General features: G+C 40.8%; 1 long non-coding RNA gene across 3 annotated transcripts; it reads left to right on the top strand.

Annotated features, from left to right (window-relative positions):
• The first annotated feature begins 11743 nt into the window (after nucleotides 1-11743).
• On the top strand, nucleotides 11744-37533 carry LOC124615521. Of its 3 annotated transcripts, XR_006979795.1 has the most exons (6): nucleotides 11744-11859; nucleotides 16411-16517; nucleotides 23726-24103; nucleotides 29831-29979; nucleotides 35566-35824; nucleotides 35923-37533. It is a non-coding gene; the product is annotated as an uncharacterized LOC124615521 (long non-coding RNA). The 3 variants fall into 3 exon arrangements; XR_006979797.1 differs by lacking the exon at nucleotides 23726-24103 and having other exon boundaries at nucleotides 35923-37532; XR_006979796.1 differs by lacking the exon at nucleotides 29831-29979 and having other exon boundaries at nucleotides 35923-37532.
• The last annotated feature ends 34556 nt before the right edge of the window (nucleotides 37534-72089 follow it).

Here is a 72089-nt window from a genome sequence, read left to right as displayed (position 1 = left end):
TTTGTGCTTTGAGAGGACCCTTTTTCAGTCTGGTCTTTAACTTGTTCGCACAAGTTTTATTTTGACATTCAATCTCATACTTAACAATAGCACATAAATACTTAGGGATTACTATTACAAATAACCTAATTTGGAACGATCACATACATAATGTTGTGGGTAGAGCAAACAAAAAACTGCGAGGGGCAACAGGTCTAGTAAAGAGACTGCTTACACCCCGCTTGTCCGCCCTATTCTGGAGTATTGCTGTGCGGTGTGACGCAGATAAGTCGAAATTCCTATAGCACAATAAATACAGTTACAACCAAAAGCGTTTTTTTGTTACAGATGTAGTGGAGAAAAGCCCATAAAGAGATCTTTTGAAAGAATAGCCCATAAGACTTACGCTTCACAGAAAATGGACGGACGGGAAGCTTTCCAGAGCTAGATTTGCGCTACTCTGCACTTTGCCAGAAGACCTGCAACCCGCGTAAGAATGTGACCCGACGGCCGTGAAATTGCCGACACGGAATTTACTTGCTTCTTTCTACCGCCGCTTATATCACGTTATGGAAAGTGACATTCCGGTACTTTTCCAGGAGATGAGAGGAGGAACTTCGGTTTGACTTGAAGATTATATTGCAAAAAGTACTAAGTTTTCAGGACTGGATATTTTATGTCGGTTATCTGATCTACAGAGCGATAAAGTATATCTGAAGAGCACAGACATGCTAAATGAACCAGTGAGACAAGGTACTAAAGAACTGTAACGGCCAATGTACACGACAAGTTAGAACTGTGTGCCCGTCTTGGACTCTAATCCAGATACGTGGCGTTCGCAGGCAGAGAAAACCTCATTGACTGACTGAAAATTTCATTCTGCCAAAGATTTCTCCCCATTCTTTCCAAACATTGCAGACACTGTCCTAAAATGCTACATCGGGAGCTTCTCACGAATAATGGATGCAGCTGGGAGTATGGCTGCTCCGAGCTTTGTAAGACTTTTCACAACATTGATAGCTTTCTGCCTTTATAAGCCAGGAACAACAGTTCAAGCTTCATCGTGCAGTTTTAACTTGTACTTCAAGAAAATGTGCAAAAAATGTACAATACTCGTAACATAAACAGAAATGCAGAAAAACTGCTCCAGCCACTTCTTGAAATATTTGGTTATTGCCATGAACTAGTTTGTGCTTCTTTACAGGCTCATTTTGAGATGGGCAACATGGAAGTTAATTTTTTATTACCGTAGCTTGATGCTGGGTACTGGCTCTGTGTCAGGATGGGCGGCATTGCAGTTAGAATCCACTGACAGCTTTAGTTTTCATTGCCTACTGGCCACATATTAATTACTTTTCATTAGAAAAATAAATACTGTTTGTAACCATAAATAGGCCAGCATCGAGCATGTACTGTACAATTTCTGCATATTAGTATTAGTATTATATTTATGTTTATACTGAAAAGTAATGATTGTGTGTCAAAGAATGTGTGAGACTTCTTCTCTGTGCCTAATAGAACTTTTCTGTTCGTCGTCGGTTCTTCCTTCATCTGTCCAATCACCTGACACATCACCTGTTGAACGTGCTTCCAATTACCATGTGCTGACATGTTCTGCTCGCAGCTGAAGAATACCAGATGCTTGGGATTAGACAGCTGTAAAGCAGAATTTATCCAATACGGCGGCACAAATATTAATTGCACACAATGAAGGCGTCTGGTGAACTGAGTTATTATGTACGACAGGAAGGCGGCCTACATCTACATCCACATCCACATCTACATGGACACTCTGCAAATCACATTTAAGTGCCTGGCAGATGGTTCATCGAACCACCTTCACAATTCTCTATTATTCCAATCTCGTATAGCGCCCGGAAAGAAAGAACACCTATATCTTTCCGTACAAGCTCTGATATAATTTATTTTATCGTGATGATCGTTTCTCCCTATGTACATTGGTGTCAAAAAAATATTTTTGTGTTCGGAGAAGAAAGTTCGTGATTGGAATTTCGTGAGAAGATTCCGTCGCAACGAAAAACACCTTTCTTGTAATGATGCCCAGCCCAAATCTTGTATAATTTCTGTGATACTCTCTCCCATATTTCGCGTGCTGCCCTTGTTTGAACTTTTTCGATGTACTCCGTCAGTCCTATCTGGTAAGGATTGGACACCGCGCAGCAGTATTCTAAAAGAGGACGGCCAAGCGTAGCGTAGGCAGTCTGATTAGTAGATCTGTTACATTTTCTTAGTGTCCTGCCAGCAAAACGCAGTCTTTGGTTAGCCTTCCTCACGACGTTTTCTACGTGTTCCTTCCAATTTAAGTTGTTCGTAATTGTAATACCTAGGTATTTAGTTGAATTTACGGCTTTTAGATTAGACTGATTTTTCGTGTAACCGAAGTTGAGCGAATTTCTTTTAGCACTCAGTTGGATGATCTCACACTTTTCGTTATTTAGGGTCAACTAGCAATTTTCGCACCATTCAGATATCTTTTCTAAATCGTTTTGCAGTTTGTTGTGATCTTCTGATGACTTTATTAGTCGATAAACGACAGCGTCATTTGCAAACAATCTAAGACAGCTGCTCAGATTGTCTCCCAAATCGTTTATATAGGTAAGGAACAGAAAAGGGCCTATTACACTACCTTGGGGAACGCCAGGAATCACTTCTGTTTTACTCGATGACTTTTTGTCAGTTACTACGAACTGTGACCTCTCTGACAGGAAAACACAAATCTAGTCACATAACTGAGACGCTATTTCACTACAAGCCACTCGTGTGGTACAGTGTCAAAAGCATTCCGGAAATCCAAAAATACGGATTCGATCTTTAATATTTCATGTGAATAAAGAGCTAGTTGTGTTTCACAGGAACGATGTTTTCTAGCCGGCCGAAGTGGCCGTGCGGTTAAAGGCGCTGCAGTCTGGAACCACAAGACCACTACGGTCGCAGGTTCGAATCCTGCCTCGGGCATGGATGTTTGTGATGTCCTTAGGTTAGTTAGGTTTAACTAGTTCTAAGTTCTAGGGGACTAATGACCTCAGCAGTTGAGTCCCATAGTGCTCAGAGCCATTTGAACCATTTGATGTTTTCTAAACCAATGTTGACTGTGTGTCAATAGACCGTTCTCTTCAAGGTAATTCATAATGTTTAAACACAATATATGTTCCAAAATCCTGCTGCATATCGACATTAACGATATGGACCGGTAATTTATTGGATTACGCCTACTACCTTTCTTGAATATTGGTGTGACCTGTGCAACTTTTCAGTCTCTTGGTACGGATCTTTCGTCGAGCGAACGGTTGTATATGATTGTTAAGTATGGAGCCAATACATCAGCGTACTCCGAAAGGTACCTAATTGGTATACAGTCTGGACCAAAAGACTTGCATTTATTAAGTGATTTAAGTTGCTTCACTACTACGAGGATATTTACTTCTATTTTACTCATGTTGGCAGCAGTTTTCGATTCGAATTCTGGAATATTTACTTCATCTTCTTTTGTGAAGGCATTTCGGAAGGCTGTGTTTAGTTACTCTGCTTTGGCAGTGCTGTCTTCGATAGTATCTCCATTGTTATCGCGCAGAGAAGGCATTGATTTTTCTTGCCAGTAACATACTTCACATACGACCAGAATCTCTTTTGATTTTCTTCCAGGTTTCGAGACAAAGTTTCTTTGTAGGAAATGTTATAAGCATCTCGCTGGTGTTCCAGAAATACTGCAACAAATTTCGAGGGTTTGCAGAGGTTTTCTTGAGGAACAAATCGATTATAGGAACCCATGTCCGAAATGTCATCCGATGATGCTACAGAGAGTAGAAGTTATATGGAACAGCGCCTGCCACTAGGCTACCCCTTCAGCAGCAAATGTGACTTTGTCTGCTGGCGGACTATAGGCGATATGTCTTGCAATGTTATTTGTTATTCAGTGGTCGCTACTGATTGCCATGTTAGCCAGTGGAGAAAATGGAGCTAGCTGCTGCATAGACAGGCCATGGCTCCTGTGAACACCACGCTCCAATGCCTTAGACTATGGCAGTTTTGGATACAGGTTCCCATTCACAGTTTTTCTTCCGGAACCCTCTAAAATCTTCATTATTTTTCGGTACACAGGAGAAAAATAAACTGCAAATGGAAACCCATGTCAGAAACCATCATCCACCGTGGCAACAGAGCTTTCATAGGAGACTATGTCTTTCTGCACACCAGATAGATCCATCTTCTCCACTGGCGATCGAGGTAATCAGTCGCCATCACTGAATAACAAACAACACTGCGAGACGTTCCGCCTATGGTCAGTCAGTGCACGAAGTCCCGTTTGATGCCGCAGGGGTGGCCTGGTGGTAGGTTCCAGCGCCTACAACCTCAAGACTTGTGGCCTCGCTGGATGACGTTTCTGGAGACGGGTTGCTATCCGCGATTCGTTCCTCGAGACACCTACACAACCTCCCGAAGTTTGTTGTAATATTTTTGGGGCACCCTGTATATGTAGTCTACACAAAGGCGAACAATCTGTTTGTAACTCATACCGATGATTATCTCAAATATGACGTGCCTTATAGTTCTTTTACACATCATTAATAGACTGTTAAGTTCCCCTTCGACGCAAGTACTCCGTGAAAGTCAGTGTTACTCACGATAAATACTAAGAGGTAGACTCTATATTAATAATTCTGCTCCTTCTAGAGCAAAGTTTCGTACAACAGCAAGAACGCTACTTGAGAAACTATGCGCTGCGTAAAGAGAATCACTGCTCAGAATACCATCAAATTTGAACAGCATCTTGCTGAAGCGTCATGGAACGAAAAAATTTACAAAAATTTTACCAATAGACGGTGCTGCAAGCGCCTTAACGTAAACGGGGTCGGCTACAAATGACACATGAATCGCAATGCGACGGTTACGGTTTGGTTTGCACATTATACCTTTCGTACTGTTCAGTGATCACGATTGCACAAGTTCGGCGATCGACAATTGTGGCACTCAATTAGGTAAGCCCGCCCACCGCAGCTAGGTCGTACCACACTGGATGGGAAAAATCATTTTCTAATTGTTCTGAGACCAAAAAACTTTGTAAAAAGCAAAATAACATCGGTTTTTAATTTACTGGGGCCAAAAACCACATAAAAAGAAAATTACATCGTTAAAAAACTTTTAAAAAACTAGAAACCCGCCTCGATTGCGAAAAAAGCACCTAGTGTTAACCTAGGTTTCGGCGTAGATAACTACACCTTCTTCAGAATAATAAAACCCACAAGGGCCTAAGAAGACCTTTGTCAATTATTAAAAGACCACCATAGCTATACATTTATAAACGAAAAAAAGGCAAACACAAACAGTACATATATACAAAGTCTAAACCACTACTTAACTTAATGGTGTAACCTCCACCTCACACCGGCCTGTGTTCGACGGGCCATGACCGTAGCGGACGCTCGGTTCCAGACTGTAGCTCCCAGAACCGCACGGCCACTCTGGCCCGCCATTGTAGTTGCAGTTTATGGCGGGTCATGGCCCATGGAACACAGGCCGGTGTGAGGTGGAGGGTTGGGTTGGGGTTGGGTTGTTTGGGGGAAGAGACCAAACTACGAGGTCATCGGTCTCATCGGATTAGGGAAGGACGGGGAAGGAAGTCGGCCGTGCCCTTTCAAAGGAACCATCCCGGCATTTGCCCGGAGCGATTTAGGGAAATCACGGAAAACCTAAATCTGGATGGCCGGACGCGGGATTAAACCGTTGTCCTTCCGAACGCGAGTCCAGTGTGCTAGCCGCTGCGCCACCTCGCTCGGTGTGTGAGGTGGAGGTTACACCATTAAGTGAAGTAGTGGTTTAGACTTTGTATATATGTACTGTTTGTGTTTGCCTTTTTTCGTTTATAAATGTATAGCTATGGTGGTCTTTTAATCATTGACAAAGGTCTTCTTAGGCACTTGTGGGTTTTATTGTTCTGAAGAAGGTGTAGTTATCTACACTAGGTGCTTTTTTCGCAATCTAGGCGGGTTTCTAGTTTTTCCTCGTTGGCTCAGATGTAAAGAGCGTCTGCCATGTCAGCAGGAGATCCTAGGTTCGAGTCCCGGTCGGGGCACACATTTTCAACTGTCCCCGGTGACTTATATCAACGCCTGTGTGCAGCTAAGGGTATTCATTTCATTGTCAGTGTCTTTTTTCATACTCTTAAATGTCAGGTTCCTCTGCAGGACTACTGGTGCATAGTCACTATTCTTGCAAAAGAGCATTACCAGCAGCGCGTGATCCTTCATGGAGACAGAAACGTTGGGCGTCTCAAAAGCAAACTAACAGCCGAGTTCCTCGCGTCTGTTTATTTTATTTTATTTTTGATGCACCTACAGAGGTGACATTAAAATTTGGGAGAACTTTTGTACTTTCGCAGCGTGTGCTGCGGACTGTTCCATCTACCAGAATTCACAATTCGTTTGTGGCGTATTTTCATTCTGTTATCATAGTAGCCGTCTATATTTTGTTCACTGCCATCTCACGAGATACACTGAGTGCATTACGTCCCTTGTAAGTTAGTGGAACTTCCTTATAAATCGATCAAAGTATCAGAGTAAACCTTTCTGTTTATGTGGCGTCGCCTGTTAATGTCAAAAGTCCTAAAGATCAACTGCTTTATTCGCTGTTTGTGACAGTCTCCCGAGAATCGCTTCGTATTAATTAAGTACATGTAAATCAAGTTCCTATGTTCGATTAATGAAGATAGATTTCTACATCTATGTCATTATTCTGAACTTCAGACTTAAGTGCCTGGCATACATGCATTCTATAATATGTGGCGCATTCTAACAACTGTTCTGTCGACATCTATGAGAACTCACAATACGTTATTGCAATACTTAATAGTTATTTTTACTTACTATTTAAATCAGTACATACTGTAATTTTCGTATGTCGTAAATTTGATTTTACCTCTCCTCTTTTTACATACAGTATTTCACGTTTTCGTTCGAATGAAGTAACTTTATCTTCCTCTACCTAAACTCTGTCCATATACATCTCAATGTAATTTTAACAGACTGTATCACAAACGCACACACCTGACCTGAAATTTTCGCAGATACAGTAATTTTCTCATCTGACCATCTCACAGATGAAACATTCAGCCTCGTTTGTCCGTACAGGTAACGATGCGACACAGAATATACAGGGTATCTTAGCTATTTCTGCCACCTCAGATGCCGGCCAGAGTGGCCGTGCGGTTCTGGGAGCTACAATCTGGAACCGAGCGTCCGCTACGGTCGCAGGTTCGAATCCTGCCTCGGGCATGGATGTGTGTGATGTCCTTAGGTTAGTTAGGTGTAATTAGTTCTAAGTTCTAGGCGACTGATGACCTCAGAAGTTACGTCGCATAGTGCTCAGAGCCATTTGAACCATTTTTTGCCACCTCAGATATCTCTGGAACAACAACAGATATTCAGAAACGGTTTTCACCAGCATGAACGTACGGCAGGCGCTTAGGAAACCAAATACTATGTGAAATTTTAAAACGTAAACAAATACTATTTTCAACTCAAACTTGTGTATTTTTAAATGAACACCCCTTATTATTTCGATTGCAATCAATAGCATGAAAAATGACAAAAATAATGGCTTGGTTGCATCGCAATTCGTCAATTACATCCCGAGGGATTACGAAGCGAAGTTGATGCTTGAAATAAATGAAGCGCACAGCTAGCGCACGTCCTGAGACTCAAGCATGCACCTCATGCTGCCTGTGTCAGGGGCTCACACAATGGGAAGGTATGAATAATCCACAAAAATAAACAAGTAACACGTCCAGTGCAAAGTTACGTTTTTCAAATTGTAAAAGTATGTTTATTCTAGCGAAATGACAACTAGTGCTACAATTAGAGACAACACACTTGAATTCACTTTGCTAAACACATTTACTAGTGCCCTGTCACCCACAGAAACTGTATTGTGCATTACATCCAGCATAGAAAATACATCCACATCTTGACCAGTGAAACTGTCACGTCAACATGTGTTCGAAGTGCCCTCCGTTTGCATCCTGTCGTTGAGGGTTCTTGATACACTGTCACTGCGCCCCAGAGAAAGAAGTCTAATGACGTCAAGCCAGGGGACCGTGTTGACACAGTACCTCACCGCCCCATCCATCTGTTTGGAAATGTCGCATCTAGAACGTCTCTGGCAACTTTTGCATTGTGTGCGGGACATCTAGCATGTTGGAATCACATTGATAGATGAGTTTGCAATCCTAGATCCTCCATGTGGAGCACTAGTGTGTGTTGAAGAAATGATGCATATCGTTGTCCATTTAATGTTCCATGTAAAAAAATAGGGACCTACAATACAGTTAGCAATGATAACGCACCAAACACTGACACTCCACTGTCGCTGATGAGCAACTTCGCGAATCCAGTGGGGATTTTGCACGGACCAATAGTGCATGTTCCGCAGATTCACATTGCCATGATTAGTAACTGAAGCCTCGCCCGTAAACAACATATTGCTTTGGACTACTAAATTACCTTGCAACCGCTGAAGTGCAAAACGACAAAATGCAATGAGGGATTCCAAGTCATTCCCGTACAGTTACTGGTGCAGTGAGATACGGAACGTATGAAACCGATGCCGATGCAAGATTCTTCACATACTACTGTGGCTTATTCCTACACCTCGTGCAATTTCTAGTACATCCACCTGAGGATTGTGCGCTACAGCAGCCAGAACAGCAATTTCGTTTCCATTGCCAGTCTCTGGCGATGTACGACGACGTTTTGTGGGAGCCCAGTTTCCTGTTTCCGTGAGTGTCTTGGAGATGTTGCCAGTGGTTCGACGTAACGAACACCGCCGATCTGGGTAGCGTTCAGCATACAGTGTCACAGCTGCGGTCGCATTTCTGTGACATTCGCCATAAATTAAAATAATATCTAGTTTTTTCTTCATTACTGAAGGCGGCATATCGATTAGATGACGGAAAATGTAACAAGCCACAAGTAAACAGGTGTTAATGTGGCAACGTATGTGAATTACGTTACAGTATGAGAGCAGTTCAGTAGACCAGGTTGGGAGACACTTGTACACTGAAGGTAGAGCGTGCCGTCGTGATATTGGTATGTTTACGGCAGGATACAGACGCCAATGCAGGCAAACCCTGCTCTGAGAACCGTACTGGATCGCAGATATGCTCAATAACATTCATGTCTGGGGAATTTGGTGGCCAGCGGAAGTGTTTAAACTCAGAAGAGTATACTTGGAGTCACTCTGTAGCAATTCTGGCAATAAGGGATGTCGCATTGTCCTGCTGGAATTGCCCAAGTACGTCGGAATGAACAACGGACATAAATGGATATGCAGGTGATCCCACAGGATGCTTACGTACATGTCACCGATCAGAGTCGTATCTAGACCTATCAGAGCTCCCATATCACTCACAATGCACACGCCCCACACCATTACAGAGCCTGCACGAACTTAAACAGCCCTTGCTGACATGTATGGTCCATGGATTAATGAGGTTGTCTCCTTACCCGTACACAACCATCCGCCTGACATAATCTGAAACGAGACTCGTCCGACCAGGCAACATGTTTCCAGGCATCAACAGTCCAATGTCGGTGTCGACGGGCACAGGCAATGCGTAAAGCTTTGTGTCGTGCAGTCATCAAGAATACACGAGTGGCCCATCGGCTCCGAAAGCCCATATCAATGATGTTTCGTTGAATGGTTTCTCACCTGACACTTGTTGATGGCCCAACATTGGAACCTTCAGCAATTTTGCGGAAGCGTTGCACTTCTGCCACGTTGAACGATTTTGTTCAATCGTCCTTGGTCCCATTCTTGCACGATCTTTTTCCGGCCGCAGTGATGTCGGAGATTTGATGTTCTACCGGATTCCTAATATTGACGGTACACTGGCGAAATGGTCGTGCGGGAAAATCCCCACTTCATCGCTACCTCTGAGGTACTGTGTCCCATCGCTCGTGCACCGACTATAACACCACGTACAAACTCACGTAGATCTTGTTAACCTGCCATTGTTAACCGATCTAACAGCTACGCCAGACACTTGTAGTCGTGTTGTCGACCGCAACGCCGTATTCTGCCTGTTAACATATCTCAGTTTCTTTGGCGCTTCATTGTATTTTAACTTTGATATTAGCCAGCAAAGCTGTTGCACACAGCTGTAGCAACAGTAAAAGCGTAGCCTTAATTTCAGGCCTCAGGTCGACTGTAATTTGCATTTTAATTGAAATTTTCAGACGTTAAATGCGTCTACTTTACTATGTCGAAGATGGAAGGAAGGAAGATTAGCGTTTAACGTCCAATTGACAATGGTTTCATTACAAGAGGAGTATATGTTCCTATTGGAAAAGAATACAAAATGGAAGTGACAGTAACATTTTCAAAAGAATAGCCATGGCATTTGCCTAGAGAAATTTGGGGGCACCACAACAATTTTAGTTCTGATTGTGAATCCCGTATATCACTACAGGGTCACATCTCTCGACGATGAAGCCGAAAAATTATAGAAATGAGGCTAGGTAAACTACAGTAAATAAATAAGCTTGTTTAATAGGTCGAATGCATTGTCATCGTTTGTCAGTGAAAATAATCGTTTTTGTCCCGATTGTAGAGTGCGGCTGAATAAATAAATAAAAAAAATTCTTTTTACACAGTTTGGGTCCGCGTGGCACATTTTTACAGGAAATGTCGCTCTAAAATCATAATAAATATTTCATATTAATATGTAATTCAATTGTCAATCTCTTTAACACAGGGGTTTCGCAGGGTAGTACAGTGATGACAGAATAGATGAATCTCAAGTACGAATTGTCGCTGGTTGCTGTGTGTCCAACTGGTCGCAACCGTAGCTTCCGCCGGCCGGAGTAGCCGTGCGTTTCTAGGCGCTGCAGTCTGGAGCCGAGCGGCCGCTACGGTCGCAGGTTCGAATCCTGCCTCGGGCATGAGTGTGTGTGATGTCCTTAGGTTAGTTAGGTTTAAGTAGTTCAAAGTTCTAGGGGACTGATGACCACAGATGTTAAGTCCCATAGTGCTCAGAGCCGTTTGAACCATTTTTGAACCGTAGCTTCCGTATTCTCTTGGCATTGGACTTTTCAGATGTTTTGGTTTCTTCCGTCGCGAACCCTCCTCTGACTTGCGTTTTCTGTAATAATGAGCATATTTACAAGTCATATGATACATCTTTCATTATTCTGTAGTTTTCAGTTCAATACTGATTTTCATTTGCATACCGGCGAATACTTTTACTGTTTAACTTTGGATCCTAGAGTTCTACGCAAGGTCGTCACAGAGACCGCTTTTCCACGCAACACCAGTTTATAACTTTACACAAAGCAAATTCATAACAATCACTTGCATTCGCCAACAATGGTACGACGACGTCACAGACAAAACAAATACTGCGTGACAAACATGTTCAGACATGATGTATCCGTTGTGGGCTCAATCACTGTTTACGCTTTATTAGACACTTAATTATCATCGATTGAAATCTGGCGGTGTTTCGTGATTAAAGAAAGTTAGACCAACGAGCAAATAGAAGCTTTCACATCAGAATATCTCCCTGGTCGCTGGCTCTTTGCATAACCACCTGCACAGTCGGTTGCGTGTGGCCGGGTGACCCGATCCGCGGCAGCACACACACACACACACACACACACACACACACACACACACACATGTGCAGGCGAAGCGAGCCCCTCCCCAAGGCCTCCATATAAACGCCGCTCGCTGCAACAACCCGCCACTACCGCTGCAGCAGCCTTAACGGAACCAAGGGGTTAGCGCCGACACGCTCCTGTGTAGCTTCCGCCGGCTTCAACACCGCCAACGAGGTCACGCCGCTCTTTGTCGCTGGCGGAAAAAGAGGTAAAGACTGTTTCGTTCAATGCGCCCCTTCCAAGAAAATTCTTTGTCCACAAGTAAACCACAATATCGAGCTAAGAATAATTCTACAATAATCAAATATAGTTCGTCGCTTTCTTAGAGTTTTTTATCTGCCCGTAAGAATCCGCAGCTTCATCGATAGATGGTGACATTTACAGTAGACTAGGCCATAACAAACGCTTGCAGTACTGGTGTTATAAAAATTTTTCATGAAGAAAGTTCACCACAGTTCCTAAATGTTTGAAAAAGTCATAGTTGAAGCGCCAAAATCAGCTGATTAAGTAGCTCTTTATTCCCAAAAGGTTTCGACCTTCAGATCTTCATCAGGTATCCAAACTCCATTTATAACGTGTTACATGTGCAGTATTAAAAACTGTGGCGTTAAATAAAATAAAATCGTTCCCAAGTCACTACTGTCGATAGTTAAGTGGAACGCTATTAAGTGTCATCTACTTACAACAGTCTTGTCCCAACTTTTCATGTGGAATCCAGTGTAAAATGTAGACGAAGAACCGACCGTTGTGGCCGAGAGGTTCTAGACGCTTCAGTCTGGAACCGCGCGACCGCTACGGTCGCAGGTTCAAATCCTGCCTCGGGCATGGATGTGTGTGATGTCCTTAGACTGGTTAGGTTTAAGTAGTTCTAAGTTCTAGGGGACTGATGACCTCAGATGTTAAGTCTGATAGTGCTCAGAGCCATTTTTTTTTATAGACGAAGATTAACAGTGTCGGTATGTTTTACTATTGACTCTGTAATGTATTTTACTATTGATAGCAATGACGTAGAATGTATTTTACGTTATTTTACGCCACAGTTTTAATACTGGCATGTAAGATTTTATAAATCACTTTCAGATACGTGATAATGATTTGAAGATCGAAACAAGTTGTGAATAAAGAATTACTTATCAGCTGCTCTTGGAGATTGAGATTATATGTTTTCATGTCAAACATGCATTTATACGTTATGTGATCTTAAAACAAGCACAAAAAACATCTTCCAGTCGGTTATTATTACCTACATTACTCAGGAAAAAAGGACAAAATAATTTGACAACAAAGTTCTCACTGCATTCAGAATTATTTGATATGGAACCCAGCTTGAATGAATAGCATCATGAAAACTAAGTGTTTTATTCAAAAGTTTATAATGAACAGAAAGGTCATGATATTATTGGTATTACCATTCATTTGACTACAAATTGGTTTGTACCCATTTATGGTGCTCCTAGGTAACAAGTAACTCTCACACAAAGTATATTAAGACGGAGGGGTTATAGGAGGGTCTCTCGTGAGGCCAAACTGAGTGCACGAACCCATGTCCGGAAGTGTCATCTAACAGTGCTACAGTGTGTCGAAAGCGCCAAAGAGCCATCTAACGCTGCCAGACCACCTCTTCGGCAGTACACGCGTCGGTTCTTTGACAGTCCCAAGACGGAACGACTCACAGTGGGTGTGAGAACATTCAGAACCTTAGACGGCATCGAACGTGTACCATCGTTGATTATCGTTTCGATACATGGATTCCTGTTCTCAGTTTGTTCCTCATGATACCCAGCATAAGCTTTCGAAACTTCTTGGTGTCGCTTTGTAACACGTATACGCCAACAATCGCCTTTCAGAAGGAATAATGAATATTTGGGAGGTGTCCAATATGTATTGATAACAGGGCCCCAGCTGGTTACAGAGATAAGTTTTCATTTCGCGTGTTGGTACTCCAGTTACTATGGATTTGATTATCGATTGTCATTTTTATTTTGAAGTTCAAGTTATGGAGATTATTAAAGTCTTTCTGGGTGTAGTACCGCTTTAGTGTATAAGATATAATATACTTTAAAATATACAAATTACAAAACCTACGTTTCGACCGTATTGCAACGGCCTTCCTCGGCGCAATAAATTTAATCATCTTGACACCGACCGCAGAAGCCTACGTAGTTAAATTCAAGCTGTGAAGTTGTGCTTGAGTCTACATAATTGAATTTTTCGATTGTGAATGTGATTTGCCACGGCTACTTCTTTCTCTTGCCCTCGTGCAGCATAGCTAGTGCTCCGTCCTTTAGCATTCGACATCGTCGAGACGTTAAATTACAACTTTTCTCTCATCTTGCATTTATCTTCTGCCCACTTTGTCATTAACACTCAATTTAACTGGTTTTGTTTCTTTATGGCTCGTTACATTTGTCGTCTGTCAATAACTCTGACTTGCTCTGCTTGCGTTTAACTCGTTTACAGTCATAAAAACACAGTGCTTAGGATGTTGAGGAGCGTAATATTCTGTATTACGGTGATAAACGAGCACTTAAGTTCATCGAATTAATCATTAAGTAAATGACTGCCTGTAGGTCCCAAAACCAACGTAATTTAACGACAGAGATAAGGATGGACTGAATAATGACGTTAGCATTAGTAAGTTTCTATCTTACAAAATAGACGACCCTGTCATTCTGTGTCCGTCTCCGTAGCTGAGTGTGCACCATGTCTGACTAGTATCGGAGGATCAGGGATCGATTGTCGGTATTGCCACGGATTATATGTTTGTTGGAGGAACGAAAAGAGGTGCACTCAGCTTCGCGATGCTAACTGAGGAGCTACTCGCGTGAGAAGTAGCGGCTCCATACTGTGGAAAACTCGCAAGAGCCGGAAGAGCGGTGCGGTTACTCTATGCCCCCCCCCCAACCCCCCCCCCCAACCCACACACACACACACACACACACACACACACACACACACACCAGCCCATCGATACTGCGTCCGAAAAACCCTATGGACAGAATGACACGTGTAATTCACTCCCTCCTTCCTACTTGCAGCTATTGTCCACAATAGTCTTTTGTAAAGATCGGAGGGGAGCGAAGATTACAATAAACTTTCTAGTTTATCTTTTCATGTAGAGTTGGCTCCAGTTCTTCTTGTCTAGGGGTCTGATTCTTGAAGCTGAAATTCTCACATTTTAGGTTTTCACAGTTGAATTGATCTAAATAAATTTGAAGATTGTTGTTGCAGAATTTTTGTTGTTATGTTAATATATTTTGTCACATTCTTGTATATCATACAGTCTTTTGATTTTTCACATTAACAAAGCCGAAATTACGTTGTTCGCACAAAATACAAAAATACCTCCAATCACATCAGAGGCATGCTTGCTACCGTCTCACTCAGCGGAAATAACAATATTCCAAAGGGTTCACAATTTTTCTTGATAAATGAGTTTATATTTGTTTTGATTATTATTTCATAAATGAATCAGGAAATAAACATAATAAACAGTACTAGATTGTGTAATTAGCAATAAAAATTTTAAATGTGCCAAATAATTCGTAATTTCAAATGTTTCCTAAAATATAATTTTAACCGTACATTCAGGACTAGTACTTATTGATCATATCATCCAAAATAAAGTAATTCATTTTCATAAATTTTAGCTTGAAATATAACATAGTCCTGCAATGTATAAAACTGTATGAAAGTTTTCAGAAAATCAGTTGAGACAATACTGACCTGTCCAAAATTCGAAAAATAATACTGGCATCGACAACTACCGTTGAGGAAAAGTAATGCTAGCGGAGGATGTCCCGTTACACACGGGTGACGGCCGGTCACTGCTGACTGTTGCGTCAGGGCAAGTACGCAGAGCTGTACAATGAAATATTTTTCCGCACGGGTCACATGACAGATGTAAATGTCTTAAAGCAAGTCATTTCTCTGCGTAGGCACATCTATCACAGATATGAAGTCCTTGAGAAAAAGATCAAAAAAGTGCTAAATTTGTTGTCATGCATCCTATTTGATTTTAAGACTTTCACCACGTCATGTGTTTTCCACTTCAGCAGTTACACTAACGCATTTTAATTTGTTTTTTAATCTGACACAGTGACAAAATCCTCAGCAGGATTGCACTTTCTCCATTTTACAAATGGACTTCACATCTGGGATAGACTTGCGCGTAGCTACTATGGCTGTGTGAAACTCTCATTGCACATGTTGTTTTATCCACACACTGATGCATGGAACACAACATGCTGTACGCAAAAACGATTTTTATCTTTATGTAGATAGGTGATACCCAAGGGGAAAAAATTAGCTAACTGTTAAATAATAAAATGAAGTATTTATTTGAAAATAAAAGAACAACCTACACAAAAAAACTTGCTTTAAGAAATGCAAAATAAAACGTTAAGGAAATCTGACTGGTAACGACCTCATTGTATTTTTGACACTGAATATACGTTTAATAATGCCTTTTAGAGCGTAATCAGTCATTCGGCAATTTTAATATTTTAGATGTCAAACAATTTTCATTTTTCACTTATCGTTTTGAGGAAAATAACAGCCAGTAAACTACCAATCCAGCGTCCTTTATTGTCTCTAGATTTGTACTGTTCCATTCTTGTTCCTTTCTCTTCTCTGATCAAAGTTATGAATCTCTTATTTCTATCTTTCTCATCACCATGTCTTCAACTTGCGATAGTGTGGTCCAAGAATATTTCCAGTCTATCACTTGGTTCTATTTCTGTTTGTTTCCCTTGGCCAGGACGTAGAAGAGAAACGTGCGTCAGTCCATATACATTTCAACGATGGTTGCTGAAACCATACGCTGTGTCCATGATACATACCACAACACTTTCATCATTATTACAGGTAAGCGGTGTACCATCGCATTCTTCTTTCATTTGTCGTAAATTAGTCTTTTCTCTGTTTATTCCATATCCAGCAATCTGTATTACAATATGCTTGATATTAAATCTAGGTTTACTTTCTTTAGTCTACTATATTCCTTCCATAGACCGTACAGAATTCTTTAAAGATCAAAAACTCATCGTTTAGCAAAGCCATGTAGCCCGTCAGGAGAGAAAACGGAATCATGATACTGGAGGTAGTGAACTTTATTTATAATGTTAGATTAGACGAAGTGTGGAAACACTGGATCACATATTACTTGACATTATTAATATCACTGTGCCGCCCTTAGAAAGGGCTCGTAGAAGGGGTTTCAACCTCTTTAAGAATACAATTACTTTTACTCTGAATGCTGGTGAATGTTGCTGATTATCTTCTTTGTAAAGAAAAAATAGTAGGCTCTGATCGTGTTATTAATGTTTTTGGGTCGTGCAAAACATTAGTGTCTGTTTGCAGTATAACTCATAAACTGTGTCACAAAGAAAGAATCACACAAAGACCAGACGTCCCAACAAGAACATTAAAGTATTTATTGAAACAGCTAAGGCGTGACAGCATTGACAAAAATATGTACTGAACATGTTTGTGCGCTGTATGTATTGTCTACCACGTCTCTTCCGTCCAACTGCATAGTTCGCTGGTACTTAGCAATTTACTTATGGCTTCCGGCTGCACATACCTAATGCCTGTGACAGCTGAATATAGGTCCACTGGGCTTGAATACGAGGGGAGAAGCGGTGTGATGGGTGCTTAGGAATCTTTTCGCGGGACGTGTGGTCTGGTGTTATCTTGCTGCAACACGATAACGAAGTTCTGCTGACTAGGCTTCCACACTCCGAGAATATCGCAATTACTGTTACTGAAAATATCCATAGTATTTTGTGACTGAAGTCACACACAGATTCCATTGACAGGCCACGCCATGAAGCTGTTGTCCTTGAAGTACGATACCATGAATGTTTACTGTATACAGATCCTAATGTTTTAGACGGCAAAGGGGCATGCGTGAGACGGTGAGAGCTTGACAAATTTTCTTTTATAAACGGAAATGCCCTGCAGCACTCACCAGTATTCATTTTATTTTTATGGTACGGCAGAAATAACCTTTAACAGGCTCGCTACCATAATAAACACATGTTACACACTGTATGATGCAATGACAAGAGGCATGTCAAGAAATCACTGAAAAGTGAGCCTATCACGGATGCAGGTGTTCTGTGTGGGTTCAAATGGTTCAAATGGGTCTGAGCACTATGGGACTTAACTTCTTTGGTCATCAGTCCCCTAGAACTTAGAACTACTTAAACTTAACTAACCTAAGGACATCACACACATCCATGCCCGAGGCAGGATTCGAACCTGCGACCATAGCGGTCGCGCGGTTCCAGACTGTAGCGCCTAGAACCGCTCGGCCATTCCAGCCGGCTTCTGTATGGGATATCTCCAAGAAACTGTTCAAATGGTTTGTACGCACTGAGTCTCATTCCAATCTAAATACTATTAGCATGTCCCGAATAGACAAAATAGTGCCATGATCTGTGCAACGGGTCTTTCTCGAATGAGAGAGACTGGAATTCAGATACGTAGAACACGCTAGTCTCCCGGTTCACGCAGTGCCCCCAAGTCTCCAGCGTACCAACACTAAGGAATGGTTTCTGCTCTCGTCCATGAAGATTAGGTACTGATCGACTCCACTACGAAAAATGTGAACACGTCTTGGTAGAAAACAGTTATCAGTGAGCGAGCTTATGCCGAATATTTGCATCATGATGCTACCCAGACTGTAAATCCAGATTTACCATTCTTTTCGCGTTTCAGTTTGTTTCGGGTACGTACTGACCATATCATGTGGTATTCACAGTCGCTCATTACATCGAACCGAGACCCACTTAACAGAATCACCCTGAACTGCTGCCGTTGACCTCCGCGGCGATATTACGGTATGATTAGGAGACGTGTGCAATTACGTGGAATTCATAGCACGGGATTCCCGGAATAGTATCCTAGTCGTGAAATGATTGTGGGAGAAACGTGACTAACTACAGCAGTACCAAGCCCTACAGCAATTTGTGCAGTAATTGCAGACGGGAAATTTTGCCATTTCTGCTAAGTATACATCTTATTAGCCGACTTATCTCCATCCATGACTTATGCAATGCTCAGATACAGCTGTTCCTCTGGTAATAGCAGCTTTCTTCTCTACTGAGAACATATTTTTTTTTTCCATTTCCATTTCATTAGTTGCAGCGCGAGCTATTTCACCGGCCGGCCGAAGTGGCCGTGCGGTTAAAGGCGCTGCAGTCTGGAACCGCAAAACCGCTACGGTCGCAGGTTCGAATCCTGCCTCGGGCATGGATGTTTGTGATGTCCTTAGGTTAGTTAGGTTTAACTAGTTCTAAGTTCTAGGGGACTAATGACCTCAGCAGTTGAGTCCCATAGTGCTCAGAGCCAGCTATTTCACCCTCTCAAGCAAGGCGACTGAAATTTGCAATTCTAATTGCTTAGTCAGCACCTTGCAACCGTCCTCCACCCGGATTATTAATTGTAACCAATACAACAGACTTCAGGTACATGATCAGTAGGATGTATCGGCTGCAAGTGATTGCCGACAGGGCCGTCTACCAGGCCTTCTATTTCTTCTTCTTTTTTCACATTAATTCCTACAGCGAAGCGAAAAATTTATGGTTTGGTGTAATCTACGAGTATCACTCAGCTACATACACATGGATTCAGTATGGAGCCCGATGGCAAAATTAGACTGTGAAATCTCGTACAGCTGCATATGAACATTCCTCACGGGTTCCATCACAGCTTGAAAACAAAAGAACCATAATACAGATTACAAGAGAAAATGTCTCTGTTACGGTCTTCATTGTGACTTGCAAAATATTATTCAGTATTGCGTTCTACGCTTTGAGCCAAGGGGCCATTGCAACTGTCTTTGTGTTGCGTCAACTGGGGTAATGATATCTTTGGTTTCCTTTACAATCACGAATAAAAATTATTCCAAGCGAGAATATTGTGACCCTACGAATCCGTTATTCCTTCACTCCTAAGTTATGACGTCTCTCGACGGGTTACCCATTAACTTCTTTTTCCGGCTTACACCAGCTCCTCGTCAGTAGGATTCCTGACGCTTAGCAAAGTCTCCACAGCCTTTATGATCGAATGACATGAGGCTTAGAAGGTCTTGTTATACTTGTCTCGTGAAATACTGCTCTAGTGTCAGCAATATGTTCGTACCGAACCAATACTAAATTACTTGTAGCCCGTATTATTCACTTGTGGAACATATTGTATGGCTTCGGGCGTATGCTTCATGATGTACATTGTCTAGCGAAGCATTACAGTCAACAGGTGGGAAGTTGGGCAATGAGAGAATTTCATGCAGTTGGGTAACGTCAAAAATGTGTGATGTAGTGATGTGAGTCCGATCAAAATCACATGAAAAAGAATAACAGGGCATGAAGTATTACTGAAAATAACCGATGATGGAGTGTAACCACTCTCAGGTACAAATATTTGAGAGAAATCACAAGTTTGTTATCTCGACCTTGAAACGACAGAGATCTCTGTCTGACAGCAGCATACACTGATCAGCGCTAGAACATTAAGACCACCTACCTAACATCCGGTATGTCCACCTTTCGCACGGATGACAGCGGTGAAGCAATGACGCCTTGGTAGGTCGCTGGAGGAAGGTGGCACCACATCTGCACACGCAAGTCACCTAATTCCCGTAAATTCTGGGGAGGGGAGCGATGACCTCAGAGGACACGTTCAATTGCATCCCACATGTGTTCGATCGAGTTCAGATCTGGCGAGATGAGGGCCAGCACATCAATTGCAGCTCGCCACTATGTTCCTCGAACCATTCCGGCGTACTTCTGGCCTTGGATCATGGCGCATTATCTTGCTGAAAAACGTCACTGTAGCCGGGAAACGTGATCATCATGAAGGGGTGTACATGAGCTGCAAGCTTGGCCGTCATAGTGCCTTGTACGAGTTCACTGGACCCATGGATGCCAACATGAATATACCCACGAGCATAATGGAGCGTCGCCAGCTTATCTCCATCCAGCAGTACTGGTGTCAAGGAGCTGTTGCCTTACCAGAATTCTTGAGACCATGCAACGCACTGCCACTGCGTCGGCGTCCAGTGACGATGATCACTCTCCATCTTCAGTTGTGGTTGACGATGTCGTGGTGTTAACATTGGCACATGCATGCGTCGTCGACTGCGGAGGCCCATCGTTAGGAGTGCTCACTGTATGTGCACTGTATACCCAGACGCACTTGTACTTAGCTTAGCATTAAAGTCAGATGTTAGTCTCGCCACGGTGCGCCGCCTGTCCGAGCCTACGACGTCCAAAATTTGTAATTAGGGAAGGCCGCCCAACCCCACGACATCTGGATGTAGCCGGCCGGTGTGGCCGAGCGCTTCTAGGCGCTTCAAAAAAAAAAAAAGGCTCTGAGCACTATGGGACTTAACATCTGTGGTCATCAGTCCCCTAGAACTTGGAACTACTTAAACCTAACTAACCTAAGGACATCACACATACATGTCCGAGGCAGGATTCGAACCTGCGACCGTAGCGGTCACGCGGTTCCAGACTGAAGCGCCTAGAGCCGCACGGCCACACCGGCCGGCTGTCCTAGGCGCTTCAGTCTGGAACCGCACGACCGCTACGTTCGCAGGTTAGAATCCTGCCTCGGGGATGGATGTGTGTGATGTCCTTAGGTTAGTTAGGTATAAGTAGTTCTAAGTTCTAGGGGACTGATGACCTCAAATGTTAAGTCCAAATGGTTCATATGGCTCTAAGAACATCTGAGGTCATCAGTCCTCTACACTTAGAACTAGTTAAACCTAACTAACCTACGGACATCACACACATCCATGCCCGAGGCAGGATTCGAACCTGCGACCGTAGCAGCAGCGCGGTTCCGGACTGAAGCGCCTAAAACCGCTCAGCCACAGCGGCCGGCGACGTTAAGTCCCATACTGCTCAGAGCTATTTCAACCATTTGCACATCTGGATGCGGTTTCACCTTGGTTCCGCCACGTGTTGAAGGCACTCACCGCAGCACTCCCGGAACACCCGACAAGTCGTGCAGTTTGCAAAATGCTCGTACCGAGCCTCCGGGCTATCACAATCTGCCCTTAGTCAAACTTATATCACCCACTGATACTTCACGCGCTGTGAGTGTGTCTGACTACCAGTCATTCCTCGCCAGGTGACGCTGCCATCGCCTGGACGGCTTTATATCGATAGTAGATCGGTGGTTATAATGCTCTGGCTGATTAGTGTACATGGTGCTGTACTTCGGAATATCACTTAATCTTTTCATGTGGTGGAATGTCGTCCTCATAACGGAGATCATTCATGTGAACAAGACGACTTTCCGATTCGAGCAGAAAGGAGAAGGATATTAGTGACATTGCTACAATAAAATTTTGTTCGATTTACTAATGCACATTAAACCTTCAGCAAATTTGTGTCATTATGGTGCTTAGTGTACCTGAAAACGCGACATAGATGGTGCGTGTTAGAGCAGGTGTATTTGATGACAAGGGTAAACTGCACAGTGGACTGGATTCTGCGTTCAACACTAGACCTGGATAAGCCAGTTCGATGGCTAGAGAAGAAAAATAAGTGGATCGCACTCAGCGACAGTAATTTTATTCATCTGTGGATCACTTTTACGAGGATAATTGACAAGTTCTGGTATTACAATTTAATAACAGCAACAATAGCGTGTACAGAATAAAATTTTCACTCTGTAGCGGAGTGTGCACTGAACGAAACTTCAGAACTGTGTACCGGTCCGAGACTCGAAATCGGGACCTTTATCTTTCGCAGGATAGGGCTCTACCAAGTGAGCTGCCCTAGTAAAACTCAAGACGCGTTCTCGCAGCATTAACTCGGCCAATACCTCAACTCCTACATTCCAAACTTCACAGAAGTTTTCCTGCGAAACTTGCAGTCTAACACTACTGGAAGAAAAGATGTTACGGAGAGGTCTAGTTTGACAAGAGTGCGACAGGTGGTCAGCCGTGGCCTTGTACTACGAATTATTCTGGCATTTGTCGGAAGTAATTTAGGGAAACGACTTAAGACCTATATCAGGGTGACCAGATGAAGACTGGAGGCTCCACTCTCCCAAATATAAGGCCAGTCTGTTTAAACAAATGTTACACCATTTGGTCTATCCCTAATGTACAACAATGTTTTACGAAGAAGTTATTCAATAATATAAAAGGCTACACTGTTCATTCATTTCTCACTCTCTGTCACTACACATATTATACATATGTTGTTTCACTGCGTCCATTACACACACTGTCTATTGATGTCAGGGTCACAGCGACTATTTCTGTTTCCATTTTGTGTATCACAACTTCCCATTTGCCGGCTCAAAAAAGCTGAGCCAGCATCTGTCTGTAACGACCTCAGAAAGATGATAAGGTGTTAATATTATGAAACGCATACTGTGAGAGCAGATTTTTTCAGAAAAGAAAAAAGAAAGAAAAAATAGTGTCAAATTGGTATGTGATATTATATATGTGTTACTGTCGTTATTATTATTTACATGTATTACATTTTTCACCAAACCTCTAGCGTGTGTTATCTAAGTATACCCACAATGTATGGAATGTATTGATCAACAGGTACTTTCTAACTGCCTTTTTAAATAAGTTTGATTCAGTAATCTCTTTAATATCCCTGGGAAATTTATATTGTAGTGTTATTCCTTAGTACAAAATGCTGATTTGAGTATACCTAGTAAAACATCGCAGTTTTTTGAACCAATATTCGAGTTACTTGCTGATTTACTTTATCTCAAATTCATCTGTGTTATCGAATTTTTACCTATTTACTAAGTATATGGCCACGTCAAGGCGAGTTAATTTTATCCAATTTGCCGAGTTTGTTGCATATTTTAGTCTACAGTTAACGGCAAACAACCTTCAAAAAATAGTCCTAATTTTCTACTGTAGCCACCCTTCCCCAGCGATAATAACAAACTGCAAAGAAGGTGAATCTTGCACGCCCCTTGCTTCTGTCTGAAACAGAGGCACCAGTGGCGCTTCATTTTTCCATGCTGTAGTGTATCGACACTGTTCTTTCACGTGGGGACTGACACCAGTCTATTGCTTTTTTTTCCAGTGGTTGCTGTTAAGCTGTTCATCAAAGGAATTACTCTCTTGCTCGTGGAAAGTGGGCTGTTGGCTCATGCAACAAGAACTGATAAACTAGATAAATCTTCTGAAGTTCCAAACATCTCCGGCCATCATTTTGGCCGCCTCTCGAGATTATGGAATCATAGAGCCTTGTTTTATGGAGATCCCACCACCAAGTTGTCAGTGCGTGGGAACCATGGGGACTGGTGACAAATAAGCCGATTTTGTGTTATTTGAACAGGTACGACACATAATAGTTCCGAGACTTGGGATGTCAGTAATCATGAGATTCATATCTACCCGAAGAAACTGAATACAAGCGTCGGGCAGCCACATCCACAACCACCTCCATCATCCTCCTAAGGTACATTCTCCTTATAATTATTTATTGATTTCAGGCAAAGCCCATTTCACCACATACAGTTATGTCACACAATTAAATACAGAGGACATTTTTATGACCGTGTTACAAAGCATAAAACACAATGTATTTCATAACCAAGTTGTATAAAGATAAGCGAACAAGTGTGCCAGGTAATGTGCCTAAAATACATTAGTCTGACTGCACAAATACAATAAATGTTACATTTTTGCTAAGGCTAGAGGAGTTCTTGGTTCACTTTATAGGAAATACAAAAAGTTAGTTATATGTGGTGACTTAAATTTAATTGTATAAGAGATTCTGCAAGGAAAAGGATGCTGGTAGACCTTAATTCATTAATCTTATGCAAACCGTATTCTTTCCAACGAGAGTGCAAGGGAACAGTAGAACAACCATAGACAACATTTCTGTTCATTCCTCATTACTAGAAGGGCATTCTGTTAGCAAAAAAGTGAATGGCCTTTCAGATCATGATGCACAAGTTTTAACTCTAAAAGACTTTTGTGCTGCAACTCATGTTAAATATAGTTATCAACTTTTTAGGAAAGCTGATCCAGTTGCTGTAGAGACCTTTGTAAACCTTATCAAGGGACAAATGGCTCTGAGCACTATGGGACTTAACATCCATGGTCATCAGTCCCCTAGAACTTAGAACTACTTAAACCTAACCAACCTAAGGACATCACACAACACCCAGTCATCACGAGGCAGAGAAAATCCCTGACCCCGCCGGGAATCGAACCCGGGCGCGGGAAGCGGGAACGCTACCGCACGACCACGAGCTGCGGACTTATCAAGGAACAAGAGTTATTTATAGTGCTGATACAGTAGACTATAAATATAGTGCTTTCCTCAAGACTTTTCTCGTGCTCTTTGAAAGTTGCTTTCCGTTAGAACGTTCAAAACAGGGTACTAGCACAAACAGGCAGCCTGGGTGGCTGACTAGAGGGATAAGAATATCCTGTAGAACAAAGTGGCAGTTATATCAAAACGTTAGAAACAGTCAAAATCTAAATGCAGCAGCCCATTACAAACAGTATTGTAAGGCACTTAAAAAAGTTATTATGAAGGCAAAAAGTATGTGGTATGCAGATAGAATAGCTAAGTCTCAGGATAAAATTAAAATCATATGGTCAGTCGTAAAGGAAGTGGATGATCTGCAGAGACAGGTCGAGGATATAGAATCAGTGCGTAGTGGGAATGTCCGTGTTACTTATAAGTCGCATACATGTACAGTATTTAATAATCACTTTCGGAATATAGGAGGTGAACTAAATAGAAGCCGGCCGAAGTGGCCGTGCGGTTAAAGGCGCTGCAGTCTGGAACCGCAAGACCGCTACGGTCGCAGGTTCGAATCCTGCCTCGGGCATGGATGTTTGTGATGTCCTTAGGTTAGTTAGGTTTAACTAGTTCTAAGTTCTAGGGGACTAATGACCTCAGCAGTTGAGTCCCATAGTGCTCAGAGCCATTTGAACTAAATAGAAACCTAGTCCCAACAGGGAATGATATAGCGCTCGTAGAAAAAAGTGTTCCGAGACTGTTACTTGAAATGCTCCTCCATGATACTGACAAGAGGGAGATTGAGTTAATAATTAAATCACTAAAGACCAAGAACTCTCATGGATATGACGGGGTATCTAGCAGGTGATTCAAAAATATTTCTGTTTGCTGATGTCACCAGCTTGGTAGTGAAGGATCTTGTGTGTAATATTGAAACATTATCAAATAATGTAGTTCATGAAATAAGTTCGTGGCTTGTGGAAAATAGTTTGATGCTAAATCACAGTAAGACTCAGTTTTTACAGTTTCTAACTCACAATTCAACAAGAACTAATATTTTGGTCAGACAGAACGGGCATATTATAAGCGAGACGGAACAGTTCAAGTTCCTAGGCATTCGGATAGATAGTAAAGCTATCGTGGAAAGCCCATGTTCAAGAACTTGTTCAGAAACTAAATGCTACTTTATTTACCATTACAACAGTATCTGAAATAAGTGACAGTTCAACACGAAAAGTAGTCTACTTCGCATATTTTCATACGCTTATGTCATATGGTATAATTTTTTGAGGTAATTCTTCTGATTCAAAAAAGGGTATTTTTGGCTCAAAAACGGGCTGTTCGAGCTATATGTGGTGTAAGTTCGAGACCCTCTTGTCGACTCCTATTCAATAGTGTGGGAATTCTGACATTGCCTTCACAGTATATATTTTCTTTAATGCCGTTTGTTGTGAGCAATATTAGCTTATTCCCAAGAGTTAGCAGCTTTCACTCAGTTAATACTAGGCAGAAATCAAATCTGCATGTGGAATGCACTTCCTTAACTCTTGTGCAGAAAGGAGTACACTATTCTGCTGCATCCATTTTCAATAAGCTACCACAAGAACACAAAAATCTTAGCAGTAGCCCAAACGCTTTTAAGTCTAAACTGAAGAGTTTCCTCGTGGCTCACTCCTTCTATTCTGTCGAGAAGCTCCAGGAAGAGCTGAAAAATTAAGCAAATTCCAGTGCTACATTGTTGATTTTCTTTATTTAAACTTACGAATTGTCGCCTGAATACGTTTCTTGTATTTCATTTTATCTGTTTCTAATATCGTGTTATAATTTTATGTACTGACACGTTCCATGACCATGGAGACTTCTCTTTAATTTGGTCCCACGGAACAATAAATAAATAAATATTTTAATAAAAATATACACACAAAAACGTACATAATGGAACTTAAGAAAAGCTCCTCAACTTTCAAAATTCTGTTTTACAAATGCGGGTGAAATGGCAAACGCATTTGGCAATGGACCTATTCATGTAACTAAGAGCTCCTCTAAAAGAAATACAATGCTTCGGTTTTAAAATGCACTACTGGCCATTAAAATTGCTACAACACGACGATGACGTGCTAAAGAATCGCGAAGTTTAACGAACAGGAAGAAGATGCTGTGATATGCAAATGATTAGCTTTTCAGAGCATTCACACAAGGTTGGCGCCGGTGGCGACACCTACAACATGCTGACATGAGGAAAGTTTCCAACCGATTTCTCATACACAAACTGCAGTTGACCAGCGTTGGCTGGTGAAACGTTGTTGTGATCCCTCGTGTAAGGAGGAGAAATGCGTACCATCACGTTTCCGACTTTGATAAAGGTCGGATTGTAGCCTATCGCGATTGCGGTTTATCGTATCGCGACATTGCTGCTCGAGTTGGTCGAGATCCAATGACTGTTAGCAGAATATGGAATCGGTGGGTTCAGAAGGGTAATACGGAACGCCGTGCTGGATCCCAACGGCCTCGTATCACTAGCACTCGAGATGACAAGCATCTTATCCGCATGGCTGTAACGCATCGTGCACCCACGTCTCGATCCCTGAGTCAACAGATGGGGACGTTTGCAAGACAACAACCATCTGCACGAACAGTTCGACAACGTTTGCAACAGCATGGACTATCAGCTCGGAGACAATGGCTCTGGTTACCCTTGACGCTTCATCACAGACAGGAGCGCCTGCGATGGTGTACTCAACGACGAACGTGGGTGCACGAATGGCAAAACATCATTTTTTCGGATGATTCCAGGTTCTGTTTGCAGCATCATGATGGTCGCATCCATGTTTGGCGACATCGCGGTGAACGCACTTTGGAAGCGTATATTCGTCATCGCCATACTGGCGTATCACCCGGCGTGATAATGTGGGGTGCCATTGGTTACACGTCCCGGTCACCTCTTGTTCGCATTGACGGCACTTTGAACCGTGGCTCTACCCCTCATTCGATCCCTGCGAAACCCTACATTTCAGCAGGATAGTGCACGACCGCATGTTGCAGGTCCTGTACGGGCCTTTCTGGATACAGAAAATGCTCGACTGCTGCCCTGGCCAGCACATTCTCCAGATCTCTCACCAATTGAAAACACCTGGTCAACGATGGCCGAGCAACTGGGTCGTCACAGTACACCAGTCACTAGTTTTGATGAACTGTGGTATCGTGTTGAAGCTACATGGGCAGCTCTACCTCTACACGCCATCCAAGCTCTGTTTGACTCAATGCCCAGGCGTATCAAGGCCGTTATTACGGCCAGAGGTGGTTGTTCTGGGTACTGATTTCTCAGGATCTATGCACCCAAATAGCGTGAAAATATAATCATGTGTCAGTTCTAGTATAACATATTTGTCCAATGAATACCCGTTTATCATCTGCATTTCTTCTTGGTGTAGCAATTTTAATGGCCAGTAGTGTTTTATGCAATGTAATTGTTGGGCATTATTGTATTTATTACGTTCTAATGGTACAAGTACACTGTCTTCTTCAATGAGTCAGTGATGGAAACTAGGAGAAGGTAATAATCTTAGCAAATTTCTTGTCTTGTTAGTGTTAACGTGACCTCCTCTTAGTCTGTTAACAGTAACAAGCTCTTTCACTGTGAGCGCCCATTTGAGAAACTAAGGGTGACGTAAGATCTGTTACTGAATCACGCTTTGACGTCATGATCCATGTCTACTAATTCAGTCCATTCTCGTTTTGCTTGGTTGACGAATGTGTTATGAAAATCACTGAATGGTAGGGCTATGGGACTCCGTTGCGACCTTTTCGCCGGTTATATTCGTTGCCGCTAATGTAAACGTGTCCTGGCATCTAATGTAGATGAATCAGTTGACGCATCTCCTGTGCCCTATTGAGACTTCTCAGTATACCGTATGCCATGGGATTTACAGATTTTCCTTCAGCTGTCCTCGTAAGAGACTGTACTGCACCCGTCAAGTCGGTAAATATTACGTCTTCGTCGACGTGTAAATCAACAATGTAAAGTATAGCTTGATGAATGGCAAACAACTCCACTCGATGCTTCTGCTGGTGACAAGAAGGATAGTTCCCAACGCGTGTCGTCATCGAAAATTGTGGTTCCTGCAGAGATTCACGTTTTGAGACCATCCGTGCACATTTGGTAGCAGTCATGCCAGTTGCGATCCAATTTTGACTGTGTAGAGACTCTCAGTTCACTCGAGGCTACTCTAGTTATTTACCTATCAAGTCCGCCCCCGGAAGCTGAGTGATCTCCGGCACGGTAGCTCAGCGTGCTCGGTCAGAGGGTTAGCTACCCTCCGTAATAAAAAGAACTGAGTGCACGGATCAACAAAGAACCTGCACGGGTGTCATCAGACGTCCACCACGAACAAATTCAACGAACAAAAGAAAAAAAAAAGTGGTCAGATCGACAGACTGTCAATCCTAAGGGCCCGAGTTCGATTTCCGGCTGGGTCGGAGATTTTCTCCGCTCAGGGATTGGGTGTTGTGTTGTCCTAAACATCATCATTTCATCCCCACCGACGCGCAAGTCGCTGAAGTGGCTTCAAATCGAAAGACTTGCAACCGGCGAACGCTCTACCCGACGGGTGGCCCTAGTGACACGACATTTTTATTTTTACATACAGCACAGAGAGTATTTGAAGAGATGTCGTTTTAATGAAAACACATGTCACCTGCGGAAATAATGGTAACGCTGCACTGCCGGATGCTCCACAAATACGCTTTAATTTCTGTCTCCTTTTCAAAGCCTGTCTCCTAGTGAAGTTAAAAATCTTAATGTATATGTACAATAACTTGATCTCCAGTGTTTAATTTTGCTTTATGATTACTGAAACCTATGTGTAATATAATACCTGATGCGGCTTTGTGACTGATTTACTATTGAAAATCTATTATTACTTTCGGCAGTTTCAGGTAACTAAAGGAAATGGATGACTGCACCGCAGAGATGCGACCTGTGTCACCTTGTACTTTGGCAATGATCTTTGTCAAAGTTATTCTCTTTGCAATGAGTCGTACGATGTAAAAGACCATTTCACGGATGGCACGTTCTACTGGTAAGTAGCATGGTTGAGTCTCTTGCGTTCAGTCAGGAAATTGTCAAATCTGCTCAAAAGTATCCATACACCCCTATGTAAATCAGAAATGACCAACTGATGTCACAAGAGGCGGAACGACAGTATAAATAGAGGCAGCGACAGAATGGGTCAGTCAGCGGAGATCTGTGACTTCGAACGTAGATTAGTAACTGGATGTCACCTGAGTAACAAATCCATAAGGCACATTTCAACCCTTCTAAGACTCCCAAAGTTGACGGTTGGTGATGTGACAGTGAAGTGGAAACATGAAGGGACAACAACAGATAAATTAAGACCATGCAGATCTCATGCACTGACGTATGGGGACGGTCGAGCATTGTCGAGTGTGGTTGTAAAAAAAATCACTGTTAATCAGCGATAGAAATCATGGCGAGTTCTAGTGTGCTACCAGCAGTCCAGATAACACAGTGACTGATCAGCGGGAGTTACAAAGAATGTGGTACAGTAGTCGAGCAGCATCTCATAAGCCACACATTTCTGCAGGCAGTGCTAAGCGTCACTTGAGGTGGTGCAAAGAGAGACGCCACTGCACAGTGGAAAGCTGGAAACGCTGTACCCCGTGGCAAATCGAAAGAAGGGTTTAGGTTTGGCGAATGCGAGTACTTTACCTGCCATCATGTGCAGCGCCAACAGAGAAGTACGGATGAGATGGTTTTAGGGTTGGGTGTGTTTTTCGTGGTTGGGATGTGGTACCCTTACTGTACTTAAGAAAACGCTAATTGCGGAAGGATGTGAGCAAATTTTACAGCATTGTGTAGTGCGTACAACAGAGGAACCTTTCGGAGACCATGACTGCATAAGCGAGACAATGCACCCTCTCGTAAAGAATCAGTTGTGAGATATTGGTTTTTGGACAATAACATTCCTAAAATGGACTGACTTGCCAAGAGTTCCGACGTGAACCCAACAGAACACCTTTGGGATTAGTCAGAAAGTAGACTTCTTTTCTAACATCATCGCCCAACATCACTACCTTCTCTCTTGAAAAAAATATAGCTGCCATTCCTCCACAGACATTAATACGCCTCACTGAAAGTTTCCCCAGCACAGCTAAAGCCGCCATAAATATGAACGATTGACATACCCCATATCAATGTCCACTAAATAATTGAGCAGATACTTTTGATCAAACAGTGTAATAATTTATCATTGAGTTTTTTCAAGTCCACAGGATAAATGTATACATTAGTAAGACGTTTCTGAAGGTATTTGGTTTGGAGTGTAGCCTTGTGCGGAAGTGAATCAATAGTGGACGTAACGAAAGTGAGAACGGACGATAAACAGTTCAAACGAGAAAAGCGTAGAGCCTTTTGAAATGTGCCATAGAAGAGTGCGGAAGGTTAGATGGATAGACGTTATAACTAATGAAGAGGTAGTGATTCGAACTGAGGAGACAACAAATTTATGGCACAGCTACACTTGAAAGGGGGGGATTCCTTGGTGGGATACAGCTTGTGCCATCCAAAGTCTAAAAGACTTAACCATCGCGAACAGCTTCATTTGGATGTAGATTGCAGTAGTTACGCAGACGTGAAGATAGACTAGCGTACAGACCTACTACATTAACAGTGCACTTACCACATATTGCGTATTCCTTTACAAAGATTGTTTCCGTGACGATGGCAAAAACTTTCAACAGTGGTGGAGAGGGGCAATGCCGAGTCGGAAGTTTAAGCCAAAATTAGAAAATTTCTAATTTTACCACCGAACTGCTGAAGGTCATAAGCACATTATGTAAGAATTTTATTTATCAGTACAACTCGTTCAAGGTGCAACATTCATAACAGTTGTTCAAAGCAGTCTTGTACGCCTTCGAACAGGCTCGGTGTTGAACTGCATCGTAGAGAAAATTGTTAACAGGATATTCTCTTTGGTCTCGATACCTATTTCACGCACAAGAATTTTCAGAGCAGCTCACAAGAACAAATCATGTGGAGTCTGCTGGAAGCTTTTTTTTTTCTCCTTTTCAGTGAAAGTATAACGAAAGTGTTCACGAGTAGGATGTACAGGGTGGTCCAGTGATAGTGACCGGGCCAAATACCTCACGAAATAAGCATGAAACGAAAAAAACTATAAAGAACGAAACTCGTCTAGCTTGAAGGGGGAAACCAGATGGCGCTATGATTGGCCCGCTAGATGGCGCTGCCATAGGTCAAACGGATATCAACTGCGTTTTTTTAAAATAGGAACGCCAATTTTTTTATTACATATTCGTTTAGTACGTAAGGAAATATGAATGTTTTAGTTGGGCCACTTTTTTCGCTTTGTGATAGATGGCGCTGTAATTGTCACAATCGTATAAGTACGTGGTATCACGTAACATTCCGCCAGAGCGGACGGTCTTTGCTTCGTGATACATTACCCGCGTTAAAATGGACCGTTTATCAAATGCGGAAAAAGTCGATATCGTGTTGATGTATGGCTATTGTGATCAAAATGCCCAACGGTCGTGTGCTATGTATGCTGCTCGGTATTATGGACGACATCACCCAAGTGTCCTGACAGTTCGCCAGATAGTTATTTAAGGAAACAGAAAGTGTTCAGCCACATGTGAAACGTCAACCACGACCTGCAACAAATGATGATGCCCAAGTAGTATTTTAGCTACTGTCGTGGCTAGTCCGCACATCAGTAGCAGACAAATTGCGAGAGAATCGGGAATCTCTAAAACGTCGGTATTGAGAATGCTACATCAACATCGATTGCACCCGTACCATATTTCTATGGACCAGGAATTGCAGGGCGACGACTTTAAACGTCGTGTACAGTTCTGCCGCCGGGCACAAGAGAAATTACGGGACGATGACAGATATTTTGCGCGCGTTCTATTTAACGACGAAGCGTCACTCACCAACAGCGGTAACGTAAACCGGCATAATATGCACTATTGGGCAACGGAAAATCCACGATGGCTGCGACAAGTGGAACATCAGCGACCTTTGCGGGTTAATGTATGGTGCGGCATTGTGGAAGGAAGGATAACTGGTTCCCATTTTATCGATGGCAATCTAAATGGTGCCATGTATGCTGATTTCCTACGCAATGTTCTACCGATGTTACTACAAGATGTTTCACTGCATAACAGAATGGCGATGTACTTCCAACATGATGGATGTCCGGCACATAGCTCGCGTGCGGTTGAAGTGGTATTGAATAGCATATTTCATGACAGGTGGATTGGTCGTCGAAGCACCATCCCATGGCCCGCACGTTCACCGGATCTGACGTCCACGGATTTCTCTCTGTGGGGAAAGTTGAAGGATATTTGCCATCGTGATCCACCGACAATGCCTGACAACATGCGTCAGCGCATTGCCAATGCATGTGCGAACATTACGGAAGGCGAACTTCTCGCTGTTGAGAGGGATGTCGTTACTCGTATTGCCAAATGCATTGAGGTTGACGGACATCATTTTGAGCATTTATTGCATTAGTGTAGTATTTACAGGTAATCACGCTGTAACAGCATGCGTTCTAAGAAATGATAAGTTCACGAAGGTACGTGTATCACATTGGAACAACCGAAATGAAATGTTCAAACGTACCTACGTTCTGTATTTTAATTTATAAAACCTACCTGTTACCATCTGTTCGTTTAAAATTGTGAGCAATATGTTTGTGACTATTACAGCGGCATCTATCACAAAGCGAAAAAAATGATCCAAGTAAAACATTCATGTTTGTTTACGTACTACACGAATATGTAATAAAAATGGGGGTTCCCATTTTTAAAAAACGCAGTTGATATCCGTTTGACCTATGGCAGCGCCATCTAGCGGGCCAACCATGCGCCATCTAGCGGGCCAACCATAGCGCTATCTGGTTTTCCCCTTCAAGCTAGGCAAGTTTCGTTCTTTGTAGTTTTATTGTTTGACGCTTATTTCGTGAGATATTTGGCCCGGTCACGATCGATGGACCACCCTGTATAGTGTGAGTTGGAGTTCCATCATGTTAGAATCACATACCTGGCCGAAGGTCAAGTTTCTGGTTACTTGTCTCAAACTGTCACAAATTTCCAGGCGTGTTGGGGAACGGAAAATAGTTGGGTCTTCACAGTAACTGCTTGCTCCAGCCATAGGCGTTTAACAGCCATCGTGCTTACTTTATACACGGAAGAGACAAAGAATCTGGTACACTCGCCTAATGTCGTGTAGGGCCCCCGCGAGCACGTAGAAGTGCCGCACCACGAAGTGGCATGGACTCGACTAATGTCTAGCGCTGGAGGGCATTAACACCAAGAACCCTGCATGGCTGTCCATAAATCCGCAAGAGTACGAGGGGGTGGATACCTCTTCTGGACAGCACGTTGAAGGGCATCCCAGATATGGTCAATAATGCTCATGTCTGGGGAGTATGGTGGACCGCAGAAGTATTTAAACTCAGAAGAGTGTTCCTGGAGCCTCTCTGCAGCAATTCTGGGCGTATGGGGCGTCGCATTGTACTGCTGGAATTGCCCAAAACCGTCGAAATGCACAATGGACATGAATGGATGCAGGTGATTAGACAGGAGGCATACGTATGTGTCACCTGTCATAGTCGTATCTAGACGTATCAAGGGTCCCATATTACTCCAACTGCACACGCCCCACACCATTAAACAGCCTCCACCAGCTTGAGCAGTCCCCACGTCCATCCGCTCGATACAATTTGAAACGAGACTCGTCCGACCAGGCAACATGTTTCCAGTCATCAACAGTCCGATGTCGGCGTTGACGGGCCCAGGCGAGGCGGAAAGCTTTTTATCGTGCAGTCATCAAGGGTACACGAGTGAGACGTATCGATGACGTTTCGTTAAATGGTTCGCACACTGACACTTGTTGGCCCAGCGTTGAAATCTGCAGCAATTTGCGGAAGGGTTGCACTTGTGTGACGTTGAACGATTCTCTTCAGTCGTCGGTGGTCCCTTACTTGCAAGATCTTTTCCGTCGCAGCAATGTCGGAGATTTGATGTTTTACCGGATTTCTGATATTCACGGTACACTCGTGAAATGGTCGTACGGGAAAATTCCCACTTCATCGCTACCTCGGAGATGCTGTGTCCCATCGCTCGTGCGCCGACTGTAACACCACTTAAATCTTGATAACCATTGTAGCAGTAGTAACCGATCTCACAACTGCGCCAGACACATGTCGTCTTATATAGGCTTTTCCGACCCCAGCGCCATATTCTGCCTATTTACATATATCTGTATTTGAACACGCATGCCTATACCAGTTTCTTTGGCGCTTCAGCGTATTTGCACTGGCCAGAAAATCTGCTTAAATAACAATTCCCAGAGCTGCTAGAGCTCCAATTGTTGATTAAAAATATCTGTGCTTTCAACTTACGTTTTTCATCATGAAAAATATCGTATGTCTTTCGGTCCATTTTTACAAAAACCATATAACCCCAATGGCAACGTGTATTTAACTAACTAACAAAAATAGAAGATTTATCACTTTTTCTGTTACTTTAGAATCGTATGGTACATATTAAAATTTTAATTTGTTACTAAGACAATGTCGAGGTATATTTATAAATCTTTCAATGATGTTTGGTTACAGGTGATCCTCTGTCCTCTGCCGACGATGAACAAAAGCGCCAAAGTAGCTGGTTTTATGCTTTGTTATTTCAGTTATCTGCTTATCTGAGCAGAAGGGCAGCAACACGACGTGGCATGGATTCGACTAACGTCTAGTGCCGGAGGGAACTTACACCGTGAATCCTGCAGGGCTGTCCATTAATCCGTAAGAGCACGAAGGGGTGGATACCTCTTCTGGACAGCACGTTGAAAGAAAAGGCCACAGTTAATAGATTTCCGCGGTAAACATATTAGGTTTTGGGCTTTGAAATACATTGGTAGGCATGTAATTCATCATTACTTTCTTAATTTTTGCTAATCTTCACGTATTTACTTACAGGTTGAAGCTCTCGGTTCGTAATCTCAAGATCTTTCATGTGTCCGGCTCCAGTAGACACTGAAAATACCTGTAAATAACAGAAAGAAAAAGATTGCTTCCACAGTCGATTTCTAGGGGCTGGGGAACAACGCTGGAGCATCTGATTTTCTGTCTTCTTCTCTTTCTTCTTCTCCTTCTTCTTTTCCTTTAGCGTTTCCCATTTCTCCATGGTGACGACATTCTTATACTGGTTGAAGCAGTATTAGTGACCGAGGCCGCATGCCCTTCGTGACGCGACCTGGAGCATCTGATAATGGTGAAAAATTATAGGTACATGCGTCATTGGTTTATATCAGCAATAGTGCCAATGATTTAGGTGAACATTTCACTGACGTTGTCTAATTTTGTCATTGTACTGAGACTCGAAATGCAATGAACGGTGAGAAGATAAGAATCACGATAGAATACCCCAAAAACACAGTCTACTGCTCACTCTCTATAAAATAATGGAACCAAGTAAGAGACTAAAAGTACTTGAAAGTCAGTGGAACATAATCTGCTGATTAGGAAGAAGTATTCCCAACGTTCCCATTCAGTGACTAAATCTTATTTGTCACTACAATCAGTAGAAGCTAACTACAGTAGTAAAACCGACATCTTACCTTTCAGAAGGCACGCTTGCTTTAGCAGACGCCACATTCTACTTATCTGTTTCATTGAATAGTCATTACCTATATTTGCAATCAATTAATTATATATATTAAGACTTGCTTCTTCTTTCACTGGAGCGCTTAACACCAGTTGCAGTGTACGTTTTATTGACAGAAAGTGCAGAACAACGAGAATATCTATGACACCCGAGAATCATCTGCAAATCGATGTTCTTCTCACCGCACTCTGTACAAAGACTTTGTGCAGTTAAGTGCAAAACTATAGGAGCTAATGTCTGCTGGGACACAGCTCTGAGTGTCAATGATTTTGTCTGCATCTGAATCGTTTTTTTATGTGCGTCATGTAGCTCTTCGGGTAGATATGGATCTCATGCGTGTTGTCATTACAAATCTCGAAACTATTATGTATCGTACCTGTTCAGTTAACATAAAATCGGTGACCGTAAAAGTTAACAGGCAGCACGCAGCCTTCCGGGCGTATGTGAAGCGTCTCGGACGGGGCGTAATTTTGTGACGGAAGGATTATTATCTAGAAGACAGTCAGACGTCCTCTGAGAGACTTACAGAAGGCAGCAGTCGTTTTACTATCGACGTTGAGGTGACTAGATACCGAGAACAAGCTCCATTGGACAAAGAGGGGACAGAGAATGGGTGGTAGTATTTTTAAGGAATCAATATGACACCCGTCTATAGTAATTATGAGGAAAATGTCGACTCGCAAAATGAGGATTACTATACGGGAATCAGTGTTCAGAGAATAGATTTCTAATAAAATATAGTTACGAGAAAATTTCCTCCAAGGAGGAAATATCTCTAACTTTCTTGCTTTAGCAACGCTGAGAAAAAGTCAGTGATTGGCTCCATTTAGCATTTATAATTACAATACTCTAAGTGCTATTACATTTCTAACATTTACCTTTAGTGTCAACGACTTTTGTACGTCTATATGTTCGAAAAATAAAGTTGTGTACCAGTATTGTCTGTAAATGGCATCCGCTTTCTCATTTATTTCACAATATTCATTGCAAATATGATTTTTTTTATCCAGTGAGCGTCAGAGGTTACATGAATACTTGGTAAACATTTAACCAAAGAGACACTCGTATACTAGCTGTGTGTGCAGAGCTAAGTACCCTCTGCCATGTACCTCACAGTGGTTCGCAGAGTATGTGTGTAGTAGATAGATACATATGAGTTTACTATTTCACATCTTTTTAGAGTCCAAATACCAAAAACTTTCTTTTATTTATCTCATAATTACACATCGGCGTGTCATCTTGCCTAAATTGATTGTAGGTGAGACACTAGTTTTGCATATGGGGTTATAAGGCAGTAATATAGAAGGCAGTAATATAGAAAAGCACACTTGATACTTCGTAACAGATACAAGAAACATTTAACAGCAGTATATCAAACAAAAGTGACAAATGCAAACGACATACCTGTATTTATCTAAAAAGAATATTTAGTCCTACGTAAGGTAAGTCTAATCCATCTTTGCAGCTATTAAAAATGTTAGTTTCTTTCACCGCATACGTTTCGTTTCACTCATTTAAAACCTGTCAGCGTCTAGGTTAGGCGAAAATAACGCTGACGCTGTAAAGAAGAAAAAAGGAACGTGTATGGTAAAATAAAACTCATTTTTTAGTAGTTGCACGGACGGATTTGAAAGACCTTAGTTGTCTAGACAGCAACTGTGGACGCACAAATCAAGAAATAGAATATTAATAACAGAATATAATAATAGAGTATTAATAATCGGAACATAACGTTCACTCCTATGTATGTACTCTACCACCTTTAACACAAGTTAACAATTGATAATAATATAAAAAATCTACGTATCGATAGAAATAACAAAACTACCGAAATTGAAGAAAGACGGAAAAATGAATAACGTCATAAATTAAAGTGGATAAAGCTGAACAATACCTTCAAGTGATCTAAAATTTGTGGATTACATTGTCACTTTAGCTGCCGAATTAAATCTGTAACTCAGGAAAGACCGTCTTTGAGTGCAGCGAGTTTTTAATGACTGTGTGCCTAAGTTTCTTTGTGCTTTGAGACAGTTTATTGTATTAGTTAGGATGACGATCACCTCAAAGCGTCAAAATAGTCACATTCCAACTTCACCTTTACTAAAGATAACGACACTTCAGCCCACGTATTACACATCATATGTGATGCCACGAGGATTGTGGATGGTTCGGGAAAATGAGCCGACGGTGCTCTGAATCCAATTAATATGTTAAACTGTCTTTGGCTAGCTTTACATATCCGACGACTGGACAGCAGCTCTTCCCACAGACCTTCAGGTTTTTGCATTGATGTACTCTAAACCCTAAGTGCTAGATAATTCTATGAAAAGGATTTATAGCAGCGTGAAAAACACTTTTACATTGTTTCTAAGTGGGGTGGCAGTTTATTTTCACATAGGACTTTGTACGATGTCCTATCCCAAGAGGTTTGAATCCATATTTTCCCCTCGTTTTGCGTATCTCATACCACTGAACGCGAATTGAAAACAGCCTCAAGTGCACTACACGCTCTATCCTTGGAAGAAAATGAGAACATTCTGTTACGGTCAGGTAACGTACATTTCATTTCAAAAATCTGAGACCCAACAGTAGGGATGTGAACTATGCCTGACGGACAGTGTAACAGACACACATGATGTTTTTTGTCAGTAATACAGTCTAGTGACGCGTTCTAGAATCACATGAAAGAATGCGTCCTAGAGACCACCATAAGCAGTTCCCGCCATTTTCTGCTGTTCTTGTTGTTGGACATGATGATGTGTTTTGCACAGCATTTATGGATATTTCTCGTTCTACACATATAAGCTTTGTATCATGTATTAAAGCTATTTTTAATAGAACTGAGATGACAAAAGTTGTGAGATACCTCCTGCAAAATACATCGAAACCGTAACCCAAAGAGCCCTAGAAGTGCTTAATAACCCCATACGCATTGGACGTACAAGATTCCATCTTCAGCCCGAATTAATAAAGCTATATAATAACAGCTTACTAACATCAATAGTGGGTTACGGCTCGAGAGTCTGGGAGCACAGGCTCGACGCCGCATGGACTCAACGAGTCGTTAGAAATGCCCTATAGAAATATTGAGCCATGCTACCTCTGCAATCGTCCGTAATTCCGAAACTGTTGCCGGTGCAGGACTTTGCGCACGAACTGACCTCTCTATCACGTCCCATAAATTTCAATGGGATTCATGTCGGGCGATCTAGGTGCCCCAATAAATAGCTCGCGTTGTCCAGAACGTCCTTCAAACCAATCGCGGAAAGTTGCGGCCCGGTGACATAGCGCATTGTCATCCAAAAAGATTCCATCGTTGGTTGGGAACATACATGAATAGCTGTAAATGGTCTCCAAGTATTCGAACGCAATCATTTACGGTCAATGATCGCTTCAGTTGGACCAGAGGACCTAGGCCATTGCATGTAAATGCAGCCCACACCATCACGGAGCCATCACCGCTTGCACAGTGTCTTGTTGGTAACTCTGGTCCATGGCTTCACAGAGTCTGCACCACACTCTAACTCTACCGTCAGCCCTTACCAACTGAAACAGGGGCTCATCTGGCCAGTCCACTGTTTTCCAACTGTCTAGGGTCCAACCGATATGGGTACGAGCCCAGGAGAGGCGCTGCGGGTGATGTCGTGATGTTAGGAAAGGCACTCGTGTCTGTCCTCCGCTGTCATAGCCCATTAACCCAAATTTCCCCGCACTGTCCTAACGGATACGTTTAGCGTACGCCTCACATTGACTTCTGCGATTTTTTCACTCAGTGTTGCTTGTCTATTAGCACTGACAACTCAACGCAAACGCATCAGCGCTCTGTCTTCAAGTGAAGACCGTTGGCCACTGCGTTGTCCGCGGTGAACAGTAATACCTGAAATCTGTTATTCTCGGCACACTCGTGACACTGTGGACCTAGTAACACTGAATTGCCGAACGACTTCCGTAAGAGAATGTCCCAGACGTCTAGCTCCAGCTACCATACCGCTTTCAGAGACCGTTAATTCCTGTCGTGCAGGAAACCCTTTCACATTAGTCATCTTAGTACAAATGAGAGTTCCACCACACACTGCCCGTTTACACAGTATGTACGCGATACAACCGCCATCTGTGTATGTACATTTCGCTGTCCCATGATATTGTCACCCCAGTTCGCTCTTAATTCTTCAGGTACTGAATATTATGGAGAGAAAATGATATATATTGTTAGAACTATTCATGAAACACGTGGACAGTAAAGCCATACTTCGTTAGTCGTGCACCATCTTGTACCTTGAAACAGTAATCCTTTTGCCATGGAACATGTGATACTTGCAAATGAACTGAATTTCTTTAATGTCCTGGCAGTTTTACCTGCCTTGAAAATGTAAAAATATGGTTCAAGTGGCTCTGAGCACTATGGGACTCAACATCTTAGGTCATAAGTCCCCTAGAACTTAGAATTACTTAAACATAACTAACCTAAGGACATCACACACACACATGCCCGAGGCAGGATTCGAACCTGCGACCGTAGCAGCCTCGCGGTTCCGGACTGCAGCGCCAGAACCGCACGGCCACCGCGGCCGGCATGAAAATGTGAATTTGTGTTAGTCTGCAATAACTTCTGTTGCAAAAACGTATTTAACTTGTGAATTTTTTTTAATATTATACTTCCACTAAATTTGATTTCGCTTACTGATTATTGCTGTGAAGTAGGGAAATAATGTAACATGTTGACTATTAAATACAATACCGTCAAGGTTATCTTGACTGCAATGCATTTAAATTTCTTTCGAATATCTGTTCCTAGTTAAATTATCATGTCGTACCTTGGGACATGTTTCCACATTTGGAAAACATTAATTTTTAGGAGAAATTTTTGTAATTTCAGAAGAGGACTGCAGCCCATAGAAAGTGAGTGCTGTAATTTAAATACAGAATAAAGAAATCCATCAGCCTTCTATTACAGACTGGCTTGAAAAGTGTACCAAGGTAAAACACTCAACCTCAGATTCTAATTGGACTATGTGGAAGAAAAAGGTCTGATTTCAAAACGCTATATTTATTGATAAAAACGTACTACAAACGTGGGATGAATTGCAAAATACTCAGAAAATCTTAAAGTTTTAGCTATCCTATTACAAATGCTCAGTGTGTCCAGAAGAAGCATCGCCAACAACATCTAGACGACAGCTAAATTCGTCATAAGCTTTACACAATGCTTCTGCTTCTACGAATGTTATGGCGGCTGTTATTCTATGTATACTTGTATGTCACGAGGTAAGGGGGAGATGAACACACTTTCCTTCACATGTCTCCACAAGAAAAGATAGCACGGGTTCGTGTCTGAGGCCACGAATGCAGGACAGTGTCTCGGGTTCCCCTGCGCCCTCCCCAGCATTGAGCTGTCTTCAAATGCTGCTGAACTGGCTTTTTTCGCAACTTCAGGAGGACTCTTAAGACTTCATTTTCCAATAGTATGGAGCTCCTCCATACTGGTACAACAACGCACGTCAGTTTCTCATTGACACTCTGCCTCAGTGCTAGACAGGGCGCACACGATTCCGAGACACTGCCTTGCATTCTTGGCCAGACACAACCTCATGCGATCTTTTCTTTTGGGAATATGTGACGGAAAGTGCGATCGATCATTTCCCCTTTACTTCGTGACGTACAGCAAGTGAAGTACAGAATTGGAAAACTGATATATGAGAAAGTACAGGGTGCCTCAAACCTTTAGGGTTAAACTGAAACATGGGATAGTGGGTCCACAATCGATTATATTGAGACAGCGAAGCAATGAAACTAGCTCACAGGACTTGCTCAAAGCCTCCCCATTTGACTAGTCCATGTTACCTGGTGTTCCTGCCAGATGTGCTGCCACAATTGTTGGAGACTCTACTCCTTGGTGCTCTACCCTTGGTCCATGAAAGGATATGGTTTCAACATGGCAGTGCTCGAGCGCACTTCGATGTTAATTTCCATGAGCACCTAAACAACATCTACCATCTCTGGAAGGGGAGGTCCTATCAGATCGCCAGCACCATTACTGGATCGCATACTTCTGGCCTTTTTCCTCTGATGTTACGTCAAGATGCAAGTGTATGAAACTCCTGTAGAAACGGATAACGTCCTGCTCGCCGGGGTCCAAGCTGTCTGTCTCCTGATACAACAGACACCAGGGATCTTTGAGAGAATGCGGCAGAACTTCATTCGCCATTGTCGTGGATGCATTGAGACAGGCAGTCGTCACTGTGAACAATTACTATGAGCTACTTTGTTATTACGCAGTGTACAATGTGTATGTCCAAATACAATAAATAGCGTTTCCGACCTTTAGTTCCCAATCTCAATACAATCGGTTGTGGACCCACTATCACTTACATCAGTTTGTCCCAAGGGGTTTGAACACGCTGTATGAACACTTCTATTGAAATATTGGGGAGGGTCGTGACCCTGATGGCACCCCTCCCCACTCCCATAACCCCCCTCTGCCAAGCCACCCTAGGGCTGAGCCTAAAAACACGACTCTATTTAGTGTCCTTCAGCCCAGAAATGGAGAACTCGCAAGATCACTTCGAGTGAGATTGTATCAACAAGAGCTTAAACATGGAAACACTTCAAAATATGTAGGAGTGAAACTGGACAGAATGCTAACCTCCACACAGCAATGCCATGACAGAGATGGAAGTGTCTGTTCCGAACATCAACATTCACAAATTGACAGCTGCACAGTATGGTGCTTACCGCAAGTGCAGTGAGTACCAGTAATAATGCTGAGGTTCTCGACAATGGAAAGAACTACACTATCTCAAACAGACACACATCACCATCACTGACAGAGGATGCATCGTGTCAGGCTGCCTCAAGCTGTCCCCATCCTCACTGGCGCAGTACCATCGCGAATGAGACGAGAAGCAGCAGTAGCATCAGAAATATCGAGGTAACTGTCACACAAACATTACCAGTGCTGGACATGCCGAGCGGGCTTCCAGACTCTGGTCAAGACAGAGCTTCCTAGAGACCAAGGAACTATTTAGAACCACTGGTGAGAAGCGATGAACACGACTGTGGCTTCTATAGACGCCACACTCTCTCACAAAATTGCAGAGAAAATGCCACTTCACTGTGAGGTGTCCTATGCCACCTTGAAATCTCTCGACGGAATGAAAACAGGGGTATCAAGATGCAAGCTGACCTCGGCAAATTGTACAACACTGAAAGGGATAACATTCACAAAAGGTCTGGTTCAAAACACCGGACATATCCGCATCTGTTCCAGGTAACTGAGTATTACAATCAGCTGCACGTAACAAGACCATGTTAAAGCCAAAGTTAGTGCCACCTCTGGTGACACAAAAAAAAAAAAAATGTTTAAATGGCTCTGAGCACAATGGGACTTAACATCTAAGTCATCAGTCCCCTAGAACTTAGAACAACTTAAACCTAACTAACCTAAGGACACACACACACATCCATGCCCGAGGCAGGATTCGAACCTGCGACTGTAGCGGTCGCGTGGTTCCAGACTGAAGCGCCTAGAACCGCTCGGCCATACCGGCCGGCACTTTGTGACTGAACATTAGCATTCTTCCGTTTCAATTTCTTATTAATATTATTGGTCAGTTCCGTACTGACTGCTATTCTGCTCAAGGAAAATAATTAAATAGCTGATTGTTACTAAAGGTCACAACAAACTGTAGCCATAAGACTATAGAAAGCGTAGTCTCTATCCCCAATAACGTGGAAATTGTTGCTTTGGTCTTCCCGAATGCTGAGCACTACCGATGAAAGTTCTGATTACGCCACCACTGTCATACGCACATCGGAACAACATACACAAAGCTGTATCCTTCTCTATTTGTCTTTTTTTTATGACATTAAGTTTTTTCTGGTTCCCCACTTTTAAATTAGTTTCCTTGACACTGCGTTAGCGCTACTGATGTTTCACTGAATTACTCATTATACGCACTGACCATGCGTGGTCCTTAGAGCACGCAGTGAGCTCTGTCAGTACTCTATGCAGACTGGAACGTGACGTCATCAGTCAAGAATGATATGCCGTCTGCGCCGTTGCTTAGCATCAGTCCCAAAGGAAGGTCACCATCGAGAATCTTCGTTGCAAGCGTGCGTGTCAGACAAGATAACGACAGAAGGTAGGCCATCAGCAAATATTGCACTGTCCTCTTAAGCACATTGAAGTACAGAAAACACATAAAGCTTTGATATACAATTTCCATACTGCGATACTAACCAGGAACTCCACCTATGGAGATGTCGATATTGCTGCTATCTGCTGTCATGTATTGCGTTTCCGCAAGGATAATATTCTTTCTTGGGTCACTCATCTGAATTGTTCTAAGATCCTGCTTTTCAAATAGAGATAGCAATATTTTATGAGGTAATTTCCAAAAATGTTTGTCTATCGACGCCGCGAGCTCCAAACGATAGATATCGAACGTGCGACTGTAAATCGATCATGCGACTGTGGTGGCGGGCGTTATGATAAATTATTTGTATGTTGCTAGGGAAACCCACTAGATTTAAGTCCGTAGTGAGTGGGATGTCTGGTGTTGCTGACGTTTTTTCGGCCGATTGCCTCACGGGGAAGAATTAAATTCCATGCTTATGCATGCAATGTAGAAAATTGTTTGAGTTTCCGTCACAAATGTGGACTAATACCGGATGAGGAAAGGAGGAACTGTGTAGACTGCAGTGGGGCGAAGTGTATAAAACGTCGTAGGAAGAGTTCTGATACTGAAGTGGCTTACAATTTCATTGCGGAAAGTGTGGAAAACGAACGACTATCAGGAAGAATACATGGTTTGACTATTCCAAATTATCAATCCAGACCAGCGTAATTCTTCTATCTTGCTGGGTTAGGGACTACACACTGCAAGCAAAAGCATCGGAAACTGCCTTACCTACTACTATCGTGTGTGACTATTTCGGCTTTTGCACAGAAGTGTGTTATGTAATAGTCACGAACGACAGTGTACCGACTGTTGGACCAAGTAACAAAGTTGTTGAAATGGACGAATCGCACATAGCAAGAAGCAAAAACCAGAGAGCACGACCTTCAAAGAATGAAATCAAACATATTTGGGTATTCGGTGGTATAGAACGAGAGTCCGAGAATTGTTTTGTTGTGAAATTGTTGTCCAGAGACAAGATAGTTTTAATCGGTTTCATAAAGCACTTCATACTGCCCGGTAGTAGTCATTACACACGGATTTCAGTCCTACAAGACACTGAAAGCAGAAGGATTCAACCCACGAGTTCGTCAACCACTCTGTAGACTTCGTGTCTTCGGATGACCCCAGTGTGCACACGCAGAATACCGAGCGACTGTGGAAATCTGTGAAGTGTTCCATTAAAAGGTCAGGGCGTCTAGGAGAATGAGACGAACTCTACTTGCTTCAGTACGTATATTTCCGATTATTCGACAACAAAATCGTTACAGGACAGCTGAAAATAGGAAGGGAGCCTCAATATGAATCAAATATTTACACTTTTCCCTTAAATCTGTTGCAAGCAGTCCACAACAGGTGTGGACGTACAGTATGCTTTCTGGAAGCCCACACGCAGTACCTTATTATGATGTGATATTTACCAAACAAAATCAAAATACAATAGATACTGCAATCACTTCCTGTCCGTTTCAAAATGAATGCACTTCGGTATGAAGTGATCAGACGTGAAAAAAGTTCCATGTTTATGAAATATACCGATAGTGGTACGTGAATATTTCTTTCTCTTGTTGGTTTCAGATCTATGATTTACGATAGACATTTGTGAACATGCATGGTGTGTGAAACGAGTTTTAAGGAATGTTACTTACATAGCTTTTGTGCTATGATGAATAGGACATAAGAGAAAGAGCTATTGCCGTACTGATTCTTTGATATCTGTGTATTACACACAGCGAGCGTTTATGAATGCACAGGAAAAGAGAAATCCATATAGTCGTTCTTCCCCTAATATTTTTCTTGCGCATTTTCAGTTTTATTGAGAAATATATCAGTCGCGACATGGAAGATGTGGCGTATGTGTGAATGTAAGAAGTTAGAATTAACCTTCTTGGTGGCATTCTAGATTGTCTAATTCCGTTCTGCGTTATTATGACCTTCTGACCTCTAAAACACAAAAAGAGAAATTGATACAATTTCTTTCCGACTAATATCCACAAAACACAACACTATAGTTAATGTGGTAGACTGCGATAGGTTAATATTATCACAATATTGAAAGAGTAGCGTCTCTCTCTCTCAGCATGTTTCAGTGCCTTATACTGTGACTGGTGATTAGAGGGCTCGAAATCGAATTCGTGAGCTTTAATTTTCCGAACAATATCTACAAAAAACGAATCTACGAAAATATTTGAATACCGGTTTCAAAATAGTTCAGAATTGGGAATCTCTCGAGACGTATTTTCCAGGACGTCAAGACCTCACTTCTCGTCTATTAGGCTTACGGCACATCTTTTTTAATTTGCGTGATGCGTTTCTTTCCCAGTCTAGGATGAACAATTTCGGGCTATAAATCAATAATGGTGATACAATTCTGTACCGGTCGACGGATCAAGAAGAATTTCTAATAGGTCTACTGGCGACGTAACAGGGATAGCTGCGAGTAGCCCCATCTCTTAATGTGTTTTGAATTAAATATCTTTCCAGCGTTATTCGTTATCATTTTTTAGTTGGTTTCGAAAGAAATTTTGTAAATATCTGCTGTGTATGAAAAACAAAATAATGTCTCTTCTTATTCGACAGAAAGTCATTCAGTCTTCTTTTCTTTACGATATAAATGTTTGAGTGTGTTTAACCGCCGAGTCAGGTACCTGTAACGCGATAGCAGATAATGGTCTGCAGGAGTAAACGGAGGGAGCAGAGACGTGCCTGGAATAAGCCCGTAGCTACTTAGTGGATCAAGTTAACAGGCGAGTAGGTCCTAAATTAAACCTTCCGACTTGTGTGCATCCTTCAGTTATCTTCAGTGATGTCACTGGACATGATGAGACAGTCATTTAATATAACATTGACTTTATTCTAACACGTGTGGTACTTTTACAAGTCATCCAGAAGAACAGTTGCATTGATGTTTATGAAGACTCGCGAATTCTTCCTGCAAAACTGCTTGCTCTGAAAATATTATTAATACATCTGTAATCTGAAAATAAATTAGTTTAGATAGCAGTATCGAATCTCAAATGAATTCTTAATGCAACAGACAAATGTAAGGCAGTGTGGCATGTCAGTAAAACAGAAGTAAAGTGTCAGATGAAGGCCAGTGCTATTCCGATCCCACCAAATGTATTAAACACCCCCTTAGCCAACCCCCTACAGAACATCAACTTATTACCGTACCTCAAATTTTGTAATTAAAACAATAAGAAAAGATATCGTATTGCTATTAACAAACATGTTAAACGAGATGTTCGATGACTGTATTCACGCAAAATGCTTGAAAATCCCTGTAATTAAACTGTTTACAAATAGGACACCCCAACATCATCAGATAATTAGGCCTACCAACTCATCTCTCTTATTTCAATAATATCTAATATTATGAAATAGGCTATTGTGCAGGACAACAACTTAGCAAACGTTTTGAACACAATAATTCAGTCAGTTCTGTACAGTATGGCTTCAGGTCTGTCCTACCGCAAAACGGGGTGACTTGGGACAGTGGGGAGACTCGGGACATTTTGACAGTGTTTTGTTTTTTATTATGTTGGCAGCAGTGGGTGGCCAGAACTGTGTTTTGCTCATTGTTATCGTTTATGTGATGGTGTGCTTATGTCCTCAGGTTGAAGGGAACAACTTGTTGTCAGTGTAATTACTACTTTTAAATATCTGAAAATTGTCAAAATATTAACAAAAAAAAAATGGCAGTGAAATAGGAAGGCCAGCTGGTTGTTATAGATTAATAGTGGAAATGTGGTTAATGTTTAAATGAGATCCCCACTTCTATCTCTAATAATAACTACAGAAAGATAAAAATTTAGGCCCATATTTTGGACTGAAATTTCGATTTTGAAAATGACAGCAAACTTGGGGTGACTTGGGATATGTCGTTGATTGGCAGAAACCTTTCATTAGACTTAACTAAAGAGAGTTGTATGCACAAAAGCGCATTAAAATGAAGTTGTTGGTGTTTCTTATACACATTGGAGTCATTGTTAGTATTTTCTTATTGTTTTACGGTTAGGTTAAGGGTTTAGGTTAGGTAATGTTAGGTTACATCACATTTGATATTACTGTGTGTACTTGTTTATCAATGTGTTTGCTTTTGCGGTATAGTTTGAACAACATATTACTTTAAATATCTACAAGAAAACTGTTAATGTTGTTTCAGATGCCTAGAGAGTATATTAGGAAGGTTGGTGGTAGGCCTTACAAACAATATGTTACGGAGAATCTTGCAATAGCTGTGGCAGATGTTCAAGCTAAAACTTTGTCTGTAAGACAAGCAGCTGATATGTATGGTGTCCCCAAGAGCTCTATTCAGAGATGGGTATCACCAGCAAAAAACTCTCCACCCAAGAAAGCCAGTGGCCAAATTTCTCTCAGTTCTCATGAGGAAGACCTCATAGTAAGCAATTTGGTAACTGCGAGTGAGTGGGGTTTTCCCTTGACTTCAATGTATATTAGAGTATTTGTCAAACAATATCTAGACAGGCTGGGAAAAAGAGTGAAAAAGTTTAATAACAACCTTCCAGTACGGGACTGGATTGTGTCTTTCCTAAAAAGAAATAAGCAAATTCTGTCTGAGCAATGGTGTATGAATATCAAAAGAGCGTGTGCTAGAATTGACCAAACAATGATGCAAGAATATTTTTCTGAACTTCAAAAAAGTTTAGATGGCATTCCCCCTGAAGCAATAATCAATTATGATGAAACCAACATTACTGACGATCCTGGAGTTAAAAGGGTCATTGGCCGAAGAAGATCAAAACGTGTGTACCGTATAATAGACAGGTCAAAAAGTAGTATTAGTGTCATGTTCTGTGGCACAGCTAATGGTGAGCTGCTTCCACCGTATGTAGTTTATGGTGCATCGCATGTGTATGATACTTGGAGGCAGGGCGGCCCAAAAGGTGCACTTTATGGATGTTCAAAAACTTCCTGGTTTAATGAAATTATATTTTCAGATTGGTTCGAAGGAATCATACTTCCATATGTGAAAAAGCTGCCCAAAGAAGTGCCAAAGGCACTTGTCCAGTCATATCTCCATAAATGTTTTACAGAAGTGAAGGGAGCATAACATTAAATTTATAGTAATGCCACCCAATTCTACACATCTGTGTCAACCTCTTGACGTGGCTTACTTCCGTCCACTGAAGGCTGAGTGGTGCAAGTTTAAGAAGAATGGAAGCTGAAGAATTGGGGTCCTATTATGAAGGAAAAATTTCCTGCAGCACTGAAGAAGACGCGCAACGTTATGAATTACAATGACCAAACAAGACACAACTTAAAAGCCAGATTCATGAAAACTGGAATTTTTCCATTCGATCCACAACAGGTCTTGAAACTCATTCCCAAAACTACTGAAAATGAAGGTGACTCTCAAACACTGGACAATGCATTTCGTACATTTTTGCGTGAATTGTTCAGAAAGGAGACACAGCCACTTCGCGTGAGACAAAAGAGACCTTATGTTCCACCTGGTAAAAGCATTCAAATGTAGATTTGGATGATCTTGGTGACTTACACTCTCATAACAATAGTGACACTAATACTCCATTACTACCTTCAACGTCTAAGCCTTCTGCTGAAGACAATTTAAGATCCGAGAGTGAAACATATCTGAGCTATGATAATGACACAGATTATCATCTTTCAACTGACGAATACAATGAGCACACAGAAGCCACAATTAGAGAAACTAATACACCAATACCTATCACTTCAGAGGATGAGTTAAATGAAGGAGACTTCATTTCTGTAATGTTTAACTATTTTGGATGAAAATCCCAGGTTCTTCAGAAAACATTCATAGGGAAAATACTGGCCATAAAAGATTCCAAAGTCAAAACTTCATTTATGAGAAAGTCTCAGAAGCAATCAGACATTTATGTTTTTCCAAATCTATAAGACATTTAAGAAGTTTCTATTTCACGAGTTCTGTGCAGACTTGTTCCCCTCTTTGTTCGTCGTGGTTGTTACAAGTTCCCGTATGAAACTGCAGAGTACCTAATGTGAAAAAAAATCTAATTACTGTAATTAAAAACAACATGAAACAATTCATTTTTGTACTTTTATATATGTGAAACACTGTTTTAAGACAATAAATATCATAAAATTGTCTTTTGATTCTTTTTTAACTTTTCAAGATTTGTTTTTAATTTTAATATATCATAATTTTGATTATTTCATCTTAAAAGACACTAAAATTGGCGTCACATATTTAAAATGATAAAAGAAAAATACTTTCACTGGGCCTAGTCACCTCTTTGGTGAGGTGAATGGAGTTTTGTGGAAAATATTTGTAGGTTTCCCAAGTCACCCCACATGTCCCAAGTCACCCCACCCTGAGGGGTGAATTGGGACATTAACAAAAAATTAAATTAAAAATAAATGACCCAATTTAAGATAATATTTGATACATAAATGTAATCTACTGACCCAGACCTAACTTTTGATATATATATCCTTTTCATAAGTTGCATGGGCTCTGAGAAATAGCTAAGGAAACACAAAAAGTGTCCCAAGTCACCCTGTTTTATGGTACAGTGTGGTTTCAGGTCTGGCCTCTACTGCTAAAGCATTGTAAAACTTTAACACTAAAGTATATAACAGCTCTGACAATAAAACAGTTACTACTCCAATACTACTTGACTTGAGTAAATCCTTCAATGAAGTCTCTCCTAATGCGCTAATTAAAAAGCTACATCATTATGGAAAACATAACATGAAGCAGCCTGTGTGTGTAGAAACTAAAAATAAGATTTTACGCCAGTCACATATAAAGTGCATCAGGGCTCAGTTCTAGGACACTTTTTATTTATAATATGTATGAGTGGTTTGCATGCACTATTGCCAAGTGAAACAGTAATCTGCACAGTTGACAGTACACTAATTGCACAAAATCTCAGCCTGGAGGAATTACAACTCACTGTAGGAACAGCAGTAGATATATGTAGCAAATTGTTTGAGGTAAACCCACTGCAGGTAAATGCTACAAAAATGAAGCCATGGTGTTCAATTTGAACACACCAAACATGACAAAAAATCAGAATACTTCTTAGTTTTCATACTGCCCAAAGACTTACATGACATACTCACCATGACAAACTACTCAACTCGCTCTGTTGGGGCAGTATGCATAAATTAATAAATTCAAAATTAAGATTGGAAAACAGATTAAGAGTAAAGAATAATAAATAGTGAAAGAATTTCAAGACATATAATTAGAAGATCTTCTTTTATGGTGCTAAGCACAGTGATGCGTGCATGTACTTTTAATAGGCTGTGTCTACAGCAGTGTTGTGTCATCTGCAAAGGATGCTTCAATCTGTGTGTGTGTGTGTGTGTGTGTGTGTGTGTGTGTGTGAGAGAGAGAGAGAGAGAGAGAGAGAGAGAGAGAGAGAGAGAGATAGAGAGAGAGAGTTAGAGAGAGAGAGAGAGAGAGAGAGAGAGAGAGAGAGAGAGAGAGAGAGGGAGAGAGAGAGAGATCACTGTCAGAGCCCACTAAGGGCCTCAGTATATGTAAGGCTAACTGAGCTATGCTTGTCCTCAGTTCTCTATGCGTATTGCTACAGCTCTTTGTTCATGTAATTGCTTCCTGCTGCATGTAACTTAAATACTCCTTTCAAGTTGTTAATGCTTTCTGTGTAATAAAGTTGTGTTAAGACTACTGGTTGTGTTGTACTTTCATCTAAATACAACGTGATTGGCGATGACTGTGGTCCTGTTCGCCATGCAGATTTCTATTCTGGTTGGTCCTCCATTTAGTCGCACAATGGCTGATGGTGTTACAGAGTACATTTTACGTCAGTTGTTTGAACAGCAAGAATCATGCACCACCAACAACAGATGCTGGACAATCAGACTCAGGTACTTCAATCACTGGCTTCTGTCTTGTGTAGTTAACATGCTCCACAGTCTGTGTCTATTTTTCCCTTCATGGCCCCCACAGTTCATCCACCTACTTTTTCTACATACGATGAGTCCATTGAGGAATGGGCCACATACAGAAATGCTGCAACAATACTTCTGAGCTTTTGGAACTACTGACAAAACTTTATGTCATGCCTTGTTTCTTTCATGGATATGGCCAAGATTGTATCTAAGTCCTGTGTCATCTTGCCCCTTTGCAGGATACATCTTCTTTAACATTTCACCAAATTTGTGAACTTCTTTCAAAATACTACTGTAAATGCAGCCATGCTTTTGTATCCTTGGCTGAGCTTTACTGCTTAGGAGGCAATCACATCAGTCCTATTGAGAATGGGTGGCTTAAGCCCTGTGGATTGAGTCGTCATTGCCATTTTGTGCCTGATGTACATAAAGAGTCATATGCTGATTAGATGGTGAGGGATACTATAATTTGTATAACTAGAGATCATGAGGTGCAAAAGCGTGCCCTCCAGTGGGAAAATCCATCCCTCTCCAAGGTTTTAGCTATTGCACAGTCATTCAAGGTGCTGCAAGCTGTGGGTAACCAAACTGAGACATGGTGTGAGATGTCAGCAATATAACTCTATCCTCCACACCAAACTTCAGATAGTCCACAGGGGAAGATATGGTTACAGTGGTCCACACATGATCACAATGTCAAGGTAGCTGACATCACTCCCAGCAGCAGTTGCACTAAAAAAACAAACAGGCCAGTAGATATCAAGGCACGAGTTCCACGCTCCCATCCTTCCCTTATTGTTTCATTAACCATGGGTGCACAGAGTGCCAAAAATGCTGGGCTACCTGTCATAATTGGAACGTAAAAGGTCACATTGCTTCTGTTTGTAAAGCAAAAATTCAGCACAATGATTCTGATTCAGATATGGACGTAAAACTTGTATGAGCTATGTCCAGGTGTAGTATGCAGGAGGTGTAGCAGTGTCCTGGTGCTTGCAGAGTATCTCTGCAGGGAACTTTTCACTGAACACATGCATAAGATTGCATACATGTGGATTTCAACAGCCCATTTCTAAACGTTAATTGGCTGTTAGTTGTTGACACATATTCTCATTTTCTGTACATTATTCATTGTGTTTCCACATTCACAACTGCCACCATCACAGTGTGGCCCAAAATTTTTGCAGTCTAAGACTTGCCCATGATTTCATCGCATGACTTTGTGGCATTTTGTGATTCCAATGGCATCCATCACATCTTCACTCCACTGTTACATCCTCAATCGAATGGTGAGGTGTAATCCCTAATGCAAACATTCAAAATGCAGATGAAAAAGTGTGTTGCCAACTCTTTGTTTGATGTTGCCTTAGGTTGGTTTCTTTCCTCGTACTATTTTATGCCATTTGGTGATAAAGAGCCCAGCAGAGCCACTTCGCAGGTGCCAGCCAAGGACACTGCTACACCTCCTGTGTCCTCCACCTGGACACCAACCTGTGCAGCTGCCATGCCTCTTCTCGCTAAGTGTGGCTGTCTGAGCACACAGTTTTGAATGTCACCTTAAATAGATTCCAGCTGTCATTGCCAGATGCCCGGGGCAGCATCTCTGTGGCATCTGCATGTCTGAGACACCATGATCAGGTTCACCTACGTGTGGGCGGCTGAACACCCCTTGATGCCACATTACCACCTCTTGAGACTATCCACATTGAGCATCACATCACCTTCTGCTGCTGGTTCTCCACTCCCGTGGATGAGGGCAGCCATCCTTGGTGGCTCGACCAGCATTCCTTTATTGCTTCCAACAACATCATCAGGGATTCCATCACCCATTCCTGAGCAACTGCTGACATCAGTATCATCTGCACTGAACCATGAGCACCCTCACCAGAGACAATGCATGAGGTTGACTCAGAAACAGCCCTGGCATTGCCGGTGTTGCCGTATGGTTTGACATGGGAAGATGAACCACTTCAGACCGTACACTTACATTGCAGCACACCACCTTAACGAGGGTCCAGCAGATGAGGAGGACAGCATGGACATCTCAAGAACCCATGATCTCCCTAAGAGAGGAGGAATACAGTGACGTGCGCACATACTTTCAAAAGGCTGCATGTTTGGCAGTGCTACTTCATCCGCAGAGGGCACCTCAGATATGTGTGTGTGTGTGTGTATGTGTGTGTGTGTGTGTGTGTGTGTGTGTGTGTGTGTGTGTGTGTGTGTGTATGTGTGTGTGTGTGTGGGTGTGGGTGTGGGTGGATGGGTGGGTAGGTGGATATAAGAAATGGAGAGAGAGAGAGAGAGAGAGAGAGAGAGAGAGAGAACACTGTCAGAGCCCACCATGAATCCAAGTCTATTTAAGACTAACAGAGGTATGCTCAGTCTCAGTTCTCCATGTGTATTGTCACATCACATTGTGTACAATTGGTTCTTGCTGGATGTTGCTTGAATTCTGTCTTCAAGTTGCTAATGCTGCCGCAGAATAAAGTTGTGTTCAGTTTACTGGACATCTTCTACTTATGCCTAATTACAACAATAAGATATTTAAAATAATAAAATTCAGTGTTGTACAATGTTAAATATATCCAAATGGAATGCAGTTGTAGTGTGTAAAATATAGTGTTCAACCATAATGTATTACTGTAAATGTACTAATTAATTACAGTAAACAAATTAGTGTAATGTTTATTCCCTAAAGCAATGGTCACTGAACTTAAGATGCTTCTGAGTTACGATACTGCTTTTAAACCCATTGTAAGCCACCAAAAAACTAGGAGAAATAAGAACTATTTTTTAAAAATTGTTCCTTTTGTTAATTGCCTATAAACTTACATTTTTACAGTAAATATGCATGAATCAGTTTTAAGGTGTGAAGTAACGTCAGAGCTCATAGCCTCAGTTCTCCTTATAATTGTATTTTCAGAATCTGTACAGATTTAATGTAGACATTATCTCAGTTTTATTCTTGAAACTATCAGATAGTGAATCTGCAGATTCTAAAAATGCAGTTTTGGTTCATTCACCATCTAAATATAGTAACTTATTCTGTGCAATAATGTTTGAAACTTGGAATGATACCTTAATTTCAGCTCTATTCTTGTCTAATGGTTTTAAGATAGTTGAGTGTTGAGCATTAAGTGCAGATTTTAGCTTCCTTGCCTTCACTTCCAGTGGGAAATCCTTTTTTATCTGCAAGTTTATGGTTTTGAAGTGATTTTTGTGTGTTCCTCTTCTTCCAACTGACAGACTTGCAGATCACAGTAAATACACACATTTGTCAAGATCTGGGTAAAGAAGTAATTTGTTTCCCATTCTGAATTAAAATGACCATTTTTTTCTTTTTGCTTGAACACACCATTGTTAGAACTAACCCAGCTTACTGATTTAATTTTTACTGTATCTCTTCCTTCAGATATGCATTTCTAAAGGAACAGACATTGCTGATGATCCACGGCTATAGTAAATATTACGAAATTCTCTTATATTAGCTGTTTTAGATATACTACTTATTCACGTCACATGAAAATTTTTGCCAGAGCAGGTCTCGAACACAGAATTCCTGCTTATCATGAGTGGTTGCCTTAACCATTTTGGCTATCCATCCACACTACCTTGGCCAATCCAAACCTTCATATACCACACAATGTCTACATCACATGTTATGTGATTTCCACAACAGGCAGAATGAGACTACAAGGAATTAAGGCCAATGTTATTATTGTCATTTTTGCCCATCAAGGCTTCTAATATTGATTTAATTTTCACAGTGTCTGGTCCTTTAAACACATTTCCCAATAACTGACTTCAGCAGCTAGTTCAAGAGCCCACATGCAATGGAAATATTTTCGACCTTTTAGCTACAAACATGTCTGACATTATTGGCAGCTTCAGTATAGAGACAGAGACTTAGTGATCGTCAATTCATCATAGTGACAATAGTTTCTAAATTCATAAATGAATCAAGAAGGCTAGGAGAGTATTTCTAAAGAGCAGATAAGCAGTTGTTATCATCCCACTTAGACAATGAACGGACGTCATTTACTTCCAGTATGATGGGTGTGGAGGAATTATGAACAAAGCTTTAACTGTTTGTAAATGACACTTTGGGGCAACACGTACTGAGTAAGTGGGTTAAGGCTGGAAAAAACCTACTGTGGTTTAACAACAGAATTCAGAAAATGGTTAGGAAGCAAAGACTGTTGCACACTCAGTTCAAAAGAGAATGTGCAAATGAATACAGACAAAAGTAAGTAGATGTGTGTGAGTCTGTAAAAGAATTGATGTACAAAGCTTACAAGAACTACCACTGTCATGCCGTAGCAAAAGATCTTGCTGAGAGCCCAAGAAAATTCTGTTACTAAGTAAGATTGCTATGTGGGTCAAAGACTTCTATCCAGTCCCTCACTGGCCAGTCTGCTGTGGAAACAGATGACATCAAAAGGAAAGCTTAAGTTTTAAATTTCACATTTAAGAAATCATTCATCCAGGAGCACTTAACAAATATACCATTGTTTGACCTTTGCACAGACTCCTTTATAGACGACAAAGTAACATGCATCTTTGGTGTAAGAAAGCAACTGGAAGAGTTGAAAACAAATAAGTCACCAGGTTCACATGGAATCCCAGTTTTGTTTTACAAAGAGTACTCTATGGAACTGGCCCCTTAATTGGTTTGCATTTATCATGAATCTTTCACCCAGTGCAAAGTCCCAAGTGATGAGCTGATTCCTGTACATAAGAAGGGTAACAGAACAGACCAACCAATACCCTTAATATTGGTCTTGAACGTATTCTCAGTGCAATTATAGTAAATTTCATTTAGATGGAAAAGCTTCCATCAAGAAATCAGTACAATTTTAGATAGCATTGCTCATGGGAAACTCAGCTTGCCTTTTTCTCAAATTACAACCTGTGAAACATGGGTGAAGAGTGACAGGTAGAGTCCATATTCACAGATTTCTAGAAGGACCTTGATACAATGCCTGACTGCAGACTGTTAACGAAGGTCTGAGCATACAGATGAGGTTCCCAGTTACGTGAGTGGTTTGAAGACTTCATATATAATAGAACCCTGTGTGTTATCTTCGACAGCAAGTGTTCATCAGAGACAAGGATGTCACCAGGAGCTCTACAGGGAATAGTGATAGAAGCACTCTTATTCTCTTTATTCATAAATGGTCTGACAGACAGGCTGAATGCCAATCTGCGAGTGCTTGCTGATGATAATGTGGTGTATGGGAACATGTCATTGTTGAGTGACTATAGGAAGATGCAAAATGACTTACACATAATTTGTAATTGATGTGATGAATAGCAGTTGCTTCAAATGTAGAAAAACATAAGTTTATGCATAAGTGTAGGAAAAAATCCTGTAATGTTGAAATACAGAGCTAATAGTGTTCTGCTTGACACAGGCATACGGATTAAATGCCTAGGCATAACAATGCAATGTGATATGAAATGGAATGAGTATGTAAGGATTGTAGCGGGAAAGGTAAATGGTCTACTTCAGTTTATTAGAAGAATTCATGGAAAGTGTCATTTGTCCATAGAAGAGACTTTGTATAGAACACTACAGCCTTCTTGAGTATTGTTCAAGTGTTTGAATTCCCCACAAAATTGGTTTAAAGGAAGATATCTAAGCAATTCAGAAGTGGGCTGCTAAATTTGTTACCAAAAGATTCTATCAGCATGCAAGTGTTATGAAGATCCATAAGATTTCAAATGGGAATCCCTGGAGGGAAGATGACACTCTTTTTGACAAACACTACTGATAAAATGTAGAGAACCTGGCTGCAGAGCGATTCTACTGTCAGAAATGTACATTTTGTATGAGGGCCACAGAGGTAAGATAAGAGGAATTATGGCTCATACAGAGGCATACAGACATTTATTTCTTCTCTCTCTATCCATGAGTGGAACAGGAAAGGAAATGTTTAGCAATGGTACAGGGAACCCTCTGCCATGCACCACATGGTGGCTTGCAGAGTATATATGTATATTTTAGACATACAAGGTGAATATTAATAAAACTAGCAAACAGCAGGGACAGATTCCTGACTGGAAATGGAGGAAAAAAGGTCATGTGAATAAGTGTCCAAAATGGATGGTGTGCATGTAACAACAACAAATCATTCCAGAACAGTACAGAGTTGCATCACACCCACGTCAGCAGATGCTCAAAATAGCTTCTGCAGGATTGCAGGTGATAGAGAGTAGTGGTTGTCATGCAGGGTACACATAGTTATATTTTGGCCTACATCATGTAGATGGGCCACTTGTGTGGAGCATGTACAAGGGTTCATCTCAATATCCTGTATAAGCCAGTCATCCAAATCTGGTGTATGCACAGTACACCACCTGGTTGCATGTTCGTCTGTCTGAAAGGAACCATGATCACACAAACACCTAAAAAGGGCTTGAAATGTCATGTAATGTGATCGGTGTCTGTGAGGGTACTTGTTTCGGTATAACCGTGCTGCCTCTCAACCATTTCCATCTGCTTGGCTGTATAAAAACACCATCTCAGCTTGTTCCCGACATGAATACCAGACCATTCTGCTACTTACAGTATGCTGTGTCAGTCACACAGCCAGCAACATACAAGGAACACACGGCACATGGTCGGAGGAACTTTCATTCATCTGCACTATCTACTGTGGTAACAGTGCATTTCCAGAATCAAGTTCATAGGACATTTTTCCTCCATTTACAATCAGGAATTTATCCCTGCAGTTTTTCAATTTTATTAATATTCATGCTGTATAATCACCAATGGCAGTAGCCATATTACGTTCATCTTCTGTCATCATTTAAGCACAAAACTCATGTCAGTTTTATCTGCATCATGATGCAATAAATATACTTTAAAATTATTTGATATCTTTTGGCTTTATCATAATATTACATAAGTAAAACTAGACCCATATGATATCTCATGTGTAAGACTTTCAAGAAACCTGAGTTCCATACCTCAATCAAATCATCAGTTATCAGCAAGTTAAGTATTGGTAACTGAAATGTAGCCAAGAAAGCTGGTTATTTTATAAGTTAGCATGGAATAAATTATGATGCCTACACAAAACACAGAATATGTCAAGAGTATGAAACATGAGTTTAAATGCTGATAAAAAAATAAATTTCTCAAAACTTTTTATTATTAGCTTTCCCATGATTTTCTTGTGACAAAGATCAGATTTGCCACTGTGGAATACTATGAGATTAAAATAGAGCTTCATTTAATTTTAAAATGACTTACTTGTCATTAATTGCTGATTCTGATCACCATAGTACTCATCATCAATTGTCAGGAGGGGGGAAGGACAGAATTGTAGTGTGGTTTAAAGCTTTATGGAACTCCATGGGTGTGTGACAACATTTTGTAAAGGCCTCACATTTTGTCATGCACAGGTCAAGGATATTTTACTGAAGCTACATTTATGAAAGTAAAATAGGAAATGTCAGTTCCCTTAGATCAGAAGGTAACTAAGATTTTAGTGGCTTTATCAAGAAAGAGTGATGGTGATAAAGTTAATTTGAATGTCTATTTTGACCATCATTTAAAAATAAAATCAATATTACATTAAATTAATAAGGGTGTTTTCTGAACATCTTGCAGAACCACAAGTGTCCTCAGGGATCTTTGGATTCTTATACTGATGATGGGTTTTATGGAACATAATGTGTCATTCACTGAATTAACTTCATGACACTGTGTGTGAACAAAGAAACTCTGCTATACAAAAGTGTGTGTGTGTGTGTGTGTGTGTGTGTGTGTGTGTGTGTGTGTGTGTGTGAGAGAGAGAGAGAGAGAGAGAGAGAGAGAGAGAGAGAGTGCAATGTTATTTACTTTCATTGCATTTCACTTTACTGTATTCTACATGACGTTTCATGAAGGTCACAGCCTATTTTATGTACTAAATAAAGGAACATCATGACTATGTTATATTACTGCAGAAGGGATAGCAGTAATCATCACTATTAGTAGAATGAAATTTTCACTCTGCAGTGGAATGTGTGCTGATATGAAACATCCTGGAAGATTAAAACTGTGAACTCAGGACCTTTGCCTTTCATGGGCAAGTGCTCTACCATGAGAGCTACCCAAGCAAGACTCACAGCCCATCCTCACAGCTTCAGTTCTGCCAGTAACTCATCTCCTACCATCATCACTATTTGTGACATAAAATTAATTTTATTATCATTTACTAATTTTTGGTACTTTCACAACCACCTTCGAAATGTGCAAACTTAGTACTTCGTCATCATTTATTGCGCATACACAAGCCATTTAGGGCCGTAGCAGAAGACAAAATAGACAAATACAAGACATGCATAGAACATTATGAAATGATTAACACACCAACTCCACAAATCATGACAAAATAGTTGTAATGTCACAGAAATTTATAACATGTGTTAGATCATTTACTTCTGTCCCAGGAATCTTTGGTGCTGGCTGTTGGATCTGCTTCTTCCAGAGTCACTAAGGTCCTGTCTCTCCACCTTGTTCGCAGACAACCCCATGGATGCCTGTCAGTTGGCTGGTGTAGAAATACTCTTTTACAGAGAGTACCCTCTGCTCATAGAAAATGTCCTGCCCACAGTAGCCTTCTTGCAATCACTCTCCAAATATCAGCTTTCTTAAACCCCTGATACAGATATTCATTGTGCCTTCTTTCCAATCTTGCTGTTTCTACTTTGTAAAGTGGGCCATAAATTTTACTCAAAGTCTTCCTCTCGAACTCACAAATGCACTCTTCTATTGCCTGTATACTTGTCCACGTATCACAACCATAGAATACAAATGGTCACACTAGTTTTTGCTTTCTTGGGATATGATGCGTTACATGTTTAGGTGGTTGAAACTGTAGTACACCCCTTTACACTTATTATTATTTGTCAAATTTCCTTCTCTATCTCCCTTTTATTCTGCAAAATTAACCTCAGTACTTGAATTTTTCAATTCTTTCAAAATTATGACCATCTGTACTGATGGCATCCATACCATTTTGTCAATGATAGACTATCATATACTTTTCCCCATCATTGACCAGTAATCCTAGTCTGCTCATTTTTAGCATAAATCAAGAGATATCTGCTATCACGTCCTGCATAGTTTTGCTCATAATCACCACATCATCTTCCAATGCAAGGATCATGTCACTTCCAACCATCTCCGTCATCCTAGTTTGGCCAACTTCATGTTGTAATCTTACCCTCCCCCACATCACTATTAAATTCAATGTCTAAGTATCTTTACTATTTTCAAAAGCTTTGAGAGGCATAAGATACACAAAAGTATACCTTTTTTCTTATCTTCATTATCTCTTTGTTGTTGTCATTCGCTCAAAGTTTTGTCTATGGGTACATTCTTGCAGCTGAAATTTTGATTTAATGTTCTGGGTTCCTGAAGACGAAATAACTGATAAAGATTTGCCTGTTGCTATGAATTTCTTTTTATTTTATTCCACTCTTCTAAATCACACTGACTTTAGACTTTTCACTTCTATCACACCAAAAATTACATTGTTGTTGACAAATTTAGCAAAATACATGTGTTTCCATCAGAGGCATACCCACCACTACTTACATTCTGCAGTACTCACACTATTCCAAAGACTTTACAAAGCAAAAGAGTTTACGAAACAAATGCTGAATCATTGCTGAAATATATCATTATTTTATACATTAATCCAGAAATAAATTTAATAATTTGCACAAGACTGTGCAATTAATAATGTAAATTTTAAGTATGCCAGAAATGTTGTACATTCAATTACTTTTAAAAGAAGAGTAATTTTAACTGTAAATACAGAGTGTAACAAATTAATTTCTTTTTATACTTTTTAGCCTGAAATATAATACATTGTATACAAAATCATATGAAGTTCATTCAGTTAGGCAGCTGATATAGTGTTCATCTATACCAGAATCAGTAGTATACTTGGTATTGTTTATTTATATGAAAAAAAGGTGAGGTTAGAGGAGGATACCCCATTATAACATCACACCTTTTTCGGTGCTATGTTGAACAGAACTGGTGAGAGAGAATCACCCTGTCTCAATCCATTCTTATCTGTGAAGGGTGCTAGAACTGATTTCCAAAGCATACTTGGTAACTTGACCTGTTGTAACAAGCTGTAATCAGCCTAATGTGTTTCAGTGGTATGCTGAACTTGTGTATTACCTTCCAGAGGGCAGACCAATTAATGCTGTCACATGCATGCCGGAAGTCAGTGAATATAAGGTGTAGGTCTTTATTGAATTCATAAAACTTCTACATCACTTGTCTCAATCTGAATATGTGGTTAGTGGTTGAACACCCAGGACTAAATCCACACTGGTACGTGCCTACAATCCCTCCAAGCAATGGTCTTAGTCGACTTAGTATTAGAGAGGTGAACACTTTATACCGTATCTCCAGGAGTGAGGTCCCTTGATAATTATGTACTTCTGTGACATTGCCTTTTTTGAAAATCGGGGATACTTAGGTAATTATGTAAAAAATATAGTATGTTTAATATTTGTTCTTAACAGTCTACTTTTTCTTTTTTCTATAAGTATGGTCATTGAAATGTGATAACAGTGCACTGTAAACACAATCAGTATGTCTTTCACACATAACATTGCACACAATACTGTTTATCTGCCTCTCAGCCATACACACTGAATGCACATCATCATCCATCCTATCCCTTGCTGCCATTTCCCTAAGGGATACCATTAGTTCCTGTATATTCAAACTGTACTGATGATTGATACACACCTATCAATTTGTGTTTGCTTATCACTGACAAAGGATGCAGCAGGTTGCTCAACAGGTGAAGTGTGTCTCAATGGTTCAATTTCAGTTTTGTTGGTAGACAGCACTTCTAACTTGTTGATTAGATGGATGGATAACCTGAGTCCTACCTGAGCCCTATATCCCCTAAACAGGGTTCCTAGGGCAATCACTGACGTAGTGCTGATGCAGTTTTTCACAGAACTTCACAGAACAGCAAATAAATAACTTTTTTCTGGCTACACCAGTTTGTAAGTACATTTTTTATGTCAATCAATTACTAATTTACATTTGAAAGCTACAATTTCTATTCAGGACCCAAAAGATTACAGGTTGAGGAATATACAGATTTTATGAGTTTAGTGTGACTTGAAAAGTGAAAATGGGTGTTATTTTTGTGGAAAATTGTAAACAGAAATAAGTACAATGAAGATGATTAACATTAGCTTTCTGGAAGAATAATCGAACTGGAACACCCAGATATCTGTACTATAAGTTCTGTGGAATTATTTACTATACAAAATGAACAAAAATGCCAAGAATAACTGTGATTCACCTGCATTACTTTTTATCCTCAAAATTCTGGCTAACTTACCTGAATAACATTTTATTGCTTAAAGTCAATTTGGAGATTACATTTAAAAATGATAGACTATATTATAATGTATTAACACAGCTATATATTTGTGAAATAGGTTCATCTGACACCCACTGAGAAAACTGCATGTGCCAACTGCAGGTAGTGGTGTGCACTAAAATGTACAATGCCTGTTATCTATGCCCTGAGGTTATACTTGCATTATTCAAATGACTGGCAGGGACAAATGAGAACAACCACTTTGAACAGCGAATTTCAAAACCACCCACATTCCACAGCATTGTTGTGAATTCGTCGTAAAATTCAGTCGCCTGCGCCTTCAACCACGTGGTTATCTCTTCTTGAAGCTGTGCGTCGTCATCAAAACGCTGCATAGCCAACCACTTCTTCATTGCTGGGAATAGGTGGAAGTCGCTCGGTGCCAGGTCGGGACTGTACGGTGGATGAGGAAACAACTCCCACTTAAAAGATTCGAGAACTTCACAAGTAGCATTTGCCATGTGGGGCCGGGCGTTGTCGTGAATCAGCAAAATCTTTGAGCCCAACTCTCCCCTGCGCTTGTTTTGTATTGCTCTTCTGAGGTTGTGCAGAGTTTGGCAATACCTTTGAGAGTTTATTGTAGTGCCTCTTTCCAGGAAATCCACAAAAATCACACCTTTTCTCTCCCAAAAGAGGTAACCACGTGGTTGAAGGCGCAGGCGGCCAAATTTTATGACGAAGGAATTTCCAAGCTCATCCATCGCTACAATAAGTGCCTTAATTTAAATGGCAACTATGTTGAAAAGTAGTTTTTAAGTGTGGCTTTAATCTGTATATAATAAAAAAATTTCCAATACTTTATTTATTTTTAATTCCAAAACGTTATGTACTTTGTGGATAGCCCTCATAATTGTACTCCAGCACATGATAATTACTGTTTTTTGAATGGTGGGCTTGACAAGATATCAAGTAAAATAATACTGAATGCCTTCCCTGAAAACTACCTAGAACATATAATTTGAATGACAAGCATGATGGAAATCTATTGCATCTAATAGCAACAAGTAAACTTGACTGTTTTGAGGATATCTACATTTAAATTGGTCAGTGAGGAATGTCAAACATTTAGCTGCAGGTAGAAGCATGTAGAGGAACTATGGCTGAAGTTTAAAAATATAATAAAGCATTCACTGTATCAAAATTAATCTAACAGAATACTGTACGATGGGAGGAAACCTTCATAGTGTACAGTCTCTGTAGAAAAGCTTCTTAAGAAACAGCTTTATTACATAATATGTGTAAAACAAAGCTAAATTAAACAATGTTTGGCTGTCAAAATGGCTGTGTGTGAGGCCTTCAGAGACTAACATAGCACAATCTTATCAAATGACCTCTCAGATAATCCAATAAATGCTGGTGTTATGCAAAGACTGTTGGCAGATTAGATTAGATTAATTATTCATTCCATAGACCCACAAAAGATGGGATCCTGTTGGGTGTGGAACATGCCAGATAAACACATTACAAAAATGTAATTAGAAAAACTTGAGTTTCATTAATTTTAAAGTTACCAAAGTATCAAAGTTAGCATCCAGACACTTGTGGAAGAGACATGAAATGAAACTGAGTGTACCAAAGCAAAAGTAAATATTTTGAATAATTTTTTATAAAGGAAATACCAAGTATACTATGCCACTTTAGTTTTCATACCCCTGCAAAAATGAGTGATACAGATATTGGTGCAATGGTGTTGATTACCAGCTGGAAATGCTAAAATTAAACAAAGCTTCAGGGACCAAAGGAGTCTCTATCTTTTCTATATAGAAATTGCATCTCATTTAGTCTGTCTGTTAACCATAATATTCTATAGAGCCCACAAACAAAAAACTTCCCAATAGTTGGAAAGAAAAACAATACAGTTCACACCAGTCTACAACAAGATGAGCAGAAGTGATCCACAATGTTATCATTCCACTGACATCCATCTCTTGTATAATATTAGAAATTAATCTGAGCTCACCATAATGAGGTACCTTGAATGAAATAATCTCCTGCATGCCAATCAGCATGGATTTCAAAAACACCATGCGAGATAGTGCAGTGAGTAGCAACTGGACTCACATTCAGGAGGATTATGGTTCAAACCCTCATCAGGCCATCCTGATTTAGGTTTTCTGTGCTTTTCCTACATTACTTGAGGCAAATTCCAGGATGGTTCTTTCAAAGTGACATGGCCAATTTCTTTCCCTACCTGTCCTCAACCCAAGCTTTTGCTCCTTCTTTAATGACCTCAGTGTTGATAGGACATTAAACACTAATCATCTTCTCCTGAGGGTTCTGAAAACATAGCTCATGTCAAACACAACTTACACTTTTCTCATGGAAGATCGTGAAGTCCATGGATCAAAGCAGTCAGGTAGAAGCAGTATTTCCCGAGTTTAAAAAATTTTTTGACTAAGTACTACATCAGTGCTCATCATTGAATTTATGATTGTATAGACATCAAGCATAACTTCTTAGATTGCAGACTGAGGATTGCTGGGTAGGGTGGAACCACATATTAACTTGCATGGAGTAATGAACAGACATAGAAGTAGTTTCAGGCATGCCACAGGAAAGTGTGTTGGGACCTTTACTATTTGTGTCATATATTAATGACCTGCCAGATGTTGTTAATGGTCCCCTCAGACTTCTTACAGATGATGCAGTTATCTGCATGATATTCAAGCATGATGTGGAAGTGCTGCCTATCTTGATAAGATTTCAAAGTGATACAAAGATCGTGGATTTACTTTAAAAGTTCAGTAATGTAAAATTGTGCAATTCACAAGACAAAGAAACTTAGTATCCTATGACTAGCTTACCATAGTATCACAACTGAAATCGATGAGCTCATATAAATGTATACACGTGATTTACCAACTGATTTGCCTACACTGTGAAGCTTTCTATGTGGGAATGACCAGCAACAAACTGTCCATTCGCATGAATGGACACAGGCAGACAGTGTTTGTTGGTAATGAGGATCACCCTGTGGCTAAACATGCCTTGGTGCACGGCCAGCACATCTTGGCACAGTGTTACACTGTCCGGGTTATCTGGATACTTCCCACTAACACCAACCTGTCAGAACTCCGGAGATGGGAACTTGCCCTTCAGCATATCCTCTCTTCTCGTTACCCGCCAGGCCTCAATCTCCGCTAATTTCAATTTGCCACCGCTCATACCTCACCTGTCTTTCAACAACATCTTTGCCTCTGTACTTCCGCCTCGACTGACATCTCTGCCCAAACTCTTTGCCTTTACAAATGTCCACTTGTGTCTGTGTATGTGCAGATGGATATGTGTGTGTGTGCAAGTGTATACCCCTTTTTTCCCCCTGAGGTAAGTCTTTCCGCTCCCGGGATTGGAATGACTCCTTACCCTATCCCTTAAAACCCACATCCTTTCGTGTTTCCCTCTCCTTCCCTCTTTCCTGATGAGGCAACAGTTTGTTGCAAAAGCTTGAATTTCATGTGTATGTTTGTGTTTGTTTGTGTGCCTATCGACCTGCCAGCACTTTCGTTCGGTAAGTCACATCATCTGCATTTTTAGATATATTTTTCCCATGTGGAATGTTTCCCTCTATTATATACACCATTTCAGATGGATGTGAAGTACTATGAACAAATAGGCTTAGAAACCTGAAAAGCAGGTGGCAGACTCTGATTCATTCTTAGGATACTGACAAAATCCAATCAATCTACAAAGAAGACTGCTTCTAAAACACTTGTGTGGCCCATCTGAGAATATTGCTTAAGTGCATTGGACCTGCACCAAGTACAACTAATGGGGAATATTGATGTATAAAAAGGAAGGCAGCATGAATGGTCACAGGTTTATTTGGCCCTTGTAAAAAGAAAAAGCCATTTTGTGCTGTTGGTCGGGACATCTCACAGAGTGTGGTCAGCCAACTGCCAGAAAGAGAGCTCTTTTTCTGTACATATTGTCACCTTTCTTTGAATATATGTGTATTTGTAGAGTGTAGTGGATGCTTGTAAAGAGAAATATTATGTGTCTGTTGTTTGAGGTGATGACCATGAGGAGAATGAAAAAAGGGAGAAGGCAGAACCCAGCACTGGCACATAGACTGCTCCTTTTAAACAGCACCAAGGGGACAAACTAGTTTAACATTCACATCTGACTGATGGATTATGATCAACAGTGTCTCATAAGACTTTATATGACACAGTGGAGACAGATGGAATTTAATCAAGGGCACTTGGACACAGACTGGTGATTGGGAACTTTATGCCATCAAATCTCTTTGTCTTACCAGTCAAATTCTGGCAGTGAAAATTTCATTCACACCAGAATTTGAACCATGAAAACTCCAAACTATCAGATGGTTGAAGATAGATGCCACCTGTAATGTGAAAGTCTACTTAAAAACCTGCAAGACACAGCAATATTCAAGGAATTTACATATATACTACTCCCCCCCCCCCCCCTCCCCCTCCTGTATCTCTCCAGCAGGAACTGTGAAGACAAAGATTAGAGTAATTAAAGGGACACAGAGACATATAAGCAATCATTCTTCCCCTGCTCCATATGCAGATCAAATGGGAAGAAGGCTTAGTAAGTGGTTCTGTAAGATGCAACATCTGCAAGGCACTTTGCAGTCATTTGTCTTAAAGTATATCTGTAGTAGAGAACAGATAAAACAACAGTTACTGATTTAAACAACATCCACCTCACAGAGAGCAGAGTGAAGTTTTGTGAAACATTTGAAAGTATTAGAATAATAAATATACTGAAAGAAGTTTTCTGCTTGAGACTAATTGTATAAATGATCATTTTGTTCCATGAACAGCATCACTCTTGGCTTTCTGTCACAGAAAACTCATTAAATAATTTCTTTAAAATGTGTCTGTGGCTCCATGAGTTAAAACATGTGTATTATTATATTACTGTTGTTTATATTTTTCTATTCAGCATGTTAAGCTACATGTGGTATGAAAATCAGCAAACTACTTCCCTTCCTATAAAGACATGTCTTCTTTTCTTATGAATACCCTTTTGCATTTATTTTCTGTTCCCATCCCCTCCTCTTGTTTTTATTTAAATACTTTTTTGCCTGTCTCTGAGAAGCTAACTACATATGTTTTACACAAATGACCATTTTGAATTGTGTTTGATATTCACACAACCTTCTTCATGTCACCCTGTGGAAATTACTTAAAGACTACTTGCTGTCTCTCTCATTAAAAAAAGAACACATTTTTCTTAGCTGTTTTCAGCAACATGTTGATGGAGGAGAAGGAGATTATTTTTAGCATCCCGTCAACAATGAGAATTAGCTTGAATTAGAGGAGGACAGAGGAGGAAAGTGGCTGTGCCCTTCCGAAGGAACTACTCTGGCATTTGCCTTAAGCAATTTAGGGAGATCGTGGGAAACCTAAATCAGCATGGTTGGACATGGGTTTGAACTGTCATCCTCCCAAAAGCAAGTCCAGTGTGCTAAGCACTGTGCTACCTGCTTGGTAACACATTGGTCATTTTTATTTTCTGCGCTGCAAAACAATGCCAATGCTTTAATTATATAATATTTTAATACATAAGGAACATTGGCACTGTTCACTTTGTCCTCTTTTTCTCTTCCTGATTTATAATGTTTGTTGTGATCCTGATATTATCCATTTAGATATTGTGACAAATCACCAATTTTAGTGGTGCACAAGCACAAAGTAGTTCATTGTTGAAGTTACGATAAAAAATGATTTTCAAACTCATGGCTCTATCAGGAGACAAAAATCTCATCCTTCTACTGTGTTGTAAGAGATAATAAACTTAATGGATATATGTGTATAGTTTAGTGTCATGTTTACGTTATACAATGACGAGACTTACACTAATTCTACTGATAACAGGACATTATTAACAACCAAGTATCTTCCAGAAGCATCTTCAGAGACCTGGTGATTCTTATAATTTTGTTTCAATAAATGTAGTTAGTAGTACAAGTGAAGTTACAAACAGTGAAATTCACAATCACAACACTAGAAGTAAAAATAATTTACACATAGATTATGCATTCCAATTAATGGCTCAAAATGAAGTTTTACATTCTGGTGCAAAATCCCATAAGAGGTTGCCACTAAACACCAAACAGGAAAGTGAAAATCATCATATATTCAAAAACAAAGAAAAACAATACCTTACTTATCATTCCTTCTACAGTTTTTTGTGAATACCTGTATTATGGGATATAAATTCAGCTTAACTCTGATGTTTATGTTAAACAGATCTTGGCTTCTTGAGTCTGTGGGCAGCTAATAGTTTCTGGGTAAAATTACAATAATTAAAATTATTTATAAAAATAATAACAAAATTTTAAAAAATAATAAAAATTACAAATAAAAACAACAGCTGTACTGCATTGAGGAGAAGCAGTGGCCTTTCTCAAATAACTGTTTTCATCTTAATACACAATCTGTGGCAGATCACACCACAGAGTATAATGCTGGTGCAGGCACAAGTGTTTTTGAGCACACCTTTCAGCACCCTTTGTTGCACATGGAGCTCTGCAGCAGACAGCCTTTCTGTATTCCCCATGCTGAACTGCAAACTGTCAGCTATGATTGTAGTGGGCATGGGATCATTGAGATTGGTTCATGGATCAACTGAAACACTTCACCTGGTCAGATGAATCACATTTCTTGTCACACCAGGTTGTTGGTCATGTTGGATAAGCCACAATTCAAGTGAATTGCCACATGACAGATGAGTCGCGCCCTTAAGTGCAGGCTATTAGTGGTGCTGTTAAGATATACACAACATTTACCTTGGCTTACATGGTATCTTTGATAGTAATCAAAGGTATCATGACAGCTGTGGACTGAATGAACATAAATGTTGACCAACTGAATCCTTCATGCTTGAAGTCTTCTTTTGGTAGCAAATTGTATCTCACAATAAGGTAACTGTTGATGTCAAAAGACTAGAATCAATCTACACTGGTCTGATGAGCATGACAGTGAACCATGTTGATGTCTTGGCCACCAAATTCAACTGATCTGTATATAATGGAATGCATTTGAGATGCTGTTGGATGCCAGCTCTGCACCCACAAACCTTAGTTGATAAATTGTGGAAATTACGAGGACTGTGTGTTGACATGTGGTATCACATACCTCTGGAAATCTATCAGTGACCTGTTGAATCCATCCCATGCAGGACTGCATTCCAAAGATGCATCAACATGCTGTTCAGCAGGGGGCCATAATGTTGTGGCTGATCAGTTTATGCGTACAGTATTTTAGAAGTAATGAGCAGCAGTTAGTTGACATATTTAAATTCAATAAGAATGGCACTTTGTATTAACTCATAAGTCTGTTTTCTGTTTCTTAGGCAACATTCAAGTGGGATGAAATAATCATTCGATACGTGGTTAATTTAAGTTACTGATGAAACTTCATTTATCAGAGGAGGAAGAGGGTGCAAAATAATATCGTTTTGGTCTTCAAAAATTTATCAGGTCTTTTAGATGATATTCTTGTTAATTTTTAATACATCCAACGGCCTTTCCCAGTTGTTTAGACATGATCACATTATGCATTGTAAGTACGATTTTCAATAACAACAGATGCAGAAGAGGCTGAATCAGCATCTATCATTGGGAAATGTACCCTCTATTCTTTAAAGAATCAAACTCTCATTTATAAAATAGCTCTGTTTTTTAAAAAGCTGATTTTTCATGCATCTCAATGTTTGTAATGCGATACCTCCTGAACTACAGTATGTGTCATGTAATGATACAATTTTGCAAGTACATTCAGTGGTACAAAATGTACTGTGGATACAGTTCGTAGTAAAGAAGTAATAAATTAAAATGTCTTGCCTGATGCTGAAGTTTTATTGCCTGAGCTGTAAAAATGTATTGAGAGCAATATATTTTTTTCCTCTCTTGATTTTGTGAGGGGTGAGAAAGGTTGAGAAATATTTGAAATCAGATGTAAAGTTTGCTATAACCCACAAAGTGCTCTTATTCTCAAATACTGGATGAGTATAGTCTTG

The sequence above is a fragment of the Schistocerca americana genome, chromosome 5 (genome assembly GCF_021461395.2).
Source record: "Schistocerca americana isolate TAMUIC-IGC-003095 chromosome 5, iqSchAmer2.1, whole genome shotgun sequence".
Lineage (NCBI taxonomy): Eukaryota > Metazoa > Arthropoda > Insecta > Orthoptera > Acrididae > Schistocerca > Schistocerca americana.
Note: the sequence above shows the minus strand (reverse complement) of the source record. Positions and strands in the feature narration are given on the sequence as shown.